Source organism: Poecile atricapillus, chromosome 2, assembly GCF_030490865.1.
Source record: "Poecile atricapillus isolate bPoeAtr1 chromosome 2, bPoeAtr1.hap1, whole genome shotgun sequence".
NCBI lineage: Eukaryota > Metazoa > Chordata > Aves > Passeriformes > Paridae > Poecile > Poecile atricapillus.
Genome location: NC_081250.1, coordinates 113651260 through 113723348, shown reverse-complemented (window position 1 = coordinate 113723348; position 72089 = coordinate 113651260). Strand labels below are relative to the sequence as shown.

Sequence of the window (72089 nt, the reverse complement as noted above, 5' to 3'; positions counted from 1 at the left end):
ACTAGATGTTTATTTGATCTATGATTTCTAAATGTGTTTGGGGTGGCTTTGTTTGTCCTTCGTATAACTTTTTTTTTTTTTTTTTTTTTTTTTTTTTAAACAACAGATAGAAGGGAGTTGCTAAGAGTCATCCCAGATTATAGCAAAGCCTGGAAAAAAAGAAATTTAGCCTCAAATCAGAAGGGGGAAAATATTGCCCTTATCACTGATGCAAAGAATAAAAAGAGCAGCTGGAGGGAGTCCAAAAAAAGTGAGGATGGAAGTCGTATGGTCAAGGAAGAGATGCCTCTGCAACAACTTGTAAACAAGCACTTTAATCATGTTTGCCATTTCATTAGCATTTGAACAATTCAGATTGAAATATGAAAGATGGTTTTATCTCCCTTCTCTTTTATGCAGGCCCTGGACAGCTTTAAGCAAAACACTTTCATCTGAATGATGAGGACAACAATAACATTTCTCTGTCTCAAAGGGCTGATTATGAAAATAAATTAGATGCTGAGATGTTAAAGCAATGAGTCTCAGTAAATTAATAGAATTTTCAGAACAAAATAACCACATTTATATTATTTTTTAGATACCTTGATTTCAATTTTTTTTTTTTTTTTAAATCATAAGCTGTTTGTATGCAAACAAGGAATTTATGGATGGTTAACCCCAGAAATGTGAAGAACACTCACTGGTAAACAGCTAGTTGACAGCAGAATAGATAAAGAGGAGACTATTAAATTATTAAATGACCTACACTACAGCTTCTTGTATGCAGTTTTGCAGCTGGAGGAGAAGTGACTGCTAGAATGCTTAGTTTGGTGTCTTCAAAATGTCTACAGTGAGGCTCTGGTTTGAAAAGTGATTATGTAAAAATAGCACTTCCTACTCAGCAGATCTGTTCTTGTATGCTTTAGTAGGGAGAGAGAAAAAAAACCAAACAAAACAAACCACTGCGTGTCTTCATTGCTGAGCCACCATATCTCTTGGGGCGGTGGGGGGATGGAAGAAACTGCATTATACTCTAGTTTATGCAACTTCATCAAAATCACCAATTTAAAGCTATAATGTACCTAAGCAAAGCCCATCATTTCAAAACTGTGCCCTTTGAAATCAGACCTGCATAACCTCATTACCTTCAGCTGAATGGAAAATGAATGAAATGAAAGGAAATAAACCCTTCAGATTGAAAAATCATGATTGGATTTCCTCCAGCTTCCTATCATCACCCAAACTAATCAAGCTATTTTCTCCCCAGGTGGAAAATGAAAAGAAAGAGAGGTGATGATGATTCTTTTTTTAAATATTTGGCAGATATAATATTTGGCTGATATAATCTCAGAATATGGAGCCCATATAAGTTTCAAGAGGTTACGTGAGGACCACAGAAGGCTAATACTATGATAACAACTGCTAGTACAGGGATGTAAGCAATGCAAAAATAAGATTAATGCAGTTTGGCCAGCCTGTTTCCAAGGCTGTCAGCCTCCTAAGTGATGGAGTGGGCTTTGCCACTATCAGCTGCTTCCAAAGGATCAATATGTCAAAGCAAATGCTCCTCTTAAAGCTTTTCAAAAGAAGTCTTCTTTGTCAGTGTGTTGTTTTTTTTTTTTCCTGAAGAAAAGCAGATGAAGAGGCTTGTGTAAAAAGGAAAAAAAAAAAAAAATTAAAATTCTGAACACAGGAAAATACATACTTAGTATCTGTCTAGAGATTTGAAAGGATACTTTGATCATTCTTGCCAATTACATACCTGTTAGAGGCGAGTATATTTACATATTTAATATTCAGCTAATCTCCAAAAACTTTGATCAAAAAGACATGCCATTTATCCTCAAACACTGTGCCAAAATTTCATCTCTAGATAGCCTAATGTGTGAAGTGATGAATTTGTTTTCAAGTCTTTTACAGAATGCCTTCCATTTTTCACTTCAGATTAAAACACCTACCCTTTTAACAAGTGATCTGCTTCTCCTGAACACTATCTTTAAATATAAAAGAAATGATAGCACAATGGTTCCCTCAGGGTTTTGCCTTTTGACATTTCTCTACTTAGAAAACATCTCAGAAAGAAAACTAATGGCATTATGCTTGCAGACACAATCCTTTTCTAAATGAACAGAAGTGTCTACATATTTCTTCTCATCTGTGACATGTTTTAGTGTGCGTTATAGACACGGATCCTGAGTGACCTTCTTTAAGTCCCTGGACAATAAGCCTGACTAGCTCTAGAACTGCAAGCTCTGAGTTTGTGCATTAATGGAAAATGGAAGGATTACCACGTAAGTTTGCAGAAAACCCCAACATCAATTCTGACAGAAACAGTCCAGCAGCACAGATTTTGCAACACACTCTGGACTCAGGTCTGTTATGTTAGAGGTAGATACAACAAATCCCAACAGAAAATGCCATTTTTTCTGTCATTAAATTGCATTCTTATAGAATGCATCCTTTCCAAGCAATGTCTAACCTTGTAATTCTTTTCTTGTCTATACCAAGATATCTCCTAAACCTCTCAAAACATCTTTCCCAAAATAAGAATCCTCCTGAGAGTGCTTTATTCAAGAAAGAGAGAGATGCAAATGCAACATCACAATTTTTTTATTGATTAAGAATTCAGCATTTGCTTTGAACCTCAAACTAGATCTTGGAGATGTTTCAAGCACAGTCTACATGTTTACTGAAGTACCAGGCATTCCTCTCCTTCCAGTGCCAAGGATTCTAACAGCAGAGTGTTAAGACCTCCGGCAAGATGTACAGTCTGGTAACAAAACTCTAATATATCTAGAGCCAGTGCCAGAACAGCACTACATGTTTACAGTCCTAAAATTGAACTACCGTGGCACAGTCTCTCATAAAAAAATAAGTTAAAAAAACAGATTTTATTTTCAAGTCTTACCTAAATTACTCTAGTACTTAATCAGAATATTCCTTAGTGTTGCCACTTTGGGGAGCCAGTGTAGGGATGAAGCTCAGTAGGGTGGCAGCTCTGACCCTTCCTTCCACTATGGGAAGGTGGGGTCTACTCTGGCAGTGTGTGCCTCACTAGTGCCATTTGGGGCTTGAAGGAAGAGCTGATTTTGAACAATTGTTTTTAGGGTTCAAAGTGCAACCAGAGAGACTTATTTAAGCACAGACTAGAGAGCTCAGTGACCTACAAACGAAAAATAGGCAGCAAGAACACGGGAGAAATTATCTTTCATAGAGTGTAGCAACTTTTTTATCCTCATCTATCAGAGAAATATTTTGAAAGTCATAAAGCATTTTTTCTTACCAATGATTAGATCAGTAAACAAGAGAGCTTCCTACAAGGATATAAATAAGTCTTTAAAATTTACAAAGATAAAATTAAATAGCCTTTAGCAAGAACACCATTTTTCTTTCCCCATCACTAGATTTGTTACTTTTTTTTTCCCTTTAGTCATAAGACTCATTTTCTTTGCAAATGTTTTTTCTACCTGGGACAAATTTGTAGAAACTGATTTACTGAGAGGAATTCTGACACTTTCCTGGCAACTTGCAGTGATGCCTGGTGAAAACAGCTAAATTTTGCTGTAGAAGAATATTGAAAAAATTCATGAAAACAGCTTTTGAACTCATCCAAATGTGATCTCCCTAAAGAAAAATCTAAATAGAAATATCAGGACTGTAGTTTTTAACTTACTTCAGGAACCCTATTTGGAATACTGGCTATACAGCTTAATATTAAAGCTGATTTTTGTTTGGTTGAATTTCTTTTTCCCCATAGAAGAAAAAAAAAACAACCAACCAAACAAAACACTCTAAGAATTATTTTTCTTGTAAAGCTGCCTAGACTGGGTATCTATCATACAATTTTGCCAAGAGACTGTTTTGCTTCTAGAAATTTCACCTTGAAGTCTACAAAATCTGGTAAGATCTATCAAAGAATAAAAAACCATAGATGCTGGGTATCCCTGTTTTGCCCAACTCCACCACATAATCAGACAGGAGAAAGTAAAAGTGTGCCCAAAGAAAAGCCAAGAGCTCTGTCCCTGCATGCCACAAATCAGAGATCACTCTCCTTTGCCTTGAGAAAAATGTAAGGCTTGTAGTGCAAAAGCTACCAGAGGGCACTACCAGTATTTCAGGTTCCCCTACAACAGCAGGAAACTTGTTCTGCTTAAGGGAACCCAGAAGTACCTCAGCCTAGGTACTTCTCCTATATAATGACATTTTAGATTTTGTTTTGGTAAGCACTCTAGCCATTAAAAAAAAAAAACAAAAAACAACCCACAAGAAATTTGCATCCAAGCAAGCAGCATGACAGGGACTTTAAATTGTGTATACCTGACAAAACTCATCATCAGTGCAATGCTTTTTATATCCCCTGTCTTGGTAGTTAATTTCCTAAATAAACTTTCCAAGCCTCTAATTTAAATTCTTCATGGGTATAACCTGTTAAAGGTGCTTCAGATGACAACTTAATAAAGGCTGATCTCGTGAAAACAGAACAGAACAAGATGACAAGAAATTAGAGTGCTATTCTTGGTTTTCCTTATTTTTTTCTAGTTCTGAAAAAATTGTTTAACCTTGCCGTACTTCACTGTACTCAAAGGCTAATGATACGTGCCTATTCTACAGAGAACTGGGAAAATAATTATCTTTACATTTTAAAGCTATGGGAATGAAAAGTATCATTACTACACTGTTATTTAATTGTATTAAAAATTATCCTTCAATTTCCATTAAAGTCTTTGGTATTTAATACAACAAGAGAGAGAAGAAGTAATGAATACCATATTCCTTTATTTTCTCTATAGGTAAAGGTATTTACATGAATTGATTGGCAAAGCCAAGTCTTTTTAGAGGAAACAGAGCCTATCATCTGTCTAAAGGACATCAAACTCGTATCACCAGTTTAGGGTCTTCAGTCATTCTTTAGTTTTTCAGGTCTGGGAATTTTTTGGTTCTGTAAACATTATGGTGCTGCTCTAATAATTATACTGCAAAGAAAAATTATCTAAAAATTATCTTAAGAAATCAAGCTCCCTGGTGTTAATGTCCCAGATGGGATTAAACACTAATCTCCATGTAGAATTTTAATAAAATTTCCTCAATACTGTGCTGACTTAAATACGGTATTTCAGAGACTTTCCAGTCAAACAGAAATCAGGTCTAAGGGCTCTCTGAAAATTAGTAACAATTATTAGTGCTATGTAACTTCCTCCTTCCTTTGTACTAACCAATGACTGTGCTTCTGAAAACTCTTGCAAAATCAGAAGAGTTGTCAGCAGAAAGATGACTACAGAAAGGTCACTTCTGACAATGACATCAGAAGCTAAATGATTTATTAAAAGGGAATATTCTGATAGTTGAGTTGTGTAGGTGAGATGCAGTAATAAACCCATGTAAAGACATCCCCAGTTCCCAAAAAAAATACACTCTGTTTTAGGCAGAGGAAATAGTGAAGATATTTTGGATGTTATTGTACTCTGCAATAACACCATCTTTGGCCATTACTGACGCCTGTGACTACTGGGAAAAAAAAACTGTGCTACAATAACCCTAAGAATATTTATAGTTGTTTAAATAGTAACCATCAAGAAAGAAATTTATCAGAGTTATTTTTTTTAATTGATATTTAAAGCTTTTATGGTTTTGGATAAAATGTAGGTATTGAATAAGTCGGCTTGAAATTCTGGAAACTGATTATAGTAGGTCACATCTTAGCATGCTGAAAGGTTTACAACATGACTTACTAAGAAGGCAATATTATTCAAATGCTGGGCCTCTACCTTTATGTGTTTCCAAGTATTTTTTTTTTTTTTCCTATGGAATGAGAGCGTGTTTAATCCTCTAACCATAAAAATCTTCAGACATTACAGTCACCTGCAGCTCTGAGTCAAAAAACAAGTATATATTACAGAATGGACTCTCACTATCTGATGGTGTTTTGATCCCCAGTTCTGATTGCAATGAATGGTGTCACTCTTCTGCAACAGCTAAATCAGTTTTAAACAGCCACACAAACACTTATATATAAACCATATACTTAATTTGTCTTTCTTGTGGAAAACTAATTAATATGTGACAAAATAAATTCTTATGTTCAAAGGAGGTCACTGAATGAATTGAGGGATCTGTAAGACATCCCTTACATTTAAACACCAGAATAAAGATGAGTTACTGTTATTGTGTGAAATGGCCCCTCTTGACTGCAGGTGGAAAGTCAGAATAAAGAAAGATATTATTAGTCAGTGATATTATTATTACTAGAAAGTTATTAATGTCAGTGATAGTGCATATGGTACCAAATGAAAGGTAATGAAAAAAGCCTCAGGGTCATGTGGCTAAATAAATTTTTAACAGACATATACCCATATTACATGAGAAACTGAAGCTACTCCGACGGTCAAGGTCTAAAGCACCCAAAAAAGCAGAAAATTTCACAGAAATTTTTAAGTATCTGTAATAAAGTAGGATTAAACAGTCAAAAGCTGCTTCTGTGGCATAACAGAAAAGAAAAGATTCTAAACAAGAATGCAAGGAAATGTGACATTGGTAAAATTATTCAGAACAACTCTTTGGTATCTAGAAGACATTTTCCATTGTGGCTTTTTAAAATCTGTTTCTGTGAATTATTCCAGAAAATAAGATGCTTCTACTCTTTCCTCTTCACAGCTGAGGTTCAGGGAATTATTGTTATTTCTTTTTCTCTTATATTCTAAAACTTCATCTAAAGATTCTGGCAAGTTTTGGAAGGCAGAATACTATCATAAAAGATATGAAGAGCTATGCAGTAGCCTTCATCTAATTTTTAATGTTAAAAGATATGAATGAACAACATGGAGAAAGATAAAATAGCCTGGTTCTCTGGGGTGTTCTTGTTTTGCCATTGTATGTATTGTATATCTATTTTTTAATGTATCTATGGAATTTTACCCTTAATACAGATGTACTTGAAGAATCCCCATGAATCCAGCTGGATTTCATTTCATTTAACATACAAGTTTGACCTGTGTGGTTACTTACATGCTGGTTAGTGCCTAAAGATTTCTATTGCTCTAGAGACTTAAATCATTTGGACATAATTCTATTTGTAGGCCTTAATTGCTAACTCTGTACATTATGAGTTCAGTTCTCTATTATATGCCAAAAATACAAGAATCTTTATTCAGGTAAAACAAAAAACAAGAAAAAGCACCATTTATTTTCATCAAACAGTTGAGATTGGAATGGACCACTGAAGGCCATTTAGTTACAGCATGTAACTTAGGCTTGAGTCAAGACAGCTTTTGAAATGTCCATAGGAGACGCCACAACCTCTCTGGGCAGCCTGCTCCTTTCTACACTTTTTCCCAGAAAATAAAGTTCTTGAGCTTTGTTTTCTATTCTACAGCACCAATCTTCTTTTCAGAGAACAGAAGTATCAAATCAGCAGAGTTCTCAATTATAACTACTTAGAAGCCAATGTGAGACTTAAGTGTAAACGTTCATTGACCTAAGTTGATGCTGGCACATTCTAAATACACGTTTATTTGCCACTGCTAGATTTACCTGTGATCTAGAGTATGCTTTGAGTTCTATTTTTTCAATAGGAAATGGTCATGTGAAGTACTGAAGCACCCAAAAATGATCTAGATACAGACTTTAAAAACAGGAAGTCCAATTAGAGATAATTAGTGAGCATTCACTAGCAATAACACGTTGCTACCTATGCACTGTAAGACATTTTCATGAGTGCAAATTCCAATTAATTATATGCTAGAAAATGCAAAAAAGCACATCAGTTAAATACAGTTCATACCTTGGGGGAGGAAAATGAGGTTTGTATTATCACTGTCTTTTTATCTCTTACAGTAGCAGGCTAGCAAATAATACAGAGGCAAACTTAGCATGTAAAACAAAGGACTTGTGCTCTTTTTCTTTAATGTACTGAGATTTTAATTGTTTCAGGACCAGATTCTACCACTATTATAATATATAGCATACTGTTAGCAGAAAACATTTTTACTTTTCTCACTTAGAGACCCCTAAACATTTTCTTGCCACTGAAAGTCTCAACACACACTCAAAGAAAAAAGGCTATGTGAGGTGTACCCTCACACTTGTGTGCTGCTCCATTGATTTCAAGCTGTTATTTTACCTGAGAAGTCACAGAGTTTAGCAGAGTAATTTTCACACTCTCTCATGCCTGTGTTTTTTCAATGTTTTTTTCATTTTCTTTTAATGTAATTGTATGAAAAAATTAGAGCTTGGGTAATAGTTAAAGGTGTATGATCCCTATGACCCCTATGAAGATTTATAGTTTTTTTACTGCCAAATAGTTGATTGTTTCGGTTCTTTATTTCTTTAGGTTAGTAGAAAATTGAGAATTGTCAAGAATTAAAATGAAACAAACATAGAACAATATAACGGTTTGGGCTGGAAGGGAACTTAATTGGACTTAGTCCAACTTCCCTGCTATGGGCAGACACACTTCCCACTAAGACCAGGTTACTCAGAGCCTCATTCATGATGGCTCTGAGCAGTTCAGGGCATCCACAGCTTCTCTGAGCAACTTCTTCCTGTATCTCACCCTGATATAATCTTCCACATGATTTAAAGGGTGGAGATTCAGGCACTCATGCAGATCTTTTGGAGTACAGAATGTTCAGTCCTGTAGTTGCATGCAAGAACGAGCTGGCTTTAACAAGATCTTCCACTACTACCAGTATGCACTAAGGGGAAAATAGTGGCTTTCAGCATTTGCTCAGGGCTTAACACAAGCTTACTCATCCTTGTCTTGCAAATGAAGATAGATGCATTAGGCCAAATTAAAAAAATGAGAGAGATCATAAACCTATTTCTTACCACAACAGTAAGACAATTTTTACAAGAGACCAAATGCCCACCTAAGGCTGCTGAAACTATCAGAAGCTTTTTAACTTGGCACACCTTAAACATGAAAAATCAGTACAATCTTCATCTGGTTATTATACCCTGTAATTAGGTGTAAAGTCACTGCAAAGTTTGGCCGGCCGAGTTATGTCTTTTGAGAGCTCCATCTGGGCTTGATTGGTTAAAAAGCTCAATGTCATGGTCTAGTGCAGCAAGAGACTGTAATGGTCCTGATGGGAGTCCACTCACAAGCCCTGCCTGTGGCTTGAGAAGATTCATTTAGCCTCAGGTTGCTCTATCCTATAGGTGTTACCTCCTGGTGCTCTGGCTTGTTGCCTTGTTTTTGTTCTATGATCTCTCCATAAACTGTTGCTATTACCACTCTCCTTTGCTCATCCAGCTCAAGCGTAACCGAACTGTGCCCTGGCAATGAGAGCACTACTCATCCTGCTGCTCTCAGCTCTTTGCTCCCCTTTAGCTTTGGAGTCCTTTTCTTGCTGCTGACTGGTACCCAGTGGCCACTGTTCCTGTCAAAATGAATCTCTCCTAAAAGTGAGGCCCCTGAAAGTATTCAGCATATCATGCAAACAGCTGTGCATGGAACAGCTCAAATCTACCACTCACTATGAGCATACTCAGTTACATGATTTGCCTTCAGTATCTTGCATTCTTCTTCCACTTTAGCCACTCCTTTCCAAAATGCACTAGTAACTCTTCCTCCAATGTGCAAATGCACTTGCAGGATGCTCTGCCTGGAAGGGGCTACAACAACTTGAACAATGCCCTATTTGCAAAGCTACCGGTGGTAAATAAAGAAGGGGGCATCACACTGCTTTTGGTGTTGAATAAAGCTGAAACCAGTCTGAATCATCAATCCCAAAATTAAGCATTCTGACAGTGAGATGAAGATGTGGTAGGACTTTAAAGAACCCAGATAATGGAATAAACAAGTGATACTACCAACAAGTTATCTAAAGCTACTGAACTGACACAGCCGACCTGAAGACTGACAGACACCCAGTCACTCTATAGTATAAAAGCCCAGTCCTGAATTTTAGCAGGAGAGTCTTCTAACACATGCCTTCTTGAAGTATATGTGTGGAGGTTCCTCCCATGAGTGGAGATGTCCTTCAAGTTTACTTCTTAGCAAAACAGATTTGCCCACAGTCATTGGTGTGGGTGAGTAACATTAATCTCTACTTAATAATTGTTTCTGCTAGCTTTAATACACGTGCTTTAATATAATTGCTTCAACATTGTTTTATAATGCATTATATTATAATAGTTGCTATAGCTTCTGCACTGTCTAGTAAATAATTCTGACTAAATCTTTTTGTGTAATTGTTATCATAATAAACCATACATATTTATATAAATATATCTAGTTTGTCATCCTTAATATTGCAGGACAAAGCTCAATTACACATATTATGTCCTTTAGACAAACTATTGACAAATCTGGGACTAAGACTGGATCCAATCACACTCAGGCTCCTCTCTAAGGGGTCTGGAGAGCAAAAGGGTTCTTTCTGCATCCTGTGACTCAACAGAAGGACTTCTTTAATAAACTTTAGATGAAGGTCCCACTGCCCACAACAAAGAGTCTAGCTGTGATTCAATATATATGCCTTTGTATGAGAACAGCTAAAGGCAGAAAAGATCTTGCCATTAGTGCTAGGGGAAAAGGCTGGAGCAATGGCCAGAGAGACTCACGTAGCCAAAAAGAGAAATGCATATTGTTCCACATAGCCATAGTCAATTAATTTATTTCAGTGGTGGTATCTTACCTAGCTAACATCTCAAAATATCTTGCCTTTCTCACAATTGGTCCAACAGCCAGAGGATAAAATGGGAGAATATCCAGTGCATTTAATTCCTTTTACTGTAAAACTAAGCCTGTGGTTCTGCTTGGAACAGATCTGCTCTAGAGACACTTAGCAGCTCTCCTAACAATGAAGTTGCATCTGACTTAATAAATAATGTGCTCCTCAGACACAGTTATGAAGTTTCACTTTTAGTGCCCTTGCCATCTGCACATATATCAAAGACCCAGTAATAGCCAATTGCATCATCAAAAAGGCAAAAACAAGCAAAAAAAAAAAAAAAAAAAAGGTGCTAAACCTCTGACAAATTTGGAGAAAAATATCAATTATATTTTTTTTTTAAAGCATCAGGAGTTTGGAGGAGGCTAAACGAAAAGACTGCTCTGTTAGAACACTGTTTTTTCAAGAGCAACCTGTATGCTGCATCTTAAGCACAAATCCTTTGGCAAGCCTGTGGGGCATAATGTAATATTTGTCAATGTCTCAGAAAAAATATTTAAACTATAGGATATTATATAATTTGAACTTCAATAATATGAATATATTTTTAGTATTTATAATATAAATTACTTTTTCCTTGTCTTTCTGGTAGTCTGTTGTATGTATGTCTCTTGTATTGTATGAAAGGATGCTTTCATACAATAAAAAAAGAAGAATAAGTTTGTCTCGAACAACTCAATCCTACTGATTAAGAGATTTAAATTCGCTTAGAGAGAAAAAAAATATATAAACATAACCTTCTCACTTTGCCAAAATATTAAATGTGTTAGAAATGGAACTAGAAGCATTTTTTGACACATTTACAAGATGCAGATAGCTTTCATCATCTTTCCTACTCAAAGATTGCATGTAAGAAAGAGTACTTGGAGACTATTTGGTATCTGGTAATCAGTTGATCTTAAAAGCCTCTGAAATTATAGAACGTAGACCAGCTGACTATCAGCAACAGGACTAGTGTACACTGTGTATACTAATACACCTCAGGGTATTATCAGCCCAAATACAGAAGAGAGGCTCCACAAGTAAAATTTTAATTCATACAAATTAAATTACATATTGTTCCATATTTGATTAACAAAATCAGGCAAAAATAAAGTGAAAACATTATTTTCAGAATAGTGTTTCTGCTGTTTATTTGCTATAAATACAGCAACTTCCTTTAAATATGACTCATCCAAGGGAAGCTCAGAGACTGTCTTTAAAGTATTAACCATGGTGGAATATAATTTTTCTTGGTTTGAAGGACTGTGTTCCTTCTAAAAAAAGGATGTTATAAATTTAGAAAAACACCCTATTGATTTAAGAAAAGGATGACATAAAGAGTATGTTGTTGACTCACTGTCAGCTACATCTAGAGACAAATCAACATATTTCCATGGAGAATGTCTCGTGCTTGCAGTTTACAATCGATAAGGAGGACAGAAGTGATAATATATGACACTTTCTGCTTACATATTCATTTTGTATCCTAATATACCTCTGAGACAAGTTACAAATGGTTTAAAGCAGAAATACTGAAGGAAGACATTTCTTCTTCCATCACCGATCACAGAAAAAATAAAAAGTAATATACATGAAATCTACATAACTGACACTTGCCTTAGTACCAAATTCTGAAAGATTTTTTAAGATTTTATTGTGTGACTAGATTTTGTAGTATGTCAGTCATTATCTAGATGTGTTCAGTTTGTTATATTTATGAGCAACATTCGGTTAAGCACTTGGCAGTGACTACTGGTCACTGGAACCCTTCTGTTGCTACAACCTCAAGCTTGTTCTTAACAGAGAAAAAAAGGAAGGCGTACACAAGAAATTGGAAGAGTAATCTGAAGAAGGCCAAACAGCTGATCATGAGAGACACATCCTTATGACCAGTATCTATGGCCACAGATTCCATTTAATTTCTTTCTCCATTTCATTCACTCATTTGCATCTTTAAGTCAAACTACAGGTTTCATTGTTTCGGTATTTTTTTTCTAGTACGTGCTTTCAATGTCTTAAAACCTGAACTGAGCTCAGCTTATGTTCTGACAAGTAAAATACTTCTAGCTTTATGCCATGCTTTGCCCACTGCCAGAAGCTCTCCCAAAAACTGCTCCAGCAAGGCTGAGAGTACTAATACCACCCTAGCATAGGATTTCATGACAAGGAAAAAAAGCCCCATGCACTCTCCTAACCAAATGTATGCAGGCATATCACTTTTGAAGATTATCACTGCTATTCCTACCTACCCAGGGCATCAAAAGAAGATGCTTTTGCTACCATTGTATTACATTTCTTTTGACAAAGTTGATAAAAATTGTGACCACTTAAATGGGTTGTGAGAGGTGGGATGCACAGATAAGATTACAGGCATCCCAAATAAATACATTAATAACTCTGTCCAGAGGAGTATGATTATGATGCACAGCATTAAAAACATTGTTCAGATGCTTAATGCAATTCATATTGCAAAAAGTGTATTTCAAAATTGATAGTAATGAAAATCTCTATCCCTAAAAACTCAAAATGCCTTAGCAAGTTACAGTAACAAACTGCCTCTCTGAAGGGGGCTAGAAAGCAGAAAGAATGTGCAAATCTCAAAGAAAAACTGGCAAGTCTTAAAGACCAGTGGGAATACTCAATGAAGGAATCTGTCACATGGACAAGGTCTGTGGTAAAGGTTGATTTACTCCTTTTAAAGGCACTCTTCTCAATCACCTAGCTCTGGAGCTTTGGGAATTGTTGTTCTGATCTAAAGCTTGATTAGCATACAACCACTTTTATCTAAGACAGTAATATTGCGTTTGTTTATCCAGACTGCAGACTAACAAGGTCAAAGATGCAGAGACACTATACACTGCATATGTGGATCTTACCAGTTTTACAGGTGAAATCTTTCAAGTCTCACCTGTGAAAGCAACACTTTGTACAAATGTGACTAAAAAGCTTTCAGAGCTAGGCCACACCTCAAAGAAGTGCAGCTGCTGGTTCCAGAGGCCCACATCAACAGCCTGGATGATGATTTGCCAGGCTGGTGTCTGGCCACTCATGGGGACTGCAGGTTACACCCTGACCAGTCCATGACAGCTTAGCTAAGGATGTGTTCATCCTGCACGTGCAACCTGAGGGACTCAGCTTGGGCTTGGCACTCTCCGAGGGATGACCCAGTTCCATTCCTGGGAACTTGAACATTACTTACCACAAATCTTTGAAAATAGCAGGATGAGTGCTGGGATATAGATGAGAGCCACAGAAGGCACATTCAAACATCTGGGAGCAAAGAATGCAAAAATAGAACATTTTAAAAATATGAAAGGTAGGCCAAAAAACCCAGAACAAATTAAACTGCTTCCAGAAGTTATTTCATTATTTTTTCCTTTATATTACTTGTGTTGTTTTCAAGAACACAGTACTTTTACTCTCTAAGATAATACAGTAATGCAGGAAGACCAAGGCTACAAGACAAGGGAAGCCATTGCATCACTTCTCCATTTCAGGCTCTCTTCCTGAAACAAGCTATGCCAATGGAATGTGTGACACAGTGTGAAGTATGTGCTCATCGTATCCAACTGCCAGAAGTGGTATCTGTTGTAGAGAGAAGACGACAACATCTGAAAACTGAAGCTGCTACTTCTGTAGCACATCTTTTTTTGTTCTACACCTGTAAAACCAACCAGTCAAAGTCTGCCAGAAAAGAAAATCTATCAAAAATAAAGGAAAAGAAAGAAGGCGAGCAAAAGAAAAATTAAAAACACAGAGACAGAGCTCAGTGGATGAAAGTTAATTGTCAGGAAGTTATCAATATGAGAGAGTATATAAAATAGACATAGGAAATCAAATATAATTTTAAAATGCTTTGTAATTAAACATGAAACAAAAGTATAGAATGAAATTTGTCTGGGGAAAGAAAATCTAATAAGATTGTGGAAACTACAGAAAAAAAATAGTTATATGCAAAATGAATGAGAAAAAAGGTAGAATCAGAAAATGGATTGCTTCAAAATGACAGTGAGTTATAAATATTTTCTGAAAAGCTGTGTCAACATACAAATGTATGCATCACAGTGTGAAATAACTAATTACAAATAGAGCTAAAGTCAAAGTCTCTAATATCCTTATCCTTGCATTGACTTTCCTCAGCTAAGCAACGAAGTAAAAATGATCTTTATTTGGTAGGAATAATCTAAGCCTTAAGGAATCCTACAAAACATTATACTGTCACAACTTTATATAAATTAGTTTGTAATGCAGAACATAAAAAAATATTTTAAACAGTATCAGCTTAAGCTCCACCAAAATATTACAGATTTAAGCTTTATTAAGAAAATGGCACATATGTCTAAAAATAAATGTTGAATAAAAATACTTTAATACTTGTTTTATATGTTTTCTGTAGCATTTAAAAGTATTTTAAAATGCTTATTCAACAACAGAACATACAGTTGAAACTGATTCAAATCAAAGTACCTTAAATGCAATGATATATAAATAGTTTTCGTTAATTAGAGCTATGTAAAAAATATAAGTAGTGCAAATGAAATATTATTTATTAGCTTTGTGCCAACTGGATTGTATTCAGGGAATGTAATTTGCACCACTCTATTTAAGCTTTTTCCTAACAATTGCCATTGTTAGGAAGGCAAATATGTCTAAAGGACAACTTTTTCCTAAATAAATAATAAATATGCCTAATAATATGCCTACTCAGTATCTATCTTTATTTGAAACAGTTTTCATTATAAATTGCTGTGTATATCAAATTTTCTGTTCATTATAGTAACAATTAAGTCTAAATACTTAACCTTAATGACCCCTGGTAGCAAATTTCAAATTTAGCAAAAAAAATGGCAGTCTTGAGTACTTATCTGTTAAATAACTGAATGTTATAACCTTCACCAGAAACACAGAATGAAGATTCACTGGAGTTTTCCACATAGTTCAGACTTTATCTAGATCATGAAAAAAATAACAAAGCAGCAGGACAAAATACCAAAAAAGTAAATTATGCTTATATGTGTAGATACAATAAAACAACTCCAAGCCTGCACAGAATAATGAAGTCTGTGGGGAATTTTAGCCTAGCCCATTGTTTTATGAGGCTGAAAGGATGCTCACTGTGCTTCAAGTAAGAAGTGGGTTTCAGTATTTCAATTTCATTCAGTTAAGAAGTGGCTAATGTGGGTTTTGAACTCAGAAAGCTTATGGAGTTTTGATGGGCCTGTCACATAACGCTTTAGCTTTTTTTGAGACTATTAACTTACATTCAAATGAAAATAAAAGTTGCCCAAATGATGCACATCTCGAATCTAAAATAATGTGACAATAAATATATTTCATATCAAGATGCAGAAGTTACATACTGTATCAGAAAATACACACCTTACTTATTTTCTGACAATGGATGGACAGGAGTTAGAACAGATTTGGAGAACCATACATTCTTGAGTAGAATTTGCTGCTAGACCTGAATGCTGAAGCTTCTTTTCAGCTACAAAAAATGGCAGAATGGCCTTCCTAATTGTACATCCATGTTCGCAAATGGAAAAAATAGTATCGGTTCAAGCATGGTAATTTACAGAGGAAAAAAACTATCTTTAAAATTCTCTTAAAACTCAATGAGCAAAAATATGGCCATAACTTCTGTCCTGAGTACTGATTAAATGCACCTTGTCTACATGCTGCTCAGGCACAAGAATATCTAGGATTTGATGGATAAAGAAGGAATCAAAACCAGGAAACCCTCACACATGCAACAGGCAGGAATATATACAGTAACATACACTTATAACATGTGACTAAAAATTCTTACTAGAAACAAAGCCAGTACCAACTCTTACAGTACTCAAAGCCAGCAAAAATTATTCATTCACTGATGTAAGGCATATTTCAATGTAAATATTGAATTTATGTGTTTATTCTCCCTTCTATTTCTCTCATTCAAGGAACCATCAGTTACATCACTAATAGGATGGCAATTTGTAGCACTATTTGAATCACTCAGTCCAACTGACAGAAGACTTAGAAATAAGTACCAACCTAACAGAAACTCTCCCCCTTATATTGCCAATTATCTTCACTGCAGTTGTTGCTATCTACAACCATTGTCTGCTCCGTGTATTAACTAATCTTGTCCCCCAACAGTGTAATACTCACTCCTGGCTTCCTACCAGCTACACTTTTATGTCCTTCAATTCTCAAGACTTTTAGTTAGAAATCCTGTTCCACTGCTACTCAAACTTTGGCTAAAGCTCAAAACTTTATGCCTCTTAGCTGCATTTCACAAAACACTTAGTGCTTACAACACTCCAGATTAAATTGTCCTTGTAAATGTCTGCAAGTTATCTAAATTAGTTTTATTATAACATCCACTTTACATCTTCAGGTTTTCATATCTATTAGCCTGAAATCCTTAAATACTAAACCTTTTCCCTGATTGTTTGGTGAATATGAACTTAGTGTTCATGAAGTTTGAATGTCACCACTTTTCTGATACTGACCTCGGGCATTTCTCATTCCTTTCCACAAGGAAAACAGATTAGTCAAGTTGCTACAAGTCCTGACACCTGTGTAACTCTTAGTTACCATAAACACCAGCTGAGCCTACTTTTTCCACCGACTCTCCAAACCTCACATCATTCCTCCTTAATAACCAAACCAGAGAAAATGCCTCAGAAATGTCACTTGAGACCAGCTCAGAATGACCCAACACTCTTCATCACTTTGGGCTTCAAGTCTGCACCGGGGCCCAAGGCTTCCCTTATTTATATCCACTTATTTATGTCTATTTCATTCCGCAGTACTTCTTCCTTTACCAAATTCATAGAACCATAGAATATTCTGAGTTGAAAAGGTTATAAAAGGATTACCAAAGTCAAACTCCCGGCCCTGCAAAGGACCACACCAAGAATCACACTATGCTGATTCGACAGTGTCGTCCAAACACTTATGTCAGACTTAGTACCCTAACCACTTCCCTAGGGAGCCTGTCCCCGTTCCCAACAACCCTCAGGGCGAAGAATCTTTTCCTAATACCCAACCGAAACCTCCACATCTTCATGCCTTTCCCGAAGGCCCTTCAGTGATCACCAGAAAGAAACGAAGTGCCACCCCTCCACTTCCCATGGTAGCTGCCGACTGCTGTGAGGCTCCCCCCAGTCTCTTCTCCAGACTGAACAAGCCAAGCGACTTCAGCTGTTCCTCATGCGACATCCTCTCTAGACCTTTTACCATCTTCACAGCCCCCCTTCAGACATTTTCTGACATTTCTAACGACTTCTCTGAGCTTTCCCCATGATCTTACTTCCTGTAGTTTTTCAAACTATCTTTCGGAGCATCGACAACACAGCCCGAAGCCCCTTCTCTCAGGGTGTGGGGGGAACTTTCTGGCTCCCCTTGAGAGAGGCCCTACGGATGGGTCCAGCAGAGCCGCCGCATCCCCTGAGAAAGGCGAGGACGCCACAAAGCGCGGAGGCCCGGGGAAAGCGGAGCTATTTCGGGCAGGCCCGGGGGCACCTTGCGCATGTTTTTAAATCCGGGCCTCCGGCGCGGCTGCGTGACCCCTGCTTCCACCCGCGGTGCCGTCGCCGCCACTGCCGCTCCTCCCCCCGCGGCTCGGCCCTTCCGCACGAGAATATGGTGCAGAATAACCAGAATAGACGGTCCTGCTGTCCATCCTCGGCGGCCCACGGGAGAGCAGGGGGCCGGGAACACGGGACTGCCAGCGCTGCCCAGCCGGCGGGGCGCGGGAAGGGGAGCGCGAGAGGTGGGGGGGGGGGGGAGTCAGCGCGCGGGCCCCACGCGACCCCTGAGCGACTGGTGACGAGTGCCGCGAGCGCCGGCCGCCCATTGGCTGTCGGGCGGGGGGCGAGCGGCCAATCAGGGCCGGCCGCGGAGCGGCGCAGCGCTCGCCCTCGCCTCGCCCGGCGGCCCCGCGCGCGGGGGGCGGGGTCACGTGACGCTCTGTTTACATCCTCTCAGCTGTCGGGCCCCGCCCCCTCCGTCCCGTCCCGTCCCGTCCCGTCCCTCGCACGGGCACCGGCCGCCGAACCGACCGTGAACCCCGGCCTGCGGCTGCCCGGCGCCGGAGTGCTCTCCTGCCTACAATTCTCGCTCTCCCCTCGCCTCTCCCCCCTCCCTCCCCCCCACCGGCGGGTCTCGCCGGTGCTGCCCAGCGCAGGGTCCGGGGCCCGCTGCGGAACGGGTGAGTGTCCCGCACTGTAGGGGGGTGGGCAGAACTGCGCTCGGGCCGCGCTGTGCGATGCGGAGGCCCCGTCGGACGGCCGGGACGGTGGGTGGTGGCGGGGAGGGGGGAGAATGCGGCCCTCCGTCCCCTGCCCTTCGCTGTCTCCCCGGGCGCTCCGATCCCCATTGTCCGCGGGCCCCGCACGCAGGCGCGGGGGAAGGGGGGGGGGGGGCGGTTGTTTTCGCGCAGCCGGGACAGGGTGAGGGCTCGCCCTGGGGAGGGACTGGACGGGCTCTGTGCGTACGCTCTTGGCAGTCCTTTTTTCTTCCTCCTTCTCCTCCTTTACCCGACCCTTACCACCCCTCGCGCCGTCCGCGTAATAAATAATCTCTGGCCCAAAACGGGTTGGGAGGAGGAGAGGTGGTTGGTGTAGCTGCCGCGGGCCTGAGCAGCTGTGAGAGGACGGGGACAAGAGAGAAGATTCCAGCCTCGACATCCAGGCGGGGGGGTGCTGGTACAGGCAAGGTGAGAGCAGCGCTTGTCCCCCGCTGCGGCTCAGCGATCTGCCTCCCCCCGCCCCCATGACGGCTCTGCGTTTGTTTTCTGCCTTTGAGGAAATGCAGCGAGAAGGGGAGCCTGCGGTTTGGGGGATTTGTTTGGGCTTGGCTTGTCGAGCTTAACAACCAGAGGGGCTTGTGGGGTCTGCGTCTTCTAGGCCGAGACATCGTTGAGGGGTGCGTGAGACAACATTTTGTTTTGTTTCAAGGAAAACCCATGGGCTAAGGAGTGGAGGAGGTGGTGCGGCTGCAGCGAGCGGGATACTTTGTTTACATAAATAAAGTGTGTGAAATGCGCGATAACTTCACTTTTCGCCCGTAAACCAGGGTGAATCGGTCGGAGAGCATTCCTGGCGGCAGCCGCCGGGGGAAAAGGAGAAGGCTGCCTCTGTCCCCCGCTTTGCCATAACGCACATTCTGTCTCGGTTTATGTTGTGGTCTCTGTTTCGGCTGGGAGAAGAGTAAAGGGAGGAGCAGGAACTGGCTCCAGGGCTGCCACCTCCTCCCGTCTGTTTTCTTTGTTGTTATCTGCTCGAGGAGGCGTCCTGGGGTCATGTCTGTAGCTGAGCTGCGGTCTGCGGTGTTAATGGGATTCCTCTTGGGCCCGAAACCTCGGGCCACCTTCTGCAGTGCATGTGCGGGTCTCGTCTCTCCTCCGTCCGCCGTCCTCCCCCCTGCCTCGGCACTTAATCAGCGGCTCCCTCTGAAGTTGCAGGAAGGGGAAGGGAGGGCAGAGGGGGAAGGAATCTTGGCATTTATTTGATACTCGGTCAGCCGCCTGCTTTGTGCAGCTCTGTCATAAAAAAAAAAAACAAACAAACAAAAAACCCCAAAAATACTCAAAACCAAACCAACAACAACGAAAGTGGAAAAAAAAACACTTAAAGTGGAAGAGTGAGGGGATGTCTGAAAACAAATTCTTCATGAAACTACTAAACTTCTCCAGTGTGTGGAAAATACTTGTGTCCTTGCAGTACTTGCCAGTGACAACATAGTTAATTCTCCTACGGTGTATTTTACTCCTGTCAAGTAATAAGTCAAGTACAGTTGAACTGTAGGCTTTAGCAAGAAGGTAAGGTTTCGTCTCATAAACAGCAGCAAATGTTGAGACACACACAAAAAATACCCAGAATTAGGCTAGTCAGCACTTCAGCAAGTTAATGAAGATACCCAATTCCTCTTGACCCTATGACATCTGTGTTACAGAGAATGCTTTTTAAGATGCAAGACACAAAACATCTAGTGCTTAGAGTTAGTAAATTACAATAATGTGTGGTGACAGTGTCTTTGTAACCTTAATCCGTTATGCTTGAAAATGAATTATAATATGTGATATGCTTTTTTTCCCCAGCAGGACCATTACCTTACTCTGGGCAGACAATCTCTGGAAGGAATCAGGCTTGGATAAATGGAGCTGTCTTCTGCAGAACTCCTGCCTGATTTGTTGGGAAAGTTTGAAAAGTATTTTGGATATGTAGGTGGAAAAATGTGTGACATCTATTGGTATTTTAACTGAATTTGGTTGAATAAATATAATGATAGGAATGTTAGAAGTATGTGAATGAGGTCAGAGAGCCACAATGAGGGCTTTGGAGATGGACACTTGGCCAGATGTTCTTTACAACAGTCAGTGTCCCTCAGAAATGCTAGAAAATACAATCAGATGTTGTTGAAAGGTCTGCAGTGGGGAGGATTTGATGAAATCGCAGAAACAGAAAAAAGTATATAATACTGAACAGTCCTGGATGGCGAAATTTTATCGCTCTGTCTACGCAGGGTTAGGTTCCTTCCCTGCATAATCTCTTACCTTCAGTCCAGAATACTTGTAAATATCTTCCTGCCTCTCTTATTGGTCTGTTTTCTGGATTTTCTTCATCAATCTGAGTCATGACTTGCTTTACATATGTGATTAGCCAGTTTTAATTTTGCAATGTTCTATTTGTAAATTATGAAATTTTGCCATTTTTATAAACATAATCTCGGCAGTTTAGTGGTTTTATTGTTTAGTTTTCTGTTTGGCTGTCAGTGACTGCCCCAACCTGCAACTCCTTTTGAAGAGGCTGCTGTCTAATAGGAGACCTAAGAATAGGACCTCAGTGTCAGGCATGTATTGTAGTTTTCCATGCCTGTTCTGGACGATACTAGAGCAGTCACTTGGCTGTTTTTGTAAACTTGAAGTGCCTTGAGATGGGAAGCGTGTATTCTGAAGCTAAAGGTTGGCTTCTTAGGCATGATACCAGTGCAGGTGGAAGTCTTAAGGCAAACTTAAAAGACCTTAGCACAAATATCTTTTAATGCTAAAAGACAGCACAAAATTCCTACTGCAAGACATTGTAGTGCATGGTTCTTGTTTTGTCCCCCCCAGAACCAGGCAATAAAATTTCCCCATGCAGTGTCTCAGAAAGTTGATATCAGGTGTTTTAAAAGTTCTACTGAACAAATACATTAAAAGCAGTTCTGAAACATGAAGCATCATGGTAATGCTCGTGCCACTGTCAGGTGCATGGAGAGAAACACCTGAGAAGACAGTAATTTTTTCCTGGATGAGAAGTGTCTTTACATGTACCTGTTCTTGTCATTTCCTGCTTTGTTCCCATTTTCAGCAGGAATGTCACAGAGATCTGCTATTCTACCCTGCTGAACTGAAAATGATGTTCTGTAGCTGATGATTAATTAGCTCTCTGTGTAAGAAAAGTGCCTTGAAGTCTCCAGCACTTGGCACTTTTAAATGCAGACATTGTTTAATATAATCTCATTTATTTTACCTACTTAGAATGTAAACTCCTCAAAGCAAAAGTGGGTAGGATGTATGTGCAATTATGTTTTGCAGATGAATAATGGGATATGTCACTGGCCTAAGGCAATCCAGGAATCTTCTGGTAGGATCAGAAGTTGATCTGCATGCTTCATCCTCTCCAACCAACAAGTGTGGATTTTTTGAATGGAGAATTGTTTAAATGTATCTGCTTTGCAGAACTGTGTTCACACTATTCTGCTTCATCATTTATGGAGTTATAGGGACTGAAGTGTGGTAGTTATATCAAATATTATGGGTATAATTACATGAGAGCATCAGGAAATAACTACTGTGCTCCAATTCCTTTGGGACTTATTTGTGTGCACTGGATGTTAATGAAAGCCTTCAGGCCTCCTTCATGCAAGCTCATAAAGCAGTTTCTGCTGCTATGTTATTTAAGAAATTTGGGCTGGACTTCTGGTCTTTGAAGAAAGGATAGAATTTATAGCAGCTCAGGATGGTGAATATAACTTTTTTGCAGAACTGAAAGATAGCTGGTTGGCATTCAGAAGAGTGGTATTGGTTTTCTCTCCCTTTTTGTCCTGGTATGTCATGCCTACTTCATGTTTCAGAAAAAGTACTGCAAATTCGACAGTGATGTTAACCTCAAGGAGGTTGCAATACTGATGGAATGTATGTTGTGGATTCTTGCTGAATCCGCTTCTGGTCAGAAGCTTATTGGAAATGTTGAAAGTAAGAAGTAAAAGTAAACTGTAAGCAAAGATGTCTTTAAAAATGGCAGTTAGTCCAAAGAAACTTATTTTTTGGAAAGAAGAAAAGGATTGGAACCTGTAGGATTGGAAACAGGTCTGGAGAACAACTGTAGGATCTTTATCACTTGTACATTGTGACTACAATTGATATGTGACAAATTTCTCAATTAATTTTATCGGTCCTTTAAATTGAAACACAAACATATAAATTGTCCTTTTTTGTCAGGAAAAGACACTGGTTTAGAGGTCATTACAGAACACCTAAAATAAACAAAAAAAGACAAACTCCACAGCCCTAAAAGAGATTAGATGTGACATCAGGAATCACCTTGGGAACTCACAGGGTACAGGTTCTGGTGTATTCTCATATGGTGAAGTTCTAGAGTGGGGAATTACTGTGGAACTCCTCTTCTGAGAAGGGCTGTTTTGGGGCAGAACAATAAGACTGCTTCTTAGAAAATGCATTTAATGAAGGCTTGTTTTGTTAATGTTTAATGAAGAAAGGATGTAAAGATCTTGCTTTTACAAGTGCAGAGTATTGAGCTCTATGAGTTGCAGGCAATTGGAGGCTTAAAATACTGTGAGTGTTGTTACGGTGACATAACAGGTGAGGTTTGGAATGCCTCTCAGGTATTTAGTTTCACTTGATTTTCTCAAGGTAGTATTTGCTCAGCATACAAAAAAAACTTGTACATACGTGTTTGAAAAACAAAGTTGGGTTTTCTGCATTTCTAGGGTGTAAAAGAGTACAATTGGAATGAACATTGAAAAACTTGTTTGAGGAAACAGTTCAGAATTTGACAACAAAACCTTAAAATCAGGTTTAAAAGGTAACAGGCTTACATCAAGTGGTTTGATAGAGACATGAGATGTTTTTAATCCCGAGTGAAAGACATTTATATGGAGATGCTGCAGGGCATCAGAGTTGTCATCATGGAGCTGTTAGATATGAGAGGATTTACTGAAGGTATACATTATTTGAAGTATTAAAAAGAAAAAAAGATGGCAGACAGGATAAATCTGAAGTAGAGGTAGCTAAGCAGTTAGAGAAGAGAGCTCTTATCTTGGCTGATGACATTCCTGCTTTACTGGAGATGGCGTTTAGAGACACACATACACAAAGAACATGTGGACAACCAACCAGTTCTGTGGCATTGGAGACACTGTAAACAGGATCTCTGTTCTGAATGTTTTTTAGAACCTGGTGATGAGAGACTGGTTAAAAGTCAGTGTCTCAGGTTTGCTCTTCTGTTTCTCTTTTGGCCAATAATGCCTTTTATCTGGTTGCTTTTCCAGTCTCAATTTTCAAAGCAGTCTTAAGTCACACAGAAAGTCAGAAGAGCTGCTCTTACTTGCAGAGAAGCAAAGACAGGATGTGGGCAGAAGAATTTTCTGTTTTATTTAGCACTAATTGTTGCTGTAGCACCGGCCAAGTAGCCAATAGTTAGCATGAGCACCTTAAATAGCACTGGAGGTCTGTGTTTGAGCACTCAAGTACCACAAGCTTGCTGTTTTAATACAAAAACTTTTCTTTGCATGATTTCTAAATAGATAAGTCTTACTAAATCTGTCAGTAATCATAATTATTTCTTCCTTTTTTTAACAATTGTCTTGTTAAAGTCTTTAGTGATAGGTGCATATTTCTAATGGCAAATTAAGCAATCTTGAAAACTATTTTCAGGATGAATAGTGACAACTTTGTAATACTGGATAATGTTCCTCCAGGAGGCATCTGTCACTGGGAAGATTTTTTTTTTTTTTCCAGCTGATGTCTACAAGTGTCATTTTAGATTTAGTGGTAAGAGTTAGAGTCAAATCAGAGTTGTTCTAAAATACTAGTGAAAGGCAGTATGCAGTAATATTGTAGACACAAAAGGAATGTAACTATTAAAAGTGTGTATTGATACCATCCTACAAGCAAAACAAACAGAATTTGTTTTGAGTTGTCTTTAGGAGTGAAAGGGAACTAGATTTCAAAGAGATCAGCTCAGAGGTGACATGTCCTATTATTTTTTCATATTTTAAAAAAGACAAATCTGGCTCTCCGAAAGGAGATTACTGTATCAATGTGTGGTTTTTGGAAGTGAAGTGATAGTAATTGGAATTGTTTATAGTAATAACCAGCTAATAATGAATCACAGTCAGCAACTGATGTGCTGTGGCATCCCTGTCCCAAAGGAAAGGCTTGATTCCTATAAGTAGTTGTTTTAACATTGAAAGAGGAATTAAGACCATGTGGTTGGCAGAAAATGAGAAGTGATTACTATTCTGAGATTTTTCTTTTATTTCTATAGCAAGTGTTTCTAGCAGATACTTGAGAATTTGCATATGGTTTTCTTGACATATAAAAGAAAAAGGAAAGTAATACTACTCAACCCAGTTAGGATGACTGTGCTGTTATATCATGGTCTGTGTATCGAAGTAAAAAAAGACATGATTGTGGGAGCCATTATCTTCTTAATCATATTTTCAGAAAAGTTTTTACTTTTAGGCATGACTGAAATGAATGCAAGTTGGCATTGCTGAAAGACTGAGCTCCAAAGCAGTTGCTAAAGGAGATGCTGAATTTTGACAAATGGTTAATATTTCTGTAGTACTAATAACTTTGAGTAATCAGGGATGCTGTATTTGTACTGGTACATCAGTTTGCCATTACAGGATTTGATTTTCATTTGAAAATTTTTGCCTGAGACTGATGAAGTTCTTTCATACTCTTATAGTTCCTGTTGTATTCAGGTGCGTGGGGTTTTGCTGGCTCTTCTTCTGCTGGGCATGTGATCCTGCTCTTTATTTGCAAAACTGTTTCCTTTACCCTTTTGAGAATGAACTGTGGTTTTCGTTCCATTCAGTGTAGTCCAGTTTGTTAAGCTTTGCTGTGTTTTGCCTTCAAGAAACTCTAAATTTGGCGTTATTGCAGTCAGAAGGTCCATGAAATTGGAAGGACATAGAAAAGTCGAGCCACCGAGTTTCTTTGAGTTCTGCTGAGCTGACATCTGCAGTATTATAAAATCCCATAGGCCTTAGTCTCTCATTATTTGCTTCAGTTAATTATGCATTCATCATGACTAAGACTCATTACTGCCAAGTTTCCTGAGATTCTGTGATGTTTTCTGAAGTAATTCAGTTGTCAGAAAAAGTCAGTGTAAAATTTGACTTCTCCCTTCTGGCATGCTCTGGATAAACTGTAGTTGTCCATGGTATAACTACATCAGGTTGTGTGAGTGTAGCAGCCTCTTGTGTTGTATCTGTAAACTGCACTTCTGTCAGGTGAAAACCATGTGCTTTGTATGACAGCAAAAACCTGATACAGTAAGATTGTGGGAATTATGATTCTCTTGAGCTGTGCAAGTGCACAGCTGCTATACAGGCAATGATAAAAGGTTCTCAACTTCCATTTCTTGCTGAAGTATTTGCATGAATATCTTGGAATGCTCCAAGCTTTCACAAATGCTCCAAATCCCTTCCAGATGACATCTGGAACATTACATTGTTGGTACTTTAAGTAAACAATAAGTTTGGAGCCGCATTTACAGTAGTACTTGAGTCATACCTGAAGACAAAGAAAACCAATAATTCAGAAACATTTTCAAGTTTTAAATGTGCTTCTGTATTTTGGTTTGTGTTTTTAAAGAAGGCCTATAAAGAGTTTTATTCAAGTATTTCTTGTTTTTAGTTTAGGTGTCCATGTCCTCAGGTCCAGTGAGTTGTGAGGCTGAGCACGTATTCTCAGTAGCAAACAAACACATGTATTCAACATGTACGTATATAATTTGCCACCACACCAACACTAATGCAGAGATGGCATTAATGCAAGCACAAACACCACCAGTGGCCTCATCCTTCTACTCTTTCTGGATGGCCAAGCTGAACTGGCTGGTCTGCAAACACTTGTCTATGTATTATGAATCTTTCCAGTTACTGGGTTTAGGCACTCATTCTACCCTGGAGCTCTCCGGTCTGTTTATGCCCCATTGCCTCTTACACACATACTCAGCTGCCAATCCCAAACACCACAGGTTCTCCAGCAGCTCACCCCTCTTTGTTTCTCCAGCAGCCAGCTCACTCAGCTGCCTCACTCAGCCAATGTGTCCCATCCCATTTCCAAGGCCACTCTGCCAGTTTGCTGGCCAGTCCAGTTTGGTACTCCATGTGACTACACCCAGACCTGCAGAAGCTCACGCCCTGCTTTACTGGTGCCACAGACCCACCAGCCCTTGTGACTTGTATCCATGTCTTGTAGATGCACATGGGCACCAGACAGAGGCCCAAGAAAGAGCTGCAAAAGGAGATTTAACAGTCCAGCAGGATAGGCAAGGCACAGCTGGACACACATACTGACCTGCAGCCTGCTCACAGGTGACCTGTCCCACTTGTTGCCATAGCCCTGACTTTCCCAGGCTTGTTTCTCTCCTAGTCACTGTGATTTTTCCCTTTCCCTGCCTCTGGTTTCTCCCCCAGGCATCCCCTCACAGGGGATGTCCCTTTCCCCTGCACTCAATGGCAACTTTAGTAACTCCATAAGAGTCACACCTTCGGATCTGAGAAATGCCTTGGAGAGGCACAGTGGTGGTGGGAGTGTGGAGGGAGCTGATCCTAGCCAAGTTCATGGTATTAAAGTGTTTCCCCCACTTGTAAGTGCACTCCTGCTCCTTTGTGTGCAGAACAGCTTTCTATCACATAACCCAGCAAGGTCAACTTTGATATGTGCAGGCAAATAACCTGTTTAATCATTTGCAAGCACTGTGGAAAATTTAAGGTTGAAGGTACTGACTGGCCACAGAGATGTAAACTAAAATGATACTGTTACAAAAGTAATACTTTGAAACATTACCTCAAAGTAGGGAGAATAATATAAGTATTTACATAAAACTTTGTGAAACAGACTTTGATAGCAGTATTAATGCAGTGACCTTTTACATTGTAAAGTGCTGATTTTTTTTTCTTTGATGACAGTAGACTTTTTGGTAGAATTTTAATATATTTAGTTGGTGCTTGATTCAAATGTTTTAAAAGTTTTGATAAATCATCTCTTTTGATTAGAACCATGAAAGGAAAGTTAATCTCTGTTTTATATAAAGTAAGCATTGAAAATCTTAAGTAGTAGAGATTTATGGACAAAGTCACATCCTTTCAGGCTGTGCTGTTCATGGATTTATGATATATATGGATACTGAGACAAATTATGGTACGGATCCTTAAAGTCTAAAGTTTTTGGATATTTAGGATTTGGGGATTAAAAAGAAGAAAGTGGGGTAGATATCCATTGCTTTCTTTGACAAGATAAAACTAGCTAGTATGCAAATGTTAGTAAACAAATTACCTTTGAAAAAAATGGTGAATCCAGTGTGATGCTTCTGGAAGGTTGCATCAGTGAAAGAATTTTGTTTCATGGTTCTGAGGAAGAGGAGCAGGAAGCAGGAGTAGGTTTTTCTCATTCTTTCTTCTTGAGAATTACAGGACTAAGTAATAAAATAACTTCTCAAAACATAATGTTGTATTGCATTGTACGGTTTTAAGAGTCAAGCAAAGAAGAATTGGGATTTTTTTTTTCCTTTAATTTTATTCATTTAGCATCTCATAATATGTTATCATATGCTGTGATTATTGTGTGCTATTTTGAAGCTTTTAGATACACTTCTGAAGATTAGAAACAAAAAAATTTCAGTGTACTTGGAGATTGGTAAAGTTGATTGATATTTTTTGATTTTAATTTGGCCTGGTTTTGGTTTTTTTGGGGTTTTTTTTGTTTTGTTTTTTTGTAGAGACTGAAGTAAATGCATAGCTCTAAGATGAGGTTTCAAGTGTCTGGAATGCAACTATCTTCTATTTTTACACTTGACCTCATTTCTATTTTCTTTTGCTAAAGGCAACAGGCGTATGTTGTTCTGTTGCTGCTAGAAGTGAGTTATTTAAATAACTTTAAATGTTTATGTGCAGTTAGTTTTTGAACTTTAGTACTGGCTGAAATAGTGAAAGTTTTGTCATGAGGCACATTTTGCCTAGTCAAAGTTATATGAAGTGTGACTTGATATGCTTAAGAACTGTAACTTTTATGTTAAAATGTTAGGAAAATATGTCTCAGTTATTGTACAAAATCAGTTTTGTATTTCATTGTAAAAGAGCATTCTCCCTCCCCATCCCACAGTTGTTCTTGGTTACTCTCTTAAGGTTACTCCAAGTAAAGTGGCATAATTTTTATATTCTGGTCACCCAAGCTAAATTATTAACCATCTTCTTTCATGAAGAGACACAAGTTTAGTTTTAAAAATGTTGACTATTTCACTTGTTTTATATATATATATATATGTATTTATCAAGTTATCTTAGATGGAAAACTATCACAATATTAAAATTTGCAGAAAGTGTGTCACTTTTATGCCTTTTTCCTTATCAGTCTAAACAGAATTAGATACATGAGAACCAGTTCTTTTTACACATCGCTCTACAGCTCTCCTGATTCTTAACATTTGCCTGTTATGGCTTATGTGAACCTGCTCAAAATAAATACTCTCCATTAAATATCCTTCTAGAAGGCTCTAGCAGTCGTTCTACAGCTGTAGCTGTAGCTTGTACAAAGCTGTGGCAATGAGTTTTGCAGCCTGATCATTCTGTAGCTCACTAATTTGTGAAATATGTGCACAGACAGCAGTTTCTGATGTGCAAAACAGGTGCATGAGACAGGCTCAGTGAGTATCAGACATCTGTATGTATTAAACATCATCAATTCATATCTGTCCTGAAGTCCTGATATTTTAGACAGTGAACAAACTGCTGTTACCTGGTACCTCCTGTTTCTATGGGTTTGTTAGGCCCTTGAGAGAAGCTTTTCATCTTTCCCCTTTCTCCCAACCAGTCTGATAAAAGCTTTTTGGCTAGTTTATACTGGGCAAACTAAAAATAGTTGTGGCCTGGGAATAGACAGAGCTGTAGGCACACCTCTCAGGAGCTGAGACCTTTACAAAATGTGCTAGAGGAGGACTGCCAGGTTCTGTCACGGACACTGGTAATAGGGGAAGGATAGGGAATAGTCTGCATGTTAGATATTGGGTTAAACTGATATCCTTTGCTTAGGAGCTCTTTAATGGAGCTTTGGAAGGTCACTGAGTCATCTTAGGCTCCCCAGAGATGAGAGCATTTTGTGCATTGTCTTACAGCTAAGCAACAGGAAATGTTTTGGACTGTTGTGGATAGCAAAGCAATATTAATTATTTTGAAATTTGCAGTTGATGGTATTCTGAATTAGGGCAAGAGCTAGTGTTCGTTCAGTCATCAAGGTATACGTACAGCCTGTTGAGAGGGAATCAACAGTTTGTCTATAGCAATTAATGAGTCTGTGTTTGAAGAAGAAACTGCTCCTGAAGCCTGAGGGGCTTAGCTTTGTTAAAATGATTTGATTGTCCAGATTTTAAGTAATAAGGAGAGCTAACTCAGGATGTGGGGTTAATCTGCACATTAAAATTTTAGTCCAAGAAGTATGTAGGATTGTTTGCTTTACTTTGTAATAAAAGGTAATGAATTTTCAAGCTTTTATCAGCATACCTGAGAACAGGTCTGGCATAAAAACTATGTATAGGAAAGTGTTCCTTTCAGGATTCAGTCCTTAGCGTGGTGTGCAGAGGGTAGGTAGCATTTCAGATGAAAAGAGCAAATTAAGTACAAGAGACAGTGTAGACCATGAAAGGAATGTCTCCTAGCTCAAAGAAAAGAGAAAATCAAACAAACAAACAAAAAAAGCAGCTAACAAAATTCTGTGTTGTTTTATTATTTTTTTACTCAAAATATTAAAAAAAAAAAAAGAAAGAAAAAAAGTTGAGTAGCTATTCAGCAAGTTAGTCCAAAATTATGCCCTTGCATAGCTACCAAGGTTAAATTCATTTGATCATGTGCTTATATGCTTGTTACTGCTCATACGTTTGTGGAGTTCCGTAAGTTTCAGTACCTCCTCTGAGAGAAATGCAGTACCATGTCTGCTGTTCAGTGTGTTCAGGTGACTAGAGGTGGAGGAACAGTGAGAGCAGGCACATACCTGGAATCTTGTATAAACAGCTGTTGAAAGCTCAAACAGGAAGATCAGGGCTTAAGCTTACATCAGACTTGACAAACATTTTCTGCCCAAGTAGGTCAATGCAATTCAGGTTAAGTCAGTAGTTGTAGCTGTTTACATTCATTTGACTTAACGCTAATCCTGTGGTCTATTTTTTGTTCCATTGCCATATTGCAAAGAACCTCAAAGTATGCTCTGTGGAGTACACTGCACTGGGGAGCTGCCTCTGCTTGGTTTTGTATTTGTGTCTCTTTAACTTGATGAGCTTCTTGAAGTGATCCACTGAACAGCAGTTTAGGAGTGAATGCTTTTACGTAAGATTAATCTAGAGTATAGACTTCAAAAATGTGCAGTGTTGTTGACAGTTTTCCTTAATGCACCAAGTAGCATCATATATCCTAAAAACAACATGTTTTCTTCTTTCATAGCTGCTTGGAGTGACAAAACAAGTAGCCATTAAAGAGAAGGTAGTTGTAGTAGTTGGGTTTCCAAAGCACTTACACTTTTTGCTGTCTTTAGTATCGGTTTAGCAGCAAGGTTTAGGTGTAAAAATTTAAAAAAATATTTATGAAGTCTTCATTCCAAAATACCTCTATGTCCCCCTTTTTTTTCTTAATTTTGTAGTCACCTACTACTTTTAGTTAGTGCCAGCACATACTTCATATTTTGGTTTTCTCCAGGCTTTGCCGGGTGACAGTAATATTAGAATTATTCTTTTCCTTTCAGATCTTAATCAATCATACTGTTTGTTTGAAAGCTTCTGCTGAAATCTTAAGCTCAGCTTTGTGGTTTAGGGTTGAATTCCCTTGTGTGAGTCGTTATTATGATACTTGGGAGAAGAAAGAAAGCTAAACTGAAAATAGAGTCCTGTGGTTGAAGAAGTCATTGGATGGGATGACAACAGGCAAAACATGATCTTGAGTTCATAACAGATGCAGGGATGTCATGTATTGAGTCTGGACAGAAAGGAGTATCAGAAAGTCTGATATCTGATTTGTAGCCTGGGGAACTTAAAATCTCTGCTGATCAGAACGATGTTGCTGATCTTTGCCATGAGTATACTGAAACTCTCAAATTTGCTGAAGTGTTTCAGGCCTGTGTGTGTATTCATGGTTATTTCCCTTCTATTGCCAATCACAGAATATTCCTTTTTGGGGAAACTGAACAGCTGAATCCTGATATTAATGTGCAGCTCAGTGACTTCTTCCTCTCCTAGGAAAGAGGGAGGATTCACCAAGCAAGGTTGTATTCTATGTGTGAGTTTAAAGTAATGTATCACACTCCTGATTCATTGTCATGTTTCTCCAAGCTGATGTGTTAATGAAAATAGCTGTGAGGAGACTTCAGATATGGCTGATTCTATGTATTATTCTAGTTTCTATTTTCCATTCTTTGAAACAAAGTTAGGGATCAAGGTAGTTGGCTCAATTCATTTGTATTTCTGAGTAATCTGTGTGGAGTCAGGTCATGTCAGTATTGCAAGATACTAAATTTTAAGATACTTGGCATTGTATGGATGTAGCAATGTCAGTGAGGTTTTGTCTGGCAAATTCACTGAAAATCTTGTTAACACTTTATTTAGACTGTATTTAAGAGAGTGTGCAAGTCCTTAGTGGCCCAGGAAAATAACTTGAGGTGCAAATACATTTACAGAAATTCTGAAACATGCAAAACTTGTGTCCTTTTAAAAGCTGGCAAAAATACTTGGTTAACCTTGTACCTTGTTACTAACTTCTCAACCAAGAGTTCTACAAATCTTATAAAATAGTGAAGAATTAAAATGCACTTAAATTGTCATTGCTTCTTAGCCACATAGCCAAAAAATATGTGTTCCATTAATGTGGCAGTATTAAGGAGAAAAAAAAGAAAACTATCAAAAAACCACACAGAAATTATTTAAGGTATTTCACTAAAACTGGTTACAAGTTAGGTCAGAAACAGTTCAGAGGTGGTATTACACATTTTTGTAGATAGTTATGGAAATCGGAAAGTGTGTTTCCATTTCATTTTTTTATCATGAATATAAGAAACTTCAAGACAGGGTTCCAACTTAGGAAAATAAATAAATAAATAAATCTGTGAGTAGTGCAGAATAAGAAATGAAGATTGTGTTAATTGCATTTGGTTTTACTAAGTGAATTAACTTTTTTTATAAAGACTATATTGGAATTTTAACTCCTACACTACAATTTTTGTTGGCTTCTGTATTCCAGAGATTCCTAAGCAAATAGCTATATATATATATATATATATATATAATGTTGCTATATGTATTGGCTAATATTCCTAATAGCTGCATTTTGTTAACGTGATAAACCATCATCTTTCTTGTGAAGTTGCTCTACCTCTTGGTGTGATAGTATCAGAATGCTGCTTATGCTCTTTGTGAACTGCATGTGTTTCAGTCTTGGTATCAGGGAGCTTCACAGGATGTTTTTGGTGAGTATTCAGCTGTGTAGAAAGTTTGATCATAGTATGCTCTGCTGTTTTTATCTTGGTCCTGGGTCAACTGTCACACAGAAGATTTGACTAACTTGCCTTTTTTCTCCACCTCTGCTAAAACGTCTTCTGAGATGTTTTCTTTCGTGTGTTTAAAGTATCTATCATCTCTGCTAGTAGTAGTTTTACTTCATGAGCAAAAGTTTGTGAACATAAAAGCATTGGAGGAAAGTGAGCGATCAAAAAGTATTTCTCTGCAGCACAAGAGGCCACTTCTCATGAAAAGATCTATTTCTTTCACTTCCTAGGGCATTTTTTGGTTTTGAACAAAGATATTTTTCCATTTGAGCAGCATTTTTGCCTACCTGTAGCTGTAGAGTGCAGAGTAGAGCACTGTAGATGACTAATGGAAGTAAACCAAAACAAGATACCTAAAAAGCAAACATCACCTACCTAATGTCACCTTCTTAAGACAAGGGCAGTGTATGTAGAATGAGATGTAGCCTTCAACTGCACTGCCAAATAGCCATGCTATTTTGCTGTGTCTCAGTCTTGAGAGGAGACTCCATTTCTCTTCTCCCCTACTTCCCTCAATGTTACAGTGTTGACCACACCTTTTCTGTTCTTGCCTTTGAGATTTTGTGTGATAACCATTACTGAAGGTGAGACTCTTCGTTGGTGTCATCAGTAAAAGGTCTCGTGATACTGCAACAACTTGAGCCATCATATAATGCCAAGAACACAAAATTGCCAAATAGCTAAAATCTGTTTCAGTGTTGTGATTGTTGAAAGTTAGAAAAATGTTATTTACAGGGAATAAGTGTTATGTGAAAGGAGTGAAGACACTTGTTGATGGAAATGTTAAAGCTTTATGTTTTCCCATCCGCGGGCTCTGCACGTTTGCTGGCGCACTGCTGATGGCTAGCCGAGTTCTCCATCTGCTGGTGCGAGGTGGTGGATGCACCCTGCAGGAAGAGCTGAAAGCAGCATTCCCATTTCTCAAATGAAGCAGCTGAATTTAGTCTTTAGGAACCTCAGTTCTTACCATTGATGTTTTAGTTAAATTTATTACCAAACATATGTCAAGATAACAGTGAACTTCCTAGTATGAAAGAGGGCAGAAACTATTGTTTTAGTCTCTGTAGATTGTTTAACTTAAGTATCATAATTTGCTTCATTGAACCTTCAGGTGTGGTGCAACTTCAGACAAACAAGGAGGGCTGGAATATTTTTATAATCTATACTTAAAATGTCTCAGGTTTCATATTTTCTGTATAAGTTGTCCTGTAGTTTTTTCACAAGTAGAAAGAAGTATTCCTGTGCAGTTGGATACACATGAGGTGTTCAGAAGTCTGGTTTTTCTACTTTAATCGAAGGTTTTGTTACTCGATAATTGCACGTGGTGACTTTTTACATCTTTCAATTCCTGCATGTCAGTGGGAATTGGTTTTGCTTTAGAGGGAAACACACAGCTGAATGGCAAGCAGTCATCATTTCATCTCTGATTTACCAGAGCTTTAACAGCCTTGAACATTCCATCCCCATCCCCAGTAAACTCCCTCTAGTTTATATACTGGCCTTGACACCCTGTGCTATGGAATATCCCATTGGTCATGTCAGGTCAGCTGTCCTTGGCCATGCTCCCTCCTGACTTTTTGTGTACCTGCTCACTTCAGAGCGTAGGAAATGGAAAAGTCTTTGCTTAAGCTAAACACTACTGAGCAACAACTAAAACTTCAGTGTGTTGTCAACATTATTCTGATACTCACTGTGTACTTTATTTGCCTAGAAGTGGTGCATTAAACTTCCTGTTTTCCTGTCTCCTAGTCTTCTGTTGCCGTTTTACTGGTAATTCATGAAACATGAAAAATGTTAACATCTGGATTTTGAGTTTGGTAATTCATAATGAAATAACTGCAGATAAAATACAGATCTGAAGGAATTATTTTGAAGTGTTATTGCAGTGTTCTGTGTAGAATTACACTTACGAGCTGGCAAGCTGTTAAAGATTCTAGGTACTTTTATTCCTCTACTGAATATGGCAGGCATTAGGAGGCACTCTGACACTTTTTTGGGCTTTACTGTTTTGATTCCAGAAGAGAGCAATGTGCCATTGTATCTGCATTAGTATTCTATTTCAGCTAAAAAGTGAACATCTGAAAAGCATTTCCTGAGCATCATCCCTTACTGGGCTTTGTTTTCCCCCCGTGGGGTGATCTTAGAGCATGGAAACCTATTTTCTTTCAAAGTGATCTAAGTTGGTACAAGCTCCAGCTGCTGTTGGACACTTAGTTCTCAGGGTGGGACTGGAGCTCACCGAAGGGCAGTTGCTGTCCATCCATGCCCCCTCAAATATATAACAAGGATGATGAGTTCTTAGCACTGTAGTGTTTGCAGTGTCTAGCAAGTAACACAGTGTAAGGGTTTGCATACTGTAGACTGCCCATGTTGACATATTAAGCTGATGTTTCTCAGCTCTGAGTTAAAATCTGAGGAGCAGAATTTTGATTGAATACTAGCTGTCCTGACTCTTAGTTCTGCTTCGTAAAGTTATCCAGTACTATCAATATTTCATTACCTGCTAATAGTTGTCAATTTCTTTGTCTATTGAAACTCAAGTTCTGTAAATATATCTGTTTTGCAGGATTCACTTGTGATGTCCTTCTGAAAAAGCAGCTGAGACTCCATTACATACATACAGTGTTGAGAAAACTCCTCCTAATGTATTTTGCAAACTAACTGAATTACCAGGGAAGTTCAGCATGGGAGGAGCTGTGAGTGCTGGAGAAGACAATGATGACTTAATCGATAACTTGAAGGAAGCTCAGTACATTCGCACAGAGAGTGTGGAGCAAGCCTTCAGAGCGATTGATCGTGGTGATTATTATCTGGAAGGATACAGGGACAATGCTTACAAAGACTTGGCCTGGAAGCATGGAAATATACACTTGTCAGCACCTTGCATTTATTCTGAAGTCATGGAAGCACTGAAACTTCAGCCCGGATTGTCTTTTCTAAATCTGGGTAGTGGAACCGGATACTTGAGTACAATGGTGGGATTAATATTAGGTAATTATTAATATTAGGTAACTTGAACATTTTTATTCAAATATAGTGTGTTTGCATATTTTATGAGATTACAAAAGCCCTGTAAAACCTTACTTCTACTTCTTTAACAATGACAGTACCATATGTAAGGCTGGCTCTTTGAGATGTGTTGTTAAAATATTGTTTGTTGTCTACAAGCAGTTCACTGGTGCTGTAGTTTGGTGACATTTCATGGGTGTTTTGGAAAAGGCAATTCTTCCTGTATTCTGTAGCCTAAAATTCTCATTTGAAAGGAAACAAACATTATTTTTGTTTAAAAGGGAAAGGCAGAGTGGAACAATTTTTGAAGACTAAAATTTTCATGTATGTTTGCATTCTTTATTGTACCTTCACTATATGTTACTGTTTTGATCTTCAGTTTACGGAAAGGCAAATCTAAATTGTAAAGGCTAATTTATCTTGGAGAGAATTAACTGAAAAATAAATCTGTGTCAGTATGCAAACAGTTATTTTAAAATACATTTAATCAGTTTTTTAGTGAGAAAATTTTGGGATGTAGACTGTTGAGATTTTTTTAATCAGGTCTGTAGGTTTTCAAAATAATTTTAACACACTAGCACTGTGTTTTTTCTTGTTTTCAAATACATTTCCTATAGGAAAAAAGATGGAACTAAATATTGTTTCCTAAATTAAATTTTAACACCTGGAGAGAAAAATGCATTAAATCTCCTCATGCCCAACATTTGGATTACAGAGCACATGCACCAACAACTAATTATTTTACAAATTATTTTATTACATAAAACAGCTGTAGGTATTTTTATGTGTATTCTTTGTAGATACAGTTTTCTTGACCATATTACATGCAGTTTTTCTTTGGTTGCAGAAATCTTGCTGACAGGTAATATATGGATTTTGCTTACATTTAATTATATACAAAACTAAGGTGTCAGGAGTCGGTTTGCTCATTTTCAATTAATTTAGTTGCTTTCTGTCATCAATTTGATTTATTGGAAGGAAGAAATTATGGCTAATAGTGTATAACAAACATCATTTGTTGGTATCTGCAGTATCTTTTGTTCTACTTAATACTAATACATAAAAGAGATTCCACTGTTTTATGGAAGCAGGAATTATGGTGATTCACAGGTAAAAATAAGGTATGGCTATCTACTCTTTTAAACTATTGCTTTTCTCTGGGCGTGTTTCTAATCAAGAGTCGATACTTTAAATTGGATTTTAATATTTTAAATTCAGTATTAAAATAATTAGTTAATATTGCAGTATTTTTTTCTCTAAAATGTTTATACAGGGTAGTGACTAATGGTACACGTTTATTTCTGTCTTGTAGAAAGCTTTGTTACTTCATTATTCTTTCCTAACTTCCATGTTTAAAAAGAAGAAAAGAAATTTATATTTTTTGCACTTGATTCTGTATATTTGTATCTCTGTACTTAACCAATTTCAAATGGCTGTTGAATGATCCTGGGCTTGACCTCTCCATATGAAACACAATTCCTATCTGTCAGAATAGTATATTCAGAGTTGAGGGAATTAAACAAGACTCTTCTTCTGGTGAGGGTGAGGTTGGCTGACCGCCCCTGAGGAGCACAGTTACCCTGCAGACATTCCCAAGACAGCATCTCAGGTGCTGATAGTTCCTAGCAGGGCTCAGCAGCCTGGAGAAGCAACTGCCCAGCTACTTGCAGAAGTAGACTTTCCATGTTTTGGAGTGCTGTACCCTGTCACCAAAGTCTTAGTGTTGTAAAGTGTTGAGTTCTACGCTGAGGTGTAGAAGGTATAAATAAAATTTATGTGCCTTTATTTTTTTACTATATGCCTTCTGATAAAATTAGTTACATATAATAATTCTACTTCAGTGTTTTTTGAAACGGGGAACAGTTGTTTTAACAAAGAAAAATAAACAGATGTCATTTTCTGACAAATAAACCATATTCATTTTTAGAAGCTCACCTTTTTTTCCCGAACCAATTTCAGTGCACAGTGCAGTGAGGAGCAGAACCATGTGGGTTTTGACAGCAGTTGGGTATCTTTCAATTTGACAAAGTCGTGAGTAATCCTTCTGGCACATTGGCAGTGTCAAAATGACTAGGTTAAATTATCAAACAATCTGAAGCTGGTGATCACTTCTAAGTATAGCAACATACTAAAAAGACCACACACTAATCCGAAGAGATTAAGTTAACTGTTGCTGATGCTGTTAAAATGTAAACGAAGTTCAGACTAAGTGGTGGAATTCCTATCTCATTATGCTGAAGGGGGCCAGTTGGTTTCGGAGAGTAGAGAAGTTGGTTTCACATTTTTAGAATAGCTGACTCTGCTTACATGTCCAGCCATGACTTTCCCAGTGCAAAAAGAGAACGTTTCTCATCTTTCCATTTAAATTATGGATACTGGGGTGTATGATGATGCGGTAATGTTCTGCATTCATAGTTTTAATTTCAGGTTGTTGGAGCAACTGACACTTGCAGGATGTTTTAGTTGTCTTCAAAGTTAGGTGCTTGAAGGAATGTACATGTGAATTTTTGGACAGATGATGTTTTATGCATTTTTGATTTACTTTAGATTATGAGTTTAAAGAAATTGTGATTAATTTTTAGGTAAAGAAGACACCTTGAATGCTGCTGTATGCTGTAAAGCTGATAGAAACATGATAGCCTATCATGGTACAAGAGAATATTAAACAGCTAGAAAGGGATTGCCTATGACAATACTTTTCTTAAAATAACCAATAATAAAATGAATTTACGGTAAAAATGCGTGTCAGCAGGAGGTGAACGTTTTCACAGGTTCTAAGAGCATGCCTTGGTGATAGCTATCTCTTGCCTGCAATCCATGAGATCTTTCAAGCACTGCCAGTGGTAACCCAGTTTTGCTTTTATTTCACCCAGCAGAAAATGCTCTAAGCTATGTTAAGAGTGCAGTTATTGATCAGGTTAATGGTATATAATATGCTATATTTTTGTTGCAGTAAAGCAAAACCTCTATTAATAACCCTAGGTCTGTTTTGTTAATCTGTGTCCTAGAAAAGACAAATTGAATTCTGTTTCACTGGAGTAACATCATGGAACTAAACATTTAGGAAAGATTTAGAATGCAGTAGAGGATATAAATAAAAGTTTTGTCCAATCTTATTGATGTTTACTTTCCCTCTTCCCCTGCCCTCTCCCTCTTCCAATTCTATGCTCCAGTGACTAAAGACCCTGGGCTATGAGTACGTGTTAAATTTAGAATCCTTACAGCAAATGTGACTGTCTGATTCAGAGTCCTTCCTGATGTGGATAATCCTCATAATACTGTCTCATGATTTCTTGTTCCTGAAATATAGCATTAACTTTTGGCACACAGTTTGACTTGAAATTATACTTGGATTTGATCACAGGAAGGCAATGCAGTTGTGATGGGATTGTGATGAGTGAATATAATGTGTGGGCAATTTCACTGTTCTAGGTGGAAATTAATTATTATATATAACTAAATTAGGAACAAATTTTTTATTTTGCAACCTGCAAAATAGAAGAGCATATGTAGCTGAAGGTATATAATCCCCAATCTCTAAATTGTCAAAAGATGAAAAGTTTGCCATAAGAAAGCTTCAAAATCTAAATATCAAAATACAGACTAAATTATAATTTTTCTTTGCTATATTCCAGTTTAGTAATGTTTTGAAAAGAGTTTGCTCAGACTGACTTCATTGTAGTGAACTTACTTTCTGCATGCTTTCAAAGAAAATTTGCTCTGTAATTTTTTGTTGTAGGTCTATCCTTATTCTTTTATTGAACCTTTGGCCTTTGACCTGCCCCTTTAGGCACTGGTGCAGATGCAAAAAAATAACTTCGTCTAGCAGTGTTTGGAGACTTCTGTTTTATGTGTTTTTAATGTTTTCACACTATAATGCTGTTCCGTGCAGTTTGCTGTGCTTAGAAAAGAAACATCACAAAAACACACCATGCTGTTTTTATTTACAGGACCTTTTGGGATAAATCATGGAATAGAGCTTCATTCAGATGTGGTAGAATATGCCAAGGAAAAGTTGGAGAGCTTCATAAAATACAGTGATAGCTTTGATAAGTAAGTATCTAATTTGTCTAGCTTGCTTTGCAATAACTATTTTGGTTTTAAACTCAGCGAGTCATTGCTTATGAGCTTAGGGAGGTGAGAAGAATGGCATCACACAACCAAAACCTAAAACTTCCAGTTTGTGGATCTACTTCATGAGGTAAGTTGAGGCTTAAGAAAGCACTTTTTGGAAGTATGGGAGTATTTCTTCTGTGCAGTGCTCAGCACAGTCCTGCACTTTGACGATGTGTATGTATACATGGGCACATGTGTGTATGTGTGCTTATGTGCATTTAGGAGAGTGACATGACGTGGGTGTCCTTGCATGTATCGAGCAATTTTTACTCATTAAGTCAGTTTTTATTATGTAATTTTACATTATCTCTCTGTACAGTATTAACTGTAATTAGATTTTTCTAATCTACCCCTGTTGATCTGGACATGAGTAATTTTTTCTGATTGCCTTCATTTTTACTTCCCAACGACATGGACTTTAGAGTAATCATCTATGCTCATAGTACTACTCATTTTTACTTCTGGATATAACTCTTGGTTCCAGGGCTTTGAACCTGACTGCTTCTACCTACTCAACAATTTTTTATTATTTTAAGTTGGCCTGTAAGAGTATTGGGTGTCTCTCCATCTGTGGAGGGGAAAGCAAAGTTCTGGCTAGGGCTGTTCTTCATAGACTTACTTCCTTGCAGGCAATAAATTCTCCAACAGTGATTATAAGGTAACTTCTGGAAATGCAGAAAAGCTTTTGAATTGTAGGAGTAGCCTAAAAATTGCACACTCTGCATCTTTCTTCCCCTGTCTGCAGCAAAGAAAATTCTTGCTATACTTCTACCTATGTAATTTGCTTTATAGCTGTCAAGTTCTTGGTTATGTTGTGTGGAGCTCAATCCACTTTTTCCCATACCCCAAACTTCAGGAGCTCGTGTCTGACCACAAGCCTTTCTCTTCATGCTCCTAAGTAACAGAAGAGTATCATCCTAGTACTACCTGTGTCTGAAGTCAATTTTGTAATTCTGATACTGGCTAGATTATTTTATTATTGTGTTAGCCTAGTAAAATAAATAAAATCATGTAGGAGAATATGCATATCTTTTCATTACTATTGTCTTAATACAAGCATTTATGTTTGCTGAGGTTAATCTTAAAACAAGCTGGAATAAATAAAAATGGATTCAGTGAGCAGCATTATGATGCAATTTACGTGTTTTAAAAAAGTGTGTGAAATACCGTCATTTGTGATCACTAATAATACTGCATTAATGGCTGTGTTAAGTTACATGTACCTGCTAGCTAGTGAATTCCTGCACATACCTGTACTTGTGTATTACTGTAGGTGTCTGTATAAGACAAAGAAAAGCTGGTTTTGATTGGAATGTCTTTCCAATCAGGTGATAGGTTTATGTATAGAAATTAAAGGAAACTGAGACAGCAGTGAAGTTTTGTCATTATTGAAACAAAATTTGATTAGGATAGTTTAGTAAATTAATAGCAGAGAACTGGGGGGGATTGGTTATGCTTTAAATATGCAAGAACTTGAGACAAATAGAACAAAACTGTTAAACATTATGTAAGCAAGTGTCAGTGTTGTGTATATTCCGAGTAAATACAGCTCTCCTCACCAACATAACAAAAATTACACTTTTGTGAAAGTGCTTTCTGGTACAAATCTGCCTGTAATAGCTGCAGTGCTGCTGATACAGTAATGGTTTCCTGGTTGGATTTTTATGTTTTGGGGGGAATTTCCAAGTTGTCTGCATAGATGATTCTGTCTGTTTTCTTTGTAATTATTCTGTATTTTCATGTAGTTAATGAAGATGATGTGTGTGGTTTTTTTCTGTGGTAGGGTTCTTTTGTATTTTTTTTTTTACTGTCATATCTTGGATTTTAAGCTGATCTCAAAGTAATGTTCTCCAACTCAGTTAGTCTGGTTTTGCTCCTTTTTTTAGTAACTTTTTTGTTCATTTATAAGTAATTCTTACCCAAAGTTACAGGACTGAAGCGTCTGAACTTTACTACTTTGGTCAGCTTAGTATTTGACTGAAATACCACCCAGGGAAGAGGTGTGTGATACCTGTCTGCTTCTGGCCACTGGTGTATTCCAAGCAGGAGTCCTCACTGTTGGAAAGTAGATTACATGGCAGACTGGTATGAATGCAGTTAATTGTCTCCGTAAATGTGTGTGTGAAAAGTAACTTCCACTTGACCAGCAGCCTCTAACAAGGTACACAGGGGACATAAGGAGCACAGAGACCATGATGTGTATTCCTGGCAATAATGGAGTCACGTAAATGGGAAATTCAGTGAAGCTTTGCTTTGCCACTTCCCTACATTCTTTCTTTAGTTTATTAAGTTCTGCAGTCTGTTCTGAATGTTCTAAGCATTCTGCTTTTGAAACAAAAGCCATTACTTTAAACTTATGGGTAGGTACTTGGAAATCTTCAGCATGGATCATAAATAAACACTTTGTAACTTCGTAACTTTGTTCCTTTGATTGTAGTAATAGGCCATTGGTTTTGCATCTGACTTTTGCGTGGAGCTGGGTCATGATGATTTAGGTGGGTTCTTGCCTAATAAAACAAGATGGGATGTTGCTTTGATGCCATTTGTATGGGGGGATGTTCCAGTGCTGTGTGATTCAGTTTAACTTGCTTTTTTGATTTCTGATAGTAAGTACTATTAAAAGTTTACTTTTCTATGATTCAGGTAAGGTACTTCACCAGAGACCCAACAGTATGTAAAATTAGCATGTCCAGAAGGATTTGAGACTCTCTCTCAGCCTAAAGGGAGGGCTGTCTAAATCTGATAGCTGGTCTTATCTCAGTTTTGGGCTCTGGAACTGTTCATCAGAAGAAGAGTTCTCTGATATCTGTTTCAAATAATTTCAGTAATTACTTGTATCTGTATCCATATCCCACCAATCTATAAAAACAGTTTTCCTCTAAATGGAGGTGGAGTTGTGCATTCTGAAAGATAAAGTGCTGCCTTGATTTACTTGATATGATGTATGTTTGCCAGTAAAAGCAAAGGAGAAGTTCTTTCTTGGAAACATCTGAAAGTGTCATGATGATTGAGGTACAAAGGTTTTTAGGTATAGACTAAAGAAAATTCTTTGAGTCTGAAATATTTGTAAGGCTCTCTTTCATTCTTGAAGCCTTCAGAGAATGCATGCCAATTAAGGGGAAAAGAATCATTCCTTAAGAAGGCTCTATCTAAAACACGTATGTTCGAGTACCAGGCCCCGCTTCACCTGTTTATTGAAGGGGAATGTGTTGTCTTTTCTGCTCCCATTCGACTTCTAGACCTAGAATATCCAGCTTGGAGAGAGAGCCACAGGGCAAGGCTAGGTTGCCCATCTTCTAGCACCTTATCAAAACCCAAACCTGGGTAAGCTGGTGAAGTCTCTGCTGTGAAAGAAAATCACCAACCCTTCTCAGGATCAAACGAATCCACTTCAATGGTAAGTGACAAGAACCCTAGTACTAATTCTGGGATAACTGTTATGGGTGATACTTCTTCCTGAAGTCTTGTAGTTGATTATGTTGCCATTAAAGAATAGTAAAGAACATCTTCCAGCAGAGTATGTTTTGTCATTGAAATGTAAGACTACTGGTAGGACTCTTAAAGATTTACTTTTTAAATTAAATTAGATTTGAAAGGTGAGTCCCTAGTGTACACACAAAGGAAAATAGAGCTCCGTGGTGGTCAGCTGGCAAGTGATTGCAGGAAAAGCCAACTGTGTCCAAAACTTACTGATGGCTTTCTCAGTTTAAATCTTACTGATTAACTTAATTTCAGATATTGTAAATAATGCTTTTTTAGTGGTGAGCGAATTCTTGTTGAGGTTTAATCTAATCAGATGAACACAGGCAGTTGGGGTTCTTTGATGCCAGAGATTATGTTAAACAAAAAGGAAAGGAAAGCAGGGGTTTGACATAGTATTTTTTTTGTTATTTAGAGGTATGAGGGAAATACTGCTTCTTGTTGTTTACCTTGTGAATCAGAAGGCTCCAAAACAATTGAATCTGCTCTTACCTGGGGAGGAACTAAACCTGCATTTTCCAAGTATTTGATAGTAACAAAAATAGATATTGCCCTTAGAACAAGTAAAATACCTTTTAAAAATAAATCCCATGGTGGACATTGCCTTCAGAAATCTCTTATGTCTACAAGCTTTGATAGTACTTAAAATTTTTGTTGCATTAAAACAAATGATGACACTACTTGGTGTATGGCTCCAATAAAAGCTATTGTTTCACAAAAATCCACAGTAGAAAGTATGACTTTTTCAACCTATAAATTCATTTTCTGCTTCAGTAAAAATAGAAAATACTTTTCTAGTTTTTGTTAAGAGACAAATCTTTCTCTTGACATTTTCCATGGGTATCATAGGGCCTTAAGGATAAACTGTACTGAAAATTTTTTTCTTGCTTCCTTATGCCCATTCACATTTTTTAAGATTGTCTATGGAATTGCTGAAATGTATTGCTTCAGTATTACTTTTAATTTTACTACCAAAGTGTAGATATAATATAAAGAAGAATTTTATTAAGGTTATATTTTGTAAATCTGTGTTGAAGGAAGAGTGTCATGAGTCATAAGTATTTTTAAGAAGCAGTGTTTGACTTTTTCTTCAATCAAGTGATTGAATAATATGCATTGGTCCACTCAGTGAAACTGATGAGAATATCAGAAATCATGAACAAGATAGATAAGAAGCATGAAGGTTTTATTCAGAGATGGAAAAATGACAAGTACAAGTGTGGTAGAGATACAGATTCCCTACTATATCCCTGCAGCATTGCCTGAAGCTGAAAAAATGTCCAAGACAAAAGTATAGAATAGAAATTTTGCCAGCATCACTTTTGGCTATCACAGTAATGCTGATTAAAATTACTGTTGTAATTTGATGTGACTTAAAAGGAAATCTACAATGAGAGCTTATAAAAATTCAATATTTTAATTTGTTTGTTTTCTAGTATACATGAAAAAGGTATCAACAATACTAGTGGGTGAAAGGTGTGTAACTTTCCAGCAAAGCATGCTAGAAATATGTAAATATGCATTTATAGAGGAACCAAAGACTAGTTCAGAGAGCTTGGAAAAATACTTAAAGGAGATGGAATGAACAATGGAGAAAGAACTAGAGAAACGGTGGAAAGACCTTGCTGTCTTGCCCTGATATTGCCCCACTTCATAGGAAAAGAATTAACACTTTAAAAATTGTTTACCTTTCTATCTGACTGGTGTTAGCTTTAAAGCACTTTCACAGTCAAGTGAAATGAGAGAGACTAATGAGTTGTAGAAATCAAAAAGTATTTAATTAACCTGTTGCATCTTCTTGTGGCATGTTATATCACATTAAGCTGTATGAATATTCACCTTCATCTGTTGTTTTCAAAGAACATTTTTAAAACGTGAAAAATTTACTAAATAATTTGAGAACTTCTTCAAAGTTTCTTTCAGTGAACACGTGTTTAAACACTAGGTTCTAGGAATGCTTGGAGTAACATTACTGATTTAGCAAATTCTTGTTTGATATAAAGGAAACTCTGATCGTATTTTTCATGCAACTGCACAAAGTTAGGTTAAATGATGTGTAGCTTTTCAGTCTGGGTCTTCAAGTCTGCATGGGAACTCATTTTGCAGCTGCTGTAGCTTTATACACCAGTTTTTGGATTTGTTTCTCTTTGTAAGCAAATGTGTCAGAACTGGTGGGGATTTTGTTCTCTTCTTTCCTCTCTTCTTCCAAAGTCCTTAGGAGTCCGTTTTTGGAAACTATGGCCATCAGTATATTAGAACTAGGACAAAAATGCAGTAGTATAGGACAAAAGTGTTACTTCCTCATCACAGTAAGAAAAATTGTTTAATGTTTTATCACATATTTTCAGACTCTACGCATTTTACAGATTCATTTCAGTGTCTGGTTATTAATGTATTTGATGGTTTAAGGGTAGTTTGATATAAAGCTAATTCCATGAGTTCTTATGCTGGATTTACTATTCTGTTTTGAAATATTTATTAAGATATGTTATGTTTTGTTGTGGTTTTTTTTCCCCACAAAGATTTGTATGAAATTCTTTCTTCCAATGTAGTGTCACTGTGGTTCACATGACAAATGTTAACAACTTGCCAACCTTTTCTTATACATTATTCAAGTTGAACGGATAGTCCTTTGTGCCCTAAATTTAAATAAATTTCCCATTGGAAGGGAATTACTTAAAGCAGTTTAATGGTACTGAATGTGAATTCAGGGTTTTTATAGCTGAGTTAACCAACTAAAGGAAATGTGTGTGGATGGGAAAAAGGCATACTAAATTCACGCTGACATGGATTTTTTTTTTTTCTATAAGAGCTGTGAACAGTAAGCTTAGAGATGTGTGTGGTTAGTAGTTACGGGGATAGGCAGAAGGGTACTGTCAGATGATATTTTGATGCGAATGTAGTAGCTGAGAGGTGTAAAATGTAGCTGGAGTGGTGCTAGTTTTAAGAACTAAGTAATTCTCTTAGCAAAAACAGTTTTTTAAGTGGTTCCTCAGTATTGCTTTTTTAAATTTCATTACATGTTTTACTGTTTCCTTCATATACAAATCTGTGGATGCTGACAGGTTTTTTTTTCCTTCAAATTACTTGATACTTTTTATAATTTTATTTACCTTGTTGTTTTTTAAAAAAATTAAGTATGTTCACCACTTAAGACAACAAAAAAGGAGACAATCCATACCTCTTTGCACTTAGTTTCATCTTCACAAGACATCAGCATAACATCCTGCATTCATGGAGGATGTATAGAAAAACTTATCCCAAGTGTCCTGTACATATTCAGAGCTGGAAGTAATTAAAGGTAGGGTTCATGGGTGGATATCATATTAGAACCAACCAGTGAATCCCCTTGTAAAAAATCCCAGCTACTAGGGTAGGTTAGTGCTATACTCTCCTGCTTCTTTATTTAGTATTTTGCTATGACACATATACTAGATTGGTGGATATGGATACAGGAGCAACAAACTTAACCTTAGGTCTTTGCTGTAAATGTTTTAAATGGTTGATTGTTTTATTTCAGTAGTAATACTTTGCTGTGTTGCTATTTATAGGGAATCTAACTTAAAAATATGGGCAGTTACAATCTATTACTTGATAATTTTCTGAAGTATTTGCAGCAAAGGCAAAAACTTACTTTAAATTCTACAGTTTTTTGTTTTATTTTGTTTTTTTTAATTTAGCTGGAAGAAAGGTACCTTGGCCATGCTGAGTACAAACTTGAAATGCCCATTCCATGCAAAAGTCTTACATGCTTGAAACTGCTTGGTTATCTTGGGCCATTACTACATGTGATCTGTGTGTGCTTAAATTTATTCTGTGGCAAGTGTTTGTTTAAACAGGGATTTTCTGTTTCCATGTTATCTGTAATGGGAACTCTTAATTTCTGTGTTCTTGACTGTTGGTTTTTTTGTAATCAAGGTAGCAGATTCAACTGAAGAACCTGAAGTGACCAAACTTTTCCAGATAGTTCCAGCACTTTTTTTTCCCCTTCTTTTTGTTACCTAATGTGTGAAATAGGTTTTTTTCATGCTACCAATATAATGCATTATAAACCCACTCTGGTCACATGGTAGAGGCAAACAAACATTAAAGAACACTTGATAATTCTTAGTTCCATTTCAGCTTGGAAATAAAATATTTAAGTGAAATACTAGCTCTTTTTGATAGCTATGTTACATATTTATCAATACTGCATGTTAAAGGAATAAACAGTCTTGTTTTCATCAATATTAGTAAAAGATAGTTCCATGTAACAAAGAATAAACTGTAATATCTGGTCTGTTTTTATACCCCAGATGCAGTAGGAATAAAATAAATTTTTTGGATGTAGCGACACGTAGTACTAAAAGAATTGGGGTTTGATTGTTTTAAAATGGAACTTGACCTAATATGGTTGATACTACTATAAGGCTAAAATGCTTGTGATGTGCCTGGTAGGTATTCTTACTATCAAATACTTTCTCATATTTGTAGAACCTTTGTGTTTAAGTTTGAAATAATTTCCTGATCAATTGATGTGGTCTCATATACTTGAGTAAAACCAATCTAAACTTCACTCTGTTTGAAAATTACTTAGGCAAGTTAGTAGAAAGAATTTTCAGAATTATACTTCAGTCAATGTTCGAAGGTCATCTCTTATTACTGGATAAATACAAGAAAGTAGTACATACCTTTGTCAGCTCTTTCTGGTATAGAGTTGTGTATATAATCAAAACCATCTTTTAGATTCAGGGATTTGGGAAGGATCTTGCTGCATCACTAATGAGATCTGTGTTTTATGGGAGTGTGGAGGAGCAAGTTTCACTGTTCTACAGCTGAACTAGTCCATGAAAAGCAGGAAAGCAGTATGCTTTTCTTATATTTCTGGTGTGAGTCACTGTTCATGCCCTAACACATGAAGCAGTTATTTCTGAATAATTTTGTGAGAAGCATAAATGAAGAGGAATTGGATTTTAAACAGGCATATTGCTATTACTAGAGACAGTTTATCACCTTTTCCTCTCGTTTCTTCTACCTACTTTTACCTTTCTGAATAGCAGGGAACTAACTTCATGTGGCAGTTCCTGAACTAGCACTACATTCAGGCCAGCTGGGGGTAAGCATTAACAGGTGAGCTGATTAGACCTCATTTTTCATCTGATATTGATTAAAGAGGTGTCTTCAGGAATTACATATAACCTAGTCCATAAAGTGTTTAGTTTTGCTGTGGAAAATGAGTCTGTCAGGAAGACCACCTGTTGACAGACCAGGTTGAAACTAGCTGAAAAACTATGTGGAGGAAGAAGGTATTTTTTTTGAGTAAATGGAATAATAAATGAGCAGCTGTTTTGGTCATGAGCTTTGTGTCTTCACAAAACTCTGCTAATAGTTTGGAGGAAGCACAGTCCAGACAATTTAAAGTGCCTATAGACAGTTGGTCTCTAGTGCTTAACTCATCTTATTCTTACCAGTGTATTAAGAAGTTTCTTCTGTGTCTTTATTTGTATTTTGTGCCCTTCTGGTTGCAAGCTGCAGAGCTAAATGATGAATTTTCTTCAGCTTTTACTATATTAGTAAAGACTACTGTGGATTTTTGTCCTCAGCTCATGTATAGAGTATTTTGTGTCTGGGGAATGTTTCATGGGGTTTTGTTGTGTCTTGTATTCCTTGGAAAGTTTGGTGTTCCTCCTTGTTTTAAGAGGCTGTGACCAGTGTATTCATGAGCTTTTAGGGTGGTTTCTAGTAGAGGAAACAAGATTTTCTGGTAATAAATTGGGTAGGTTTTAGAGGAGCATTCTGAGAAGATAAGGAAGTTGTGAAAGCTGTGGGGACAGGCAGACAAGGAGGCCATCTTCATTTTTCCAAAACTAACCAGGGACTGTCTCAAGGTTTAAAACTGTGTTTTGGAAAAGTACTATATTTATTCTCTCCATGCCCCTTCCCCCTTCCTCCTTTACTTTTTAAGCCCACAAAAGTACTTTGCTCAAACTTTCAAATTAAATTGATGTGGTAATCCTTCATTTAATCATTTAGGCAATCTGAAATGAAAACTATAGCATAAACTGCCTGATAGACCTGTATGTGGAATGTAGAAACTGTAGGAAAGAACACAATAGCCCGAGTGCTTAGGAAATGAGATTTGCTCTTTCAGTAGATTCATCAGTGTGTTTGATTTCATTTTCTTCCCATCATTTAGCCTAGCCTAATGTATTTCTTGATCTTTCTGTGTTAATCTGGAATTATTTCAGCCACAGTTCAGGCCAGCTTCACCTTCTCAATTTTGTGCAACAAGGCAATTTATCTTTCCTCCACTTCCATCTCCCTTTCTTCTCTTCAATTGACCAGTGTTGTTTGTAGCTTCCCCCCCCCCCCACCTCTGGATTTCGAAGAGAAAGCATGGACTATTGACCACAAGAAGTGCATGAGAGAGAATCATGCAGTAATTGTTTAAAAATTCTGAGGTCTATCTGGACTAGTCAAAGAAAGAAGCACTGGAGTATTTTCAAGATCAAGCATCCCATCTTGGAGGGAAAGATACACTTCCAGCAAAAACTTCAATTTCCTGATTTGTTAATGGCAGCACGCTAGATCAGAAAGCCAGCTGAGCCTTACAGGCTTCATCCCTAAGCAGTGAAAGCTGCCAACTTTACTGTAACTGAAAAAATACTGATTTGAATGTTGTCAGGTATTGTACTGGGATTTGCTAATGCTAGGCAAGCAAAAAGAAAAATTACTTTCCTTTGACAGTCAGCCATAAAGTTCATAAAATGTTTATATGTATTGGAAGTTCTTAGAAAAATTCATTCCTTGTAGATGCTGTTTGAGATGCATTGGACTTTAGTACTGCTGGATGGTGTTTATGAACTTTTTCATTCAACAAGGGTGTTAGGTTTTATGTATTATTTTTTTTCCAAGAAAACCATGGATACTTTCTATGAGCTACTTTGTAACATTTCTTCTTATACATAAAGTAATTGGGGAAGATGTACAGTTACTCAAGGAATTTTTTTACAAAATGGTAAATTTTCTTATGGTGTTAACAGCTGAAGCAGTAACATGCTTCAGAGATTTAAAAAATGTCAGAAAATAACAGTGTTGTGGAGAATATATGCAGTTTTAGCAATAAAGTACTGCCCTGTACATTTTTCCTTTGGTATTTTATGCAGTGACAGAGAACACTTAGAGTCCTTGCAACTTGGGTCCACTAAAATGCAGCTGTATAACTTCCACTGACACAAATGAGGTGTTTCTGACATAACAAAAGGTTTGGGTTTTTTGCTTTGCATGTGGTCAAAAAAATGTCAGACTTTTCCATTGAATTCCTTTTTGGGGAAAAGTGGATTGTGTTCAAGGTCGAAAATTGGGAGGTAGAGAAAAATGAGTCTTTAAAAAGACCCTTAACTGATAGAAAATGGAGGGGAGCTACTAACAAATGAAATTTTTCAATGTTTATTCAGCAGCCCAGATATCTCTTATTGTTGATAAGCATACTGTTTTAGGGGCCCTTGTACCATGTGGTTTAAGATTTCTTTGGATTAATCTATTTGCTTGTAGTTAGGAAGGTGATGTTTTGAAGATTTCTCTGTTTTGCATAATATATAATTGTAACTGCTTAAGAGTTTTTTTTTTTTTTTCTTCAGTAGTCCCTGATGTGGCAGAAAAAAACCAGATTACATTCAAAATAATGTCTTAATACAAACTTTAAAACTATGTATGCTAATCATTCTTCATGCTACACGGGAAGATATATTTTTATGTCTTTATCTGGACTGGCTTCTCTTAAAAATTCTAATTTGAAATGTGTCCCCTCTTTCTTTTTTTCTTCTTCCCCTTAGATTTGAGTTCTGTGAACCTGCCTTTGTGGTTGGTAATTGTTTGGAAATAGCCTCAGACAGTCATCAATATGACCGGATTTACTGTGGAGCTGGAGTCCAGAAAGACCATGAAAACTACATGAAAATTTTATTGAAAGTTGGAGGCATTTTAGTAATGCCTATAGAAGATCAGGTGACTTAGTGTCAATTTCCCCTTCTTATCTTCTAGTATAAGAAATATGTAATTTAAGGAATGCTTTTGAGTATATATTTGACTAAATTAATGTTCAACTAACGATAATTTAATTTGGTGTATTGTTGCAGTTAAGCAGATAGTAATTTTTTAATGAAGTCTTGAACTTTTTCCCTTAAATTTGTAGGAAAGCATCAATATCCTGCTTTTAACGGTCTGTTTCATACTATTTCCTCTGTGTTATACCAGAACTGCTTTGAAATCTACCTGCCACACAGATATTTTCAGTCAGTACTTCAAAACAAAGAAACCACATGTAAACCAGGAGAATTGGTTTGAAAGAATACAAAATAACTATGATTAGTGGGACATTGCAGGGGGTGAAAAAAAACAAAGGAAAAATATGTCTGTATTCGCAGCAGTTTTCAGTGTTGCTTTTCCATATTAGATTTAACGCTTTTCGGACAGGGGCATATTATTTTAATAATGCTTCGCACTTTTATCACTTTTCATCCTTAGACCTCAAAAGGCTTCTCAATGGTAAGTAGTATTCTCCCTGTTTTACTAATAGGGAAATTGAGAAAGGCACATCATGTGACTTAAGTTGATGTCCTCGTAAATAAAGATAATTACTAAAATGCTTGTTGATAAGCATGTTAGTTACTTTACTTTCAAAAAAGAGTTTTTACATTATCTATTTTCTTAAAATACCAAAGGGATTTAAGCATAGCCTGCATGATCTGTTCCATAAATAATTTCATTATTTATTCAACTAAGATACTATCAGCTGAAATTGAAGGAATCCAACTTAAAAGTAGTCACACTTTTAAGAGAGAGAAATTAAAACTGTGACTATTTTTGCCTTCTATACAAATGGATAGGGACTTAGAGCATGTAAAGTGTGAGGAACAGCTACACGATCTGAGGTAATCTACCTTGCAGAAAAACACCAAGGAAATATTTGATTCCTGTTGTCTTCCTGAAGGGGTGGAGAATTTACCTGGTAGACAGGAGTCCAGTTCTCCTCACAGGTGCACAGCATACTGAAAAAGCAGTATTGCAAATTGCCAAATTGGCAGCAAGGGAGCTTCTGCCTGAAAATAAGGAAAACAGTTTTTCATAGTAAGAGTTGAACACTACAGCAGATTGCCTAGGCAGGTGGGGAATCTCAGTCCTAGATCTTTCTTCACTTAATTTGAAAAGCTTCTGATTTAACTTTGAAGTTGGCCCTGTTCAAGGAGAAGGGTAGGACTCCAGAGGTTGCTTCCAGTCTAAATTGTTCTTTGATCTTTTGGGAAAATGAGAAAAAAGCCAAAAAAACTTCCCTTAGTTTTTACCTTAGGGCCTTTGTTTTCTAGCTGCATCTCTTCCCATTAGCAAAGAGCCTTATTCAGTACTCTAGTGAACAAGTGATATTTCAAGGATTATCAAAGTCCTTTCTGTTTATAAAACAGCCTTAATTCATTAATTTTTAAGAAAAAAAAAAATAGCAGTGTGTTTGAAACCAATTTGAATAGTGTTATGACTTACAAAATTTTAACCACTGATTTATTTTGGTTTTGTGTTTCAGCTAACACAGATCTTGAGAACAGGACAGAACACATGGGAAAGTAAGAATATTCTTGCTGTTTCGTTTGCTCCACTAGTGCAACCAAACAGAAATGACAACGGCAAACATGACACTGTAGGACTCCGTAAGTTTGTGCTCCCTCCCTTTGGCTTGCTGAGATGTTAACAGTGCCTGATGTTGGAGGTCTGGAAGTTGAGAGGCTGTGCTGTAGAAACATTCCTTTTAGCAAAGCAGTAGCTCAGTGATATGTTTTTGTGCTCCCAGTGCATGATGGTCTGTGTTGGTTCGCAGTTCATATTCTGAATTGAAGTGGTTCGATGTTTCCAGCTTGTTTCAGCTTCTCTATTACAGTGGTATAGATAAAATAGCCAGCTAATATTAGGCCCCTTACGGTGCTAACTTTCTCATAGTCTACCAGAGAAATTTTTTCTTTCTCTTCCCCCTTAAATGGAAGGAAGAGGTCTAAACTGGGGCTGTGGTATGATAGGATATTAATTAGCCCAAGTATGCCTTGTCTGTTTACACTGGATGTAGGCATAGCTAGCTGTTTGTTATTAGTCATTGGGATTGGCTTTCTAGCTGCAATGCTTTGAGCAGAGGTGGTGAAGGTATTTAGAAAGTCTTTGGCAGTACACCTGTTGCCAAATGGTAAGGTAAGATGATATCAGGGAAGGAGAAAAAGCTGACAAAGAAAAGCGTAGAGTTGAAATTTTCTGTCAGAGTTGTCAGGGCTAGGAGTAAAACACAGAGATATGGTAGCATGCAGGAAATGAAATAAGTGCAAGAAAGAGACTGAAAGAGAACATATTTTAACTGTGAAACTGGTGTAAGCCCTCAGGAATCCAGGATGTCCTATCAGCTTGGATTGCCTGTAACTGCTGATCTGGCTGGTAATTTTGAGTGTATGTGAGCTTGCTATGATAGGTACTTTTATGTTTTCTATGCAAAGGTTAGAAGATCATTTCCTTTATGTAATCTATTCCTGTCCAGAAATAATTAATTTTTGTTGTTTTAATGCTTCCTTTGAGCCCTCAGAAGTAATTTCATGAAGTTAGTTTACTAATTCAAGATTATTTTTTTCCTCTGTTCTATCCATAATACATAGGTTGTGTCATATCTAACAATGAAATACAGAGGTGGCTAGTCAAACTTTACGATGATTTTATACAGTCTAATTCCCTAGAACAAAAGAGGATTTTCTATCAATATTCCTAAATTTTCACAATAAGGAATGCAGACCATGGACATTGAGGTGAATGGTAGTACAAGAATGGTGTTTCCTGTGTTACAATTTCAAAATGAATTTTTAGTGAGAAGAGGAAAACATAACCAAATGTGGTATTGCTCACATTTAGAAGAAAAATGTGTTAGAGGCTTGAAGTTGCATTGTAAAATGAGATCAGTGAGATAAGGTGCTTGGCACTGCTCTGGCAGATGTGGTTTTATTTAAAAACTTACAAATAAAGCAGAAGTGTTCCTTTGGGTGTGTTGGGTCTACATGGAAGGGATGGGGGGGTGTAAAAAGGAGTGTGCTGAAGCTCAGTAAATAATTAGCTAATTTTTATAGCAACATTGTCTATTTGTTTCAAATCCACAGGCCTATAATTTATCCTAAAAGTGCAAAGTAATCTAGTGAACATGCTTCTTCTGTAAACTTTAGCCAGAGGTTGCAGGTGTCATTACCAAATAAACACAGAGTCTGCACCATACTCTGGACAACCCTTGAATGCTTTCTGACACATATGCAGTGTTAAATATCGACTAAAATAACTCATATGTAAAGTATCTGTTAGGCATGCTCAAAGTAGAGTTGTTTTTTTTTTTTTAGAAAACTACAGAGATGGTGTTAAAAGGTTCATTTTATTGATGTAGTTATTGGATGGGATGCAGTTCACTAGTAGTAGACAAATGGAAATACATGGACAGTAAATATCCAAAATATTGCATCCTGTTCATCTCATGAAAAAATGCTTGCATTTTTTTAATTGACATACAATCTGCAATCATGGTTTGTTTCACCTGAACTTATGAACATGTTTTGGATGGTTAGATAGGGTTTTGTTCTTGAATTTTGAGCTGATTTTATACTAAAGAAATAGGACTCTTTTTTTAATTTTTTTTTTTTTTTTTTTGCCCCACTCTCTTTGGCATGACCTGAAATAAGTATTGTCAGTCTTAATATCCTTTCTGTCTCAGATAAATTAATTAGTCTGCAACTGAAGTCATTGTATGTAACAATAGATCTTATTTCAACTACATCTGAAGCTTTTATAGCTAAATGGATTTTCTGGAAGTGTAATTTTTGAAATTATTTCTTCAGTAACTTCCTTGCTGTAGTCCCCATTAATTTTATGGTATTCTGTACAGGAAGGAAAGTGACAAGTAAGAAAGTTGAACAAGCTTCAACTTTGGCTGCTGTATTTTTTTGGTTTTGTTTTCCTTGGAAACAGCCATCCATAGCTCATGTAGGGCAGGTGTCCAGCAGCCAACCAATATTCTGTCATCACCTGGCTATCACTGGAAAACAAAGTTTTTGCTTTTTTCTTACTTGTTGAATTGGTTTTTTCTCCCTTTAGGACTTGAGTAATTTTGATTCCTCTTATGCTGCAAAGATGCAGGTGGCTTATCTGGTTCATCACCTGTGAATTAGACATGTCCCTCCCTCATCAGTTAGATTCAGTAGGAAGTGAGCAGAAGGAGGCAAAGAAAGGCATTTGCCTAAGCAAGTGTGGCACAGGGGTAGAAATTGTTTTCCCACAACAGGATCTTAACAGTGGTAGCAGTAGGTTCCAAGGCATGCCAGGTGCTAAAAGGTGACAGTACTTGTATAATTTCTTAAATTTATTTTAGTGTTTGTATTTGTTCATGCTTTCTACGTCTCTTGCACATGTGTTAGAAGACTTCTTTGTTTCCTGGACTGTGCCACAGGGTTTGTCAAGGTGACAAATCTAACTTGTGACTAACAAACAAGGTGACTATCTAACCTTGTGTCATTTGCATATTTATAATTTACTAAAATTTCAGTTGAATTGTTTTTGAATGTTAGTCTCACTGCCTTACGGCTAGATTGGGGGGTTTTTTGCTACAGTGAAATTTCATGTAGTATAACTGACTTTTCTTTCATTTTAGCTCCGTGTGCTGTTAGGAACCTCCAGGACCTAGCTCGAATATATATCAGACGCACTCTTAGAAACTTCATAAACGAGGAGATGAAAGCCAAGGGTATTGCTCAGAAGGCTCCTCCAAAACGCAAACGCAGGAGATGTCGTAGACGCAGGATTAACACCTATGTGTTTGTTGGTAACCAGCTCATTCCTCAGCCTGTAGATAGTGAAGAAGATGAAAGAATGGAAGATGATAATAAAGAGGAGGAAGATAAAGATCACAGTGAGGCCTTGAAGCCAGAAGAGCCTCCTCGAAATCTGTTGAGAGAGAAAATTATGAGTCTACCATTACCTGAATCTTTAAAAGCATACTTGACCTATTACAGAGAAAAATAACTTGTTTTAAGTAGAAATAATGCCTACTGATAGTTCCTTTATTCTTGAAAATGTAGCATTTATTAAGAAGTAGGTGGACAAATTATTATTAGTCTTTCATCAAGACTGAAGTACAGCGATAAATGGTAACTTGTCTCTATCTTGTCTTTGCTACAAGGAAGACTTGCATTCAACAGTAGAATCCCTTTTTAAAAGTCTATTTTTCTTTAAATTTTGAAAATGCTGTTTTAACTCTGATAGAAATATATATTCCATTATGCAGCACTAATCAATATTTTGCATGGTAAGTCTTTTTTGGATCCCTAACAGATTTGTATTGATAAAAGGATGAGTGAAATTTTATATATGCTAAATAATTGGTTAAACATGTTCATCTGACTTGATGAGCAATTTGTCTGTATTTATTACTATTAGGGAAACATTTTAAACATGCAGACACTTATCCTCTAATGTCCAAATCAGACCCTTTTAAAATTTATTTTACTATGGCTTTGTTGCAATCATTATTACTATGTTGGTATAGATGTATTCCAACAACACAAGTGCAATAAATGTATACAGACACTGAATGAGCTGGCTTTAGTGAAATATGAAAATACAAGTTCTGAAATGTCAGACAACCCTGCTACTTCTGCATTTATCTTTTGCCAAAAGATTTTGTGACAACTAACAGCTTCTCTCAGAGCCTTAAAGAAACACCATATTGAATAAGAAGCAAAGCAATGCTTACTTCAGCTCTGCTTATATACTTAACTCATTCTACACTGTCAGTATTTCTAACTAGAGGCAGTTCCTCATTTGTGGGAAGTATAGGACAGTACATTTTGTTTATTTCTAGAGCTCACAGCATTGAGTCAAGAAGTTTGGTAATTCAAGATTGTAATTAAGATTTCAGTCATCTATATTTACTGCTTTTAAGTAGAGGTAGAATTTCAACAAAGTTTAGTTTGTATTGCTTATTGGGATAGCTATAATAGTAGAAGTTAGAATTGCAAATGCACTTTAGTAAAGTGAATTTTATACTTAACATGCATCTCCAAGAAGGTAGACTTGTGCCAGCCTATATTTTGTTTCTGAGCATGGCTCTTAGCACAAAACTGTTTATAAAATCATATGCATCTTTTGGAAACCTAAGAGTAGCAGTGCAACTGTGGGGACCCACAATAGTGCTGATTTAAATCCTTCAATGATTTTTCCTCTTCTAGTTGTGGAGTTATTTGCAGTTCTCATTTTTAACTTTGCTTTTACCATCTTAATTTCTTCATTCTGTTGTAACATAACCATGAGGGTAAACAGTTTATTAAGAACTTGGCATGATATGTATTAAAAACCACAATCATTGAAAATGTGGAAATGTATGCTTGTTAGACCCAGTGAAAAACATTCCCATTGAAATATCCCCATGATACATTTTATAATACTGGTGGCACTTCTTTTTGTGTAAAACAATGAACATAATAATCACATATTTCTAAAGCAGTAAATGTTCCTATTCCAAATATTTATAACCAACTAGTATTCATATGGTCTAGAAGTCAAATTTTTACTTCAAAATACATTAGCATTTTGTTGCATTTGAGAAGGAAGGTCAGACACAATCCCATGACACTGACTCTTTTCGGTGCATTTCATGCTGTAGTCCCTGTTTCTAAGGTACATCATAGTAATGTTTAAATGGAATTTCATGAAGGCCTGTTGTACCAGCATGTGGAGTTACTTTCCGCAATATATTTACCATATAAGTAAGCAAAAGTATTTGAAATAAATATTCTGACTTTATTTTAAAAGCAGGAAAACCTTATAAGAAATAGTTTTCCAAAAATAATGATACTAATAAAGTAATTGTGATGCTTCAGCTATAAGAATTGAACATAATCTTGTTTTAAATGGGTTATTTTAGATGGAGGTTAAATAATCTGAAGTTTGAGATGTTTGTCTCTTCTTTTCTTGGAATCTACATCCATGAGTTCAAGAATGAGATGACTAAATATTACTTAAGTACTTCAAGGACTTTATACAGGATGCTTTTTGAGAATAAATTTCTGCATTCTTTCATGCCTGTATACTTGGAAAAATGGACAGTGGATGACTTGTCATGAATCTTCAGTATGTGAGTTTTTTTGGAGTCACTGAAAGAATGTTTCCTCTGTGTTTTATATGTGCATTTATTTTACACTCTTGAATTTATATTTACATAAATAAAAAGGTAGAAACGCAAAATTAATTAAAATTTAATTTTTGCCATCTCACTTGATGATGGGGACATTGTTGCAATAAAATGGTTTTTTGTGGTTTCTGCTTGCTTGAATTTCTGTGTTTCTGTGGAAATATTTTCAGTTACTTGGAAATTCAGGTACCAGTTGTTCCATAATTAGATCAGTAATCTCTTAATAAAGGCTATTCTTGAATTTCAGAAGTATACATTCTTGCTAAATTGTGAGTTTTTGCAAAGGTTGAAAGATGATATGATATTCATGACACAGGGAAAGCTATTTTAATTCCAGCACTACTTTTGGAGTACTCATGTGAAGAGTTTCCTCTGGAGAGCCCAGAAACTAGAGTTATATACTAAAGAACTTTCCCATGTTTTGTTATTTTTGCTAAATACTGAATTTATTTTTTTTAATCCTCATCTGAGCAGCTATCTGGGTCAAAACAAATAAGGAAAACTTGGAGGTAAGAACTGCAAAGGTGGTAAGCAATCACTGAGACACTTCATACTGCAACTCCTTCTTGATGCAGCTTTATTTTATTGCCAGTTAGAGGAAAGATTCAAGGTGGGTCAGGTAGGCTGATGAGCAGTGTTATAATTGTGATCACTGTAAGGAAGGGTGGGATGAATTGGAACTTCAGGTGGGGGTTAACTTGTTTGGTCTAGACAAGGACCCAAGACCAGTGCAGTCTTCAAAAGACATGAATTTTCAATCCTGTATCATTCAGGAAAAACTGAGCAGCTACCTCCAAAAAACTTGAAAAGAGCAGTTTTCATTGCAGTGAGCATGAACAGCTGTGCTTGGCTGAGAACTCTGTTGCTTGTTCAGGTGCTGGCAACTTGTCTTTTTTTTTTTTTAATCCTCTGTTTTTTTTCTCTAAACTACTTTTTAAAATGCATCTTTGCCTGTCAGTTTGAAAACAAATAGAGAATGTAATCAAATGTGCTATGCTCTGATTAAAGCTATTTTAGCTCATTAAATATTTATCCATATGTCCTCAAGAGTGTCTCCTTCCATCATTCATGTAATTGAGTAGAACTGAAGGCTTTGTGATTTACTAATCAGTCATAAAAGATAAAGGAGTGGTGTTCTGTGTTCTTAGAGGTGTATATACGGAATTTCACTTTAATGAGCTGCTACTTACTTTGACAACACTTGAATCGTGTATGAGGCGTTTTCCATAAACTTGTTCTGAGAAGGTCATTGGAGTGTAACTGGAACAGTGAGGCTTTAAAGGCGTGTGTTAATTTTGAGATATTTTAGTAAAACAACTTCAGTCAAATCTAGATGACTGGCTTGATCACTGCCTGTCTCTTCTGTAGCTTCACAGTGTACTTGTCAACTTGTTGAATTACTTGAAGTAAAGCTGGCTTGTTTATCCACAAGGCTTTAACCATGTTCATGGTCAGTATGGAAGCAAGAATCTAATGCTGATTTATCAGTGCTTATCAGCATGATGGTAACATTTTCTTTCTTGAGTTTTCTGTCATGCTTCATATTCTGTGATGCTTTTAAGAGAATTGTCAGAGGAGCAGAGGGAACTTGCACATCCTTTTTAAAGCTCTATGCTCTTCTACTGCAAACAAGGAATATATGTAATACCTTGCAATATTTTGCAAAATACTTATATGCTAGAAAGAAGTAAAGGCACTGCATTGTTTTCTGTTACTTCATGCAGTCATGACTAACCATGATTTTAGCATAAAGAGAAAACAGCAAAACAATAGGTATCAGTACATGCTAAATGTGGTGTGTTTTGTTTTAAAGCATTTCCTTTCCATTTTGGTAGCCTGTTTATCCTGGCTGAAAAATAATTCTTTAGGATTTCCTGCTTCTCTGCTGCTTCCAGGGATGCGTTCCATGGATAATCTCCACAAACTGAAGAATGTTCCTTGCAGGCAAATAAATATGAAGAGTTAAATTGTGGTTCTTTATAATACAGTAATGCAATTAGAACCGTAGCACATACTCTTTAATTCTAATCCTCCTCTTGAAGTTATGCTCAATCTCCCTTTGTTTCCCTTGAGTTTTAGATCCGCAGCTAGAGAGGGTAACACAGCATTCTGCACCTCTGACATGTTTCATGGGCAGAATATTTTGTTCATGTTGATGGTTCCTTCTTACGATGATCCTCCTGGGATCACTTTGGGAGTAATTTTTATGTTGGATAATGTGATTTTTGCATCTTCATTTGTTGTTCTGCCTCTCCAGCTTGTATTCAAGTGATCTATATGTGATAATCTGCATGCGTTAAATACAGTATTTTGTTTCACATTTTGGGTCTGCACATTTTTAAGACTGACTGTTCTAGAGCTGTGCATAGCTCTAGAATCTCTAGTGCCAAGGGTGGCCCACACCTTGATCCCCTTGCTGCTTCCTGAGTCACCACCTTTTTCCACTCAGACCGGGGCTCCATTTTCTGTGCTACAGCACTGTGTGAGAATGATAAATAGCTTGTATATTACAGCAATGGTGGCATGTTGTTCTTACCTGTATAAAGGCAGGCTTGTACCACACAAGCATGAATGAGTGAATGGTTACCTTTAGACAACAGGTCAGCCAGAGACTGCTGTCTGTCCTGCCATGGGTGATGTCAGTACTATACACATGAGGCAGAGCTACACAACCATTAAAACAAGCTTCATATCTTGACTCTGATTAAAAAGCATTTTTTTTTCAGGGTTGGAACAGGAGCAGGACTAAAGGAGAGATGGATAATTTGTATGGGGAAGTTATTGGTAAATAAACAGAGTGCTTTATATAAACTACATAAAATTAGCTGAAAATTTTGATTCCTCTTTAAAAAATCTTTAATTTCTGCCGTTTACCAGGTCTGCACAATGCATAGCCTTTGTATATGTTAGCTTGTAAGGAGATTGTGCTCTGTTTTAACTACTTTAAATACCTTAAATCTTTCCAGCCTTCCTATCTTGGCCTTTGGTTTTTCCCTTTACTAAATTGCAGAGTGTGATTTTGTGCTGTAGTCGGTAAAAACAACACTGTAAAGCACTCCTTTTGTATTCTGCTCCACATCTAACAAATTCTCTACGATTCACTTTCAGTAATTCCTTAACAGTAGAGCCCTTTTTAGATTAACAACCTACAAAACTAAGTTGGTTTTTTGTGACACTTCGGTTGTTTTAGCTTGTTTTTATCAAAACTTTTTTGTGTCTTTTTTGTGTCTTTTCTACACAGTCAAAAGTAGCACATCCTTAAAAAATGCTTTTTTACCTTGCTGGAGAATTTTATCTGAAACGTTGTGTGTAATCAAGGATACCAGAAGAGGGCAGCATTGTCTTTCGGGAACAAAGGCTGGATGCTGGCAGCTGTTAGGAAAACACAAAAAAGCTACACTGATGTTTTCATAATGAAATATTTCTTTGAGTAACTTGCTTAGATACAAATACATATTTGTAAAATTTAGAATCATTCTCAGACTAATCTTTAGGAGTTTTCGAAATAATTTTCTGAAATTCCTGTGTTTCTGTGTTAGGTGTATAGTATGAGGTTTTCTCCTGAATTGTGCTTTAATGCAATCCGAGACCTTTCCAGAATTGTTGGTGTGCATAAAGCTTTTCATTCATAAGCCTTCAAGGTGCTACTCTGTAAAAGGGTCAGTAAGGGTTTGACTAGCTCTGTAATTGGGCATTTGATGCCTTCAGCTGCCAAAGTTACTTTTGACTTCATCCTAGTGCTTATTTGAGACCTTGTGTTGAGAACTGGGTGCTTGAGGAAAGCACAGCTATCTAGAAACCTTCCGTGGCTGACACACCCCATGCCTGTGCATGACTTACAGATGTGTGATGCAGTAGTTGCTGTTCCTGCTGTACAGTGCTGCTGTTTGTTTCCTGCCTGGATCAGAGACATAGGCTGGGAGTTCTGAAACAATTACACATTATATGTTCTGAAGCCTGTGGCACCATAACCTGGACCCGCAGGACTTTCTCAGAGAAAGAGGTGTAACCTGACAGAAAGTGTTTCAGAGCTGTGCTTGCTGCTCTGCTGCCCAGCACCCCAGCAAGACTTTTGTGTCCATTCCAGATACTCAAGCTACACCACAAACAGATGCCAGCCCTACCTTCAGCATTTACAGCACCAACCAACTTCACTATCCAGCAAACTGGCAACTTTTCAGCCCTGAGTGTTTATCGTCTCTGGCAGTTGTTGATTTACTATCTGAAAATTGGGCAATATATGAAATGGTGGCCAAAAAAGCAAGTATCATATTTAAGGCATAAACCAGATCTATCATCATGTTTCTGCAGCTTGATCTCAGCTCTGCCAATGATTCCACTGCCTAGATGAGCATTGGCAACAATCTTGTTCAGATGCAGTTCCAGCTTTTCTTGAAAAAAAAAATAAAGCCAGCACATTTCTAAACAATTGTAATAGCAGAGGAAGGACATACTGAATATTGAATGTTCAAAGGCCACAGTAGGGATTTGCATGGGCACAAATGTCAGGCTTGTTAGCCCAAATAACACAAAATGCCAGTAAACAACATGTGAGATGTGGAAAACGGGTAATGAGCTATCTCCTTATGAAAACCTCTAGTGCTTCATTCCACAGCTCTTCTTTTCTACTCCCCAAAATACGGATTGTGTGAATGTGTTGTAGAAAGGTGTTACAGGATCATCATTTTAGGTCCCTGCAGTAAGTGACTTCCGCACATCGAAGAGCCAGGATTTTAGGTTTGGTTTAATTCTTACTAAATCTTTTTAATTATGTCATGCAGTTCCAGGACCTTATCTTGCTTCTGGAAATTTGGTTTAAAAATAGAGCAGACTATTTTCCTTTTGATCACGAAAGTATATCCCTTTTTTTTTCAAGTTTTTGTGGATAAGGTAGTGATAATGATGTGATACTAACTTGAGTTTTAAAAATAAATCAATCATAAAAGCAAAGGTCCACAGTGGTGTTCAAGTGTCCATTGCCTCTTGAGGTACCTCAAGTAAAATCCTGTATGTCCATATCTTCTCCCACCTTCCTGCTTTGAGGTTCAGTGTAACTTAATTGTTACCCAAGTCCCAACAAGGGATCATGGAGCAGCTGTCCCCTGGTTTGCTTTGTCCTGAAAGCACAAAACATTCCTGCTGCATTAGGCCTTGGAGAAGGTGAATGAAGCCATTGCAAACAACACAAGATATTGGTGCAAGTGCTCTGACAAAACCAGAAAGACAAAGGTTTTCAATGGAAGTTTCCTTGTAATAGGTAGGAAATCCAAATTCTACTCTGGGAGAATTTATGGAAGCAAATGACAACCATCTTTTCCTCTCTTAGGCTTCAGTATTTGGGGCTGGTGGCATATAATATATGGCAGATGGCAGTTCCAATGCCATCATGCTGACTGCTGTGAATCCCGTGCTGCCCCCACAAATTATCTTGGATGTGTGGTGGACAGGTAACAGGACACCAGGTCTCCTTCATCTGTTTAGCCCTTCTGAGGAAAAGAAGCCCCACTATGGTCTAGGCACCACAGAGCAAAACTTACATTTGCTTGCATATGCTGTGTTAGGTTCAAATTTTATCTTTTTTTCCCCTCTTTCTCCAGAGATTATAGTGTTGTAAGTCAATTGCCTTTAATGATGTAGCCTTGCTTTGCTGCTAAGCTGTTTGGAGATTTCAGGATCAATAATAAAAAAGAGAGATTGAAAAAGCTATTGAAAGTATTGAGTCACAAACAAGAATAGCAAAAACACCAACTATGCTGCTTTGACAATTTTTAAAGCTCTGTGTCAAAGCCATTTCCTAATTAGAACTTGGGGATATGGCTACAAACAGATGATAACATCTTTAATGAAAATAGCTGAACAGTAAGCTTCTCACTGTATTGTTCTCTGACATCCTAGAAGTAAATATTTTAGAAACCTTCCCTCAGAGTAGAATAGACAGAGTAGAAATTTCTGACTTTGATTTTACATATAACATCAATGATACTAGAACAAAAAGCTGCAGTCCATCTAAGAGTACCTGAAAAAGATGAAGTCCTGATTCGCTTGAAGTCAATCAAAGACTCTGCTGTTTCCTCCTGACTGCAAACAGGTAAATGGTAGCAGATGGAGGGGGGGAGTAAAAGATGGGGGGTTAAAAGATGAAGAAATGAGGGGAAGGAAGGGCTGTGGATGCCCCCAAAAGACGATTGGTATGAATTCACAATCACCAAGTGCTGATCTGGCCGCCAGTTCCTGCTTTAGAGGGTCTGGCCAGCCCTTCACTAGCCAGGGCTCACAGTGACCACACCATCTCACAGCAGTAGAGCATATTACCCTCCGGAGAGCAGAGAAAATATTAGAAAATTGTTCCTGCAGTAATTCAACTACTGAGGAAAGAAAGTGCTGACATTTGCACTTTTTTCATGAGAAAGGAGCAGTACAAGCCTCTGTCAGGTGAATGCTCAGCCCTTTCAGTTTCAATGAAGATAAATGGTCAGACACAATGGAAGAGCCTGTTCCTAGAACTGCAATATTTCAGACTTGCCTTCCAGGCCCACCTTTTCTTCAGCATCTGCTTTTAGCTGAATATCCTCCCTAGCCTTTGCAGTTCCCCTGTCCCTCGGCCCCAGCCTCAGTTTGGGGGCTTTACAGAGGGAGGGGGCCTGCTTAATGCGTATGGCATGTGTACCCTCAAATCTGCTGTTACAGGAGCTGACTGGAGGTGGCGAAAGTGCTGCGCTGGATTAGCTCTTTGGTATGGGGCACAGCAGAAGTTTGTGAATAAATATAGATGCTCTACGCTGCAATCCAAGGGAACAATATTAATTTCCTCTGAAGATGCCAGTCTATTTCCATGAAAATGCAAAGCTGAAAACAAAGAGCTCATCTCCAAAATTTTCTTCAAGCTTTAAAAGCTGCCTGGCAATGGGAACATTTATCATCTGCAGGAAAGATGTCCAAAAGTTAGGGAGTACTATGCAATGTTTATGCTAAAATTGTGACATCTAAGTTGTTTAGTGGATCTAAGCACAAATTTCGAGTTCTGCCAGCAGATCTGAGAAAACAGCCTGTCTTAAGAGGGATCCAAGAAATCTGAGGGGGATTGAAGATTCCTTTCCTGGTCTGTAGGTTACCATACATACGGTTATTAACCCGTGCCTTAGTTTACCCATTGGGAAAACATGCTTTGTGTCACTTAGACCCTTTGGCAAATGCCTTTACCAAGAGAACTTCTTCTCTATGAGAAACATTTTTTTAATTTAAATGAGACCTTGCTCAGCTGGCCCTAGATCCTGGTGCAGGAGAAACTGAGACCTGCTTTCCTGAGTTCTTATTGGAAAGGAACAGAGAAAGGCAGCAGTGAAAGACAAGAATGAGCAAGAGCAAAAGAAACAGGGATTACCTGCCCGTTCTACAGAGAATGTGATGTAGCTTTTAGGTGCTGAATCTAGATAGCTTCTTCCTTATCACAGTCTCAGGCTGACACTATCTCTCAGGAATTTTGGAATCAGACTGTGTTGGGCAGATTTCCTCTTACAAGACAGTTTGGCATCAGTAATATTTTCCCCCTTTTCCTGTAGGCATGTGCACAGCTGAGTTGTCCAGCCTGACTTTCATTACTTCTCAGAGGAGGAGAAGTTCTACCTTTGTTTGCTCTTTCCCTTTAAAAAGTCACAGCAGAACACTGAAGTGCTTGAATTTCTGGAAATATCAGAGGTGAAAGTGCAGCAGCTCCAAAGGTCCTAGTGCTGGCAGGACTTCAGAGCAGAATAAAAAGCAGCAGCAAGAGGACAAAATATTGTCTGCTTAACTGAGAAGTGCTTGTTTCCTGTGCCATGTGGCTGAATAAAAGAGCTGCTGGATACTGTGCTAATATAAATAGCAGGTAATGTCTTCATGTCTGAGGAAGCTGAAGCATAGTGGATGGCAGATTTCAGGCCACACAGTGCAGTTGCTGGTGGAGGAGGCTGATGTGCATTTGAAGGTTTGGGATTCGCTGGCTCTCCTTGCCAGGATACCTTTTTCTCTGCTCACAAGATAAGCCTCCCACACTGTAGTTTTCAGAGCAAACTTCACTGCACAGCCAGTAATGGCAGATGGTTTTCAGCTTGATTACTTCTACTGTCATTTAGTTAAGGTTCCCACATGTAATTTTTGTACTCCTTATGTTTGTACATTAGAAGAGGATGCTTGGAAATGCTTGTTATGTGGGAGTGCAATATGAACAAGGAACACTGGATAATGATTACAGCAGCATGGGATTATCAAATTACTATTATTTTAGACTTTGTGTTTGTAATTAATTAGACTTTTGATCCTGCCACCTCCTTGTGAACTGTTTATAATCAAAATTAGTTTGATTGTAACTGATTAAAACAACTGTGGTCAAATATTCCTTGTTTTCCTGACCAACTCGGTGTGTGTGGTTAGGATGATCCAAGTCAGGTGTTTGTCTTCAGGAAAGAGCTACAGCATCTCTGAGAATTTTGTAATCATTGTTCTTGTCTTTATAGCCTTGATAGGGACCTATCTGATGCTTTTTTTTTGAGCCTGGGAAGCAAGAAGTAGTTTGTTAGAAGGGTGAAAAATGGAGGGCAGGAAATGATAGGGGAATGAAAGAACTTTGGGGTGGATTTGATCTGAATTAATCTTCTCAAATTGAGTTTATTACCTGAAGCTGTTAAGCAGTAAGTTTTATAACCACAACACTGTGGGAAGTTCCTTCAAAATCTCTTTCCTGAAGCTCAGATCAATAAAAATTTTACCCTCTCACACCCACTTACTTCTCCTGAAAAAGAAAAGGGCAATTCACCATCACAGCATCTACGTACAGAGGAGTGCAGGAGGCCTTAGTTAAAGTGTTATGTCATAAGCGGATTGTAGTGGCATTAAGTGATGAATTAAAACATGATTATCAAAACCACTGTTACTGTAGGTACTGTTTGAGTCACTGATCATTCATGAAAGGCCCACATGTCAACCTCATTGCACAGCCCCTGCACCCATTGACAGCTTAAAGTCAAACCCTGCCCATCACTCCTGCATGAGGGAGCCTCTTCTGTGGAAATTTCCTGTGGAAATTCTGCCTGTGTCCTGAGCAGTGCAATTTGCCCTGTCAGAGCCAGGGACCTGGTGAGGTGCCGTCCACAGCTGAAAGAAATGTGGAAATGTGTAGTACAGGGAGTGCAATAGCACTGGGAAGACACTACGTATGATGCAGTGTGGAAGAGAAAGGGGCGAAAGTTTGTTGAGAAAATTATTGAAATGCTTTCTCAGTGGATACCTGTGAGTGCTTTTTTGGTCAAGAGTTTTCATTTGGGAGGGCAGCAGCCGCCTCCAGCCTGCTACACATGAGGGATCTACCACCTAGCATAGTAATCATCATTGGTTCATACCTTCCGCAAGAAGGAACATGGTTTTATCTTGGCATTTCTCTTTATTGTTGGTGCTGTACAGTTAATCAGTGCTTTGCATGGTATTAATGTGGGATTTTGAAAGATAAGTAAGGCTGTGTTCTCCAGCAAAGCTGGAATACATATAGAAAATGGAAGCCTCTTGGAACAGAGAGATTTATTTGAAAATATTTAAATTAACTTAATGGTAACAAAGGTTTGAAATGTATAATAAAAAATGTGTTGAACTTCCACAGCATGCCATTTTTCAGGCCTGTGACCTGAGAAAAAGAAGAAACAAGTGGTAAAACCTCTGGTCTGGAACAGAACTACTTACAATAAATTTAAAAAAAAAAAAAAATATCACCAAGCCCTGCAAAAATACCCAGCAGCACCCTAAGTAAGGGTTTATATGCATGTAATTGACCCTGTTTACTTTTTTAATTAAAATAAGCTGTAACCTTATTCTGTTTCAATGTACAAAACTAGGGCTGTTTAAATATAAGCCAAATAAACTAAAATTAAATGTAAAACTACATTTACTCAAAATTCTATCCTTTATCTTCAGTATTAACTTGGTTACACATACACATTGCATGCAATAAAGTCCCTCAAAGAGCGTGAACTCCCATAGTAACCTAAAAGATGCCTAAATCATCTGCTTTTTCCAATGGATCAGAAAACTGGAAGATCTAAAAAATCTTGGTAATAAACAGGGTTTTTAGATGCAAAATAGCTGCTTGCTAACAGAGAGTCTGACATTGTCTCAGCTGTTCCAGCTGAGTGCTCTGCATTGTTGCAATATGTTGCTCAATTCTCTAGTGAACTGTATGGGAATCTGTACAGAAGATAAATAACTAAATAAAAAGTAGAAAAAATATCAATACTCAGTTGTCATTTGAATGTAGTCAGTACTTTGTCAGATATAAATTTTAAATACCTTTTCTAAAAGTTTGGGTTTTTTTCCTATTTTAGGATTCTGTTCATATATTGTAGGAAGTATTCCTCTTGCTTGGATTGTGTCAAATTCATATTTTATCTATTCATGGCATGTTTTGCTTGCTGTAGAAATGAAGAGTTTAACTATTCCTGTAAAGCAATAATACAAATTGTAAAAAGAGTAAGGATAGTCAAAAAGATACTTTCCATCTTGAAGAAATAATATCTTTTGTCAAGGACAAAATATATTTTGCTTGAGATCTGGCATTTCTCAGTCCAGTTAGTAGTTAATTTTTCCTTAGCAGGAATGAGCATCAAATGCAACTTTGTTTTTCATGTTTCAAATGATGCACCTGAAGTTGTGATCATCTGTGGAGGGGGGTTCTTTCTTTTATTGTGCGTTTTTATTCTTTGAGCTGGAAACCCTTTCAGTGTGGACAAACTTTTTTTGTGCATATGAGATGAAAGCACCAAGTAGAAATGCTGTGGGCTTGGACCCAATTTCATCCCTGGTTTCTCACATAAAGTCTGCATTCTTCATCCATCCCTCTTTACTTGATGTCTTGTCAAATGTGCCACTCTCCAATAGCCATTCAAGAATGTCTTGGCATTTTTTAGTGTATTAATTATGTCTAATTACAAATCTTCCTGCAGCCAGCAATCTCTTGTTACAAGCTTATCTGAACTGACTTTAGAAATAAAGGAAATGTGGATAGTGTTTATCCAGCCTGAAAGTTTTTTCTTTGCATTTTATGAGCGTTCCTGATGTCTTACCTCTCTAAATTGAAAGGAAGAAGCAAAGAAGACCTGAGAATTTTACAGTAGGAGTGACAGATGCTCAGGTTGGAGGTCCATCAGGAAGATCAAGTGATGTTTGATTCCAATTGTTTTTTCAATAGAGCATGCTAAACAAAAGTGGCATGCTCTTGTTCTTTCACTGTCTATTTAGTTTTATGGTATCTTGTGGCTGCACAAATATTTTTGGTACTGCCAGTGTCCTGGACTGTGGGACAGCTTGTCAGACATCTCTCAGGGGATGTGGGATGCTATGGCAGTGCCTGCAGAAACCAGTCATGTTTATTTTAAAACATGATTTAAAAATTTAAATTTTCTGTAGGTACCTGTTCACATCTCATTCTGTAGTTTGTAGCAGTGAGATTTGGCAGAGGAACTGTTTTCTCTCCCCTTCAACATTCTAAGCCAATTCTAAGGTTTTCTGGAAGTATTTGTGACATCAGGTTTAAAATTGGCAATTTTGTTTTAGAGAACTAACTGAGCATTTTGTTAAACTTTCCCCTGTACCTTTGAAAAATGTCTTTTCCTGAGGTTTTTGATTGGTTGGTTTGGGGTTTGTTGGGGTTTGTTTGGTTGGATTGTTTGTTTGTTGATATTTTTTGTTTGTTTTTGTAAGGAATATCCAATTCTTTAGTGTAAGGATAACTAATTATCAGAATGGTTCTAACTAAACAAGATCTAAGAGGCTCCTGGCTCCTACCTTTCCCAATCCATACCTGAAAAATACTGTGGCGCATGCAAGACTTTAATCTACTGTTTCAATTTCTGTTGATGAAAATCTAGTTATGCAGGAAACCATTAGAGGAAATTGAGCTTCTAGTAATAATGAACACACTCATACTAGTCAAATTTAAAGTGCATAATATGAATACCTGTGAGGGAACTAGAAGGATACTTTCTGCAAGCAAAGAGTCTGTGCACCCTTTCCAGGTATTGTGTGCTCCTGAGCCCATGTTAGAATTCCCTAAAAACCTCCATTATAAATCAAGGCATCAAGGGAAAATAGAGATTTATTCCAGAACAGTTTTCAGCTGACAATTCCCCACTCTTCACTTTAGAGAAGTTTTTTGTAAGTGCTTCCATGTTTCTTAGAAATCTATTTTTCACTCCACTTTTCCTGGGCTGACAACTTGTTTTCCTGAAAAAAAGCTGAAGGAATAATCTTTTCCTTCATCAGTGAGAGCTGGCTGCTTATCGCTGCCTTTGAAGAGCCCTGTGGAACAGTCATCTGGTTTGCTGTCGCTGTAGCACTAATGAACTGCAGCTGATGCCTGGGATGTGCAGCCTGTCATTCATGAAGAGCACAGAAAATACTTCCAACACACTCAGCAATGGCACTTTGAAAAGCATTTAATGACACATTTCCTTTTGCAATATATAGCCAGAGAAGTTTCATGTAAATATGCAGGGAGGGATGGATAGCAGAAGAATCTCAGGACTTCATGAGAAAATCCTTTCAGTGGAAAAAGAAAAATATTTTAGCAAAACTTTCTAATTTAGCTTGTAGGGCAATAGATTGCATTTTTACACTCTGTTTCTTTTATGTGTGCTAAACTGAGAACAGATTTTATTGTATAGAATAGGAAGTAGCATAGTTTATTTTGTTTTTTATATAATTTACTGAAATTATTTAAATGTTATTTTGGAGTACCATTCAAAAATTGTCAGTTACAATGATAGCTGGTAATGATCTATAAAATTATAAACTTCTC

General features: G+C 37.5%; 1 protein-coding gene and 2 long non-coding RNA genes across 8 annotated transcripts; 1 reads left to right on the top strand and 2 right to left on the bottom strand.

Moving 5' to 3' along the window:
• Nucleotides 1-13829: 13829 nt before the first annotated feature.
• On the bottom strand, nt 13830-18072 carry LOC131576754 (uncharacterized). Its single transcript, XR_009277062.1, has 3 exons — nt 17935-18072; nt 16014-16148; nt 13830-13904 (listed from the first exon to the last, which is right to left on the bottom strand). It is a non-coding gene; the product is annotated as an uncharacterized LOC131576754 (long non-coding RNA).
• PCMTD1 (protein-L-isoaspartate (D-aspartate) O-methyltransferase domain containing 1) lies at nt 18045-59413 on the top strand. Of its 6 annotated transcripts, none has more exons than XM_058833760.1 (6): nt 18687-18834; nt 36011-36435; nt 40404-40506; nt 51864-52035; nt 53606-53729; nt 56735-59413. In XM_058833760.1, exons 2-6 carry the CDS (start codon nt 36129-36131, stop codon nt 57103-57105), a joined length of 1077 nt encoding a protein of 358 aa, XP_058689743.1. In that variant the 5' UTR covers nt 18687-18834; nt 36011-36128; the 3' UTR covers nt 57106-59413. The 6 variants fall into 6 exon arrangements, with proteins under 6 accessions (XP_058689747.1, XP_058689746.1, XP_058689743.1 ...); XM_058833761.1 differs by lacking the exon at nt 18687-18834 and adding an exon at nt 19072-19341; XM_058833762.1 differs by lacking the exon at nt 18687-18834 and adding an exon at nt 20728-20847.
• LOC131576755 (uncharacterized) lies at nt 59037-64534 on the bottom strand. The gene is made up of 2 exons (XR_009277063.1): nt 62510-64534; nt 59037-62478 (listed from the first exon to the last, which is right to left on the bottom strand). It is a non-coding gene; the product is annotated as an uncharacterized LOC131576755 (long non-coding RNA).
• Between the last annotated feature and the right edge of the window lie 7555 nt (nt 64535-72089).

Bases quoted from the DNA above. Each gene is read 5' to 3' on its own strand.
- PCMTD1 (XM_058833760.1), top strand. From the start codon at position 36,129: ATGGGAGGAGCTGTGAGTGCTGGAGAAGACAATGATGACTTAATCGAT. The intron at 36,436-40,403 runs GTAATTATTAAT...TTTTATTTACAG, and splicing joins AATGGTGGGATTAATATTAG to GACCTTTTGGGATAAATCAT. The intron at 40,507-51,863 runs GTAAGTATCTAA...TCTTCCCCTTAG, and splicing joins TACAGTGATAGCTTTGATAA to ATTTGAGTTCTGTGAACCTG.